The sequence below is a fragment of the Ooceraea biroi genome, chromosome 10 (assembly GCF_003672135.1).
Source record: "Ooceraea biroi isolate clonal line C1 chromosome 10, Obir_v5.4, whole genome shotgun sequence".
NCBI classification, from domain to species: Eukaryota; Metazoa; Arthropoda; class Insecta; order Hymenoptera; family Formicidae; genus Ooceraea; species Ooceraea biroi.
In genome coordinates this window covers 10,114,423-10,171,903 of record NC_039515.1, presented here as the reverse complement: position 1 = coordinate 10,171,903, position 57,481 = coordinate 10,114,423, and the positions used below count along the sequence as shown (strand labels likewise).

Sequence of the window (57,481 nt, the reverse complement as noted above, 5' to 3'; positions counted from 1 at the left end):
TCGCCTGCCTCGAGCGAGTGGCGGAGGGACACCGGAATCTCTCACGAAAACGCCGTGAAGTCCGTCCTCGCCTACGGGGAGTGACGCTCAGTTGCGCACAGAATACATCGGACACAACAGGTTTAGTGAATCGGACACGGACCCAATCGGACACAATAAGAAACGGACACAGTGATAATCGTACACAACGCTAATCGGACACAGTGGCAATCGGACACATTGTCAATCGGACACAGTGCCAATTGCACACAGTAGGAAACGGACACATAGTGGTTGTAATCGGACATAATAGGAAATGGACACACGGTGGTTGCAATCGGACACACGATGGTTGCAATCGGACACACGATGGTTGCAAACGGACACAGTAGGAAACGGACACATGTTCCGTGACAGTTTTCCTAACCTGGAAATGTTACTTGTAAGGACTTTTCTATTTCTATTTCTTTATATGGAGTAGCGATGCTACCATACTTACTTTGCGCATACGTGCGATATTTAATAAATTTAGAAAGCATATGCTGAGAGTATATGAAGCGAGGTTCCATGCAAAGCAAAATTCTACATTGTAACTTCCACGCAGTACTTTTGGTCACCCAAAAGTTTTTTGTTTTTTTTTATGTGGAAGAGTACTAGGTGACGGGCGAAGCCCTTCTCCTCGTGCTCTTCCACCCAAGCATATACTTTCCTAGTATAAAAAATTAATAATATTAAAGAAAGTTTATACTGGGAAAGTATCCACACTGTATCCACGCATGTACTTTGCAAGACAAAGCAATGTTTACTCTACATCTAATTTTGACTCTTCCTTATTGGAATGAAACTGTCACGGAACATGTGTCCGATTGCAACCCCCTTGTGTCCATTTCCTACTGTGTCCGATTACAACCACTGTGTCCGTTTCCTACTGTGTGCAATTGGCAACCACTGTGTCCGATTGCTACTGTGTCCGATTAGCGTTGTGTACGATTATCACTGTGTCCGTTTCTTATTGTGTCCGATTGGGTCCGTGTCCGATTCACTAAACCTGTTGTGTCCGATGTATTCTGTGCGCAACTGGGCGTCACTCCCCGTAGGCGAGGACGGACTTCACGGCGTTTTCGTGAGAGATTCCGGTGTCCCTCCGCCACTCGCTCGAGGCAGGCGACGACGGGATTTTTAGAGTGGTAACAATCCCCATATCCCCCGCTCCTCCAAGGCTGGGATCGAACCTGGCGCAGGTTTTCTCCGCGACGAAACAAAAAAAACATTACTACAGTAATTGAGCCAAAGAAGCCTATAAAGTGACTTTATCTTGTGTTATCTCAGAAGGGGAGCATTTCCGGACCCATGTTTATATGGACATTTTGCTTTGTTTTGATACGTAGCATCTGTGGTTAAAGTTTGACCAGACCTTTTAGAAACACCCTGTATATAGATTTTTATTGCGATCAAGTTATTATTACTTAATAGTATTTTTATACGTATTTGCTTGCAATTATGTAATGTGTATATATAATTGTTGATGAGGAATGTACTGAAGAATTAAAGGACATATACACGTAAAAATTTTAGTCGTAATTGTAAGGCCGCAAATAAATCGTTCTATCACAGTCAAACCTTCTTATTATGTTATCAGAATACTTAATTGTGATTGGTCGATTTGCTTACAGCCTTGTGACTAAAACTTTTATACATTCAATGGCCTTAAAATATTAAAATAAATACAATAAAGAAATACATATTTCTTTTACCGATGAATATGTTGTTATGATTACAGTCTATGACCGACGATAGTATAATAAAGCATATTGAAAGTGGAAAGGTGAAGAGGAAGTATTCAACGCAGTTACGATCGTTTGCGCTGACATTGAATTTTTATAGCCCGAAAGCGTATAATTATGTTCGAAAAGTTTTTAAAAACTGGCTACCAGCTCCATCAACAATACGCTCTTGGTACAGTAACACCAATGGTGCTCCAGGATTTTCTCAAGATGCAATTGACATTTTGAAGAAAAAATGTGAAGCAGAACCCGACAAAGAATTGTTTGCGTGCTTAAGTATGGATGAGATGGCTTTACGAACTTAAGTGGAGTGGAACCACTCGCAGAAGCGTTTTATTGGATATGTTGATTATGAAAGTGTTATCGAGGATCCAGAAAATTTGCTACTGGCAAAAGAGGCATTAGTCTACTTGCTAACTGGAATCAATCAGCGGTGGAAGATCCCAGTTGCGTATTTTTTTTGTGGCTACGCTTACGGCAGAAGAGCGTGCTGAAATATCTAAAAAGTTTTGGAATTTGTATCTACGTCCAAAGTACGTGTTGTGGCTTTAACTTTTGATGGACTTCCAGCGAACATTGCTATGTGCTTGTCGCTTAATGCGAATGTATACAAAGGTAAACCATATTTTAAACATCCCATTGATGATTACGACATTTACATTTTCTTTGATGCAGCGCACATGTTAAAATTAATTCGCAATGCTCTAGCATCTAAAAGAATTCTTTTCGACAGAGATGGAAGTCCCATCAAATGAGAATTTTTTGAAAAACTTCTGCACATTCAGGAATATAATTTCTGTCATTTAGCAAATAAGTTGAATCGAAAACATGTGCAATGGTTCAAAAATAAAATGAATGTGAAATTGGCCGCACAAACGTTGAGCAACAGTTGTGCTCACGCACTTGAACAGCTTTTAGAAGATGGAGTTCATGAATTTGCAGAATGTGCTCCAACAGCTAAATTTTGTAGGATGGTTAATAATACATTCGATTGCCTTAATTTCAAAAGCATTGTTGCGAACGCCTACAAAAAACCATTATCTCGAGATACCGCTGAGAATGTACTTAACCTCTTTACAGACTCAATTGATTACTTTTCGTCAATTACAATAGAAATGTCAGGAAAACCAATAATCGAAATGAAATTGAAAACAGGATTTCTTGGCTTTATTATTGACATGACCAATTTAAAGAATCTGTATCGTGACTATGTTGAGACTGGTTATTTGCGTTACATTTTATCCTAAAAATTGTCACAGGATCACTTAGAAATCCTATTTTTATGCTTCAGGGCTATGGGAGGTTTTAAGAACAATCTCAACTGCGTTCAATTTTCTGCATCTTATAAGAGATTGTTACATCATAATGAGGTATCATCGTCGGCTATGACAAATTGCATAGCTCTCGATGATACATCCATTTTGACTGTTTCATCTAAAAAAAATTATCAAACCCACTAGAAAACAATGAAACATTTGAAATTGATGTACGCTACGATATAGATGGCATGCCCTTACATGTGATAAATTGTGTATCTGTACATACAGCCGAGTATATTGCAGGCTTCGTTGAAAAACGAATTTTAAAACTGATACAATGTAATACTTGTTGTGATTTATTAAATGAATGTAAGCAAGTATTATCTTCATTCATACAAAGAAAAAGCTTCGGCTTTTTGCAATATCCGAGAATTGATACTCTAATAGTTGTTATTGCTGCGGACAAAATATTTAATTTGTTTAAGTTAAAAGATAAATTAAAAGTTAAGAATTTTATTCAGAAGATGATAATATTAACCTTAAGGAATATTAACATGCAAAAACTATTTACTAATTTTGATCCCCATATACAAGATTTAGATCTGATGGAAAATCATAAATATGTACTGGTTAAGTTAATATTACAAATTTTTTTAATGTTAAATTAAGTTATTATGGGAAGCAAAGTACCTTAAATGAATATAAGACATTCGTGAGGCATACACTAACAAAAACAGTCATTTTTTCCGGCCAGTAACTGATGTTAATATGTTGCGTTTAAAGATATATATTTATATGTTAAAATATATGTATTTATGTTATATATAAAAAACATATGTTTTATTTTAATATAGTTTATAACTTTGACATTACAAAATCACAAACTAGTGTCATTTCATGGGTAAATTAAAACCTAAGCTATGCTTTATTTACAAACGATTTCTGTACAAAAATGTTTTTGTAGCGAAAGACTCGTGACAAAAGAGGGATACCTGAACCCGGGTGGGATCGGTGTAGTGAGGAGTGAGATCAGAGTAAATTAGAGCAGGTTGTATTAACGTAACTGAAGTTCAATTTTTAATGATAAGAGTGAACAAAATTCGATTGAGATACAAGGTGCCGTTTATGATTAGAAAGCTAAGAGATACGTTCGAACGCGTTCGCAATACGATACAGAGTGAGCGTTTTTCGAAGCGCTTCGTGATCGGCCGTTTGTACGAAAACAGGTGATATATCGAAAGAGGGGGAACATAATACGTTTTGTTCGGTCGTATGCGACCCGCGATCAGCTGTCTACAGCTGATTTGATAAACATCAGACTAGACGCTGATTAAGGAGCGAGGTTAAAGGGAGAAATTAATTACATTGGCGTTAACAATTTCTCATAGTGCTATTTCAATTTATTTTGAGAATATTTCTTTCTTTTATTAAGAATTAGTCGACAGACTGCGATTTACAATAAAACTCGGGAATTACAATTACGCAACACCGTCAGTTACCGACAGGCTTGATGCATACGAAACAAGCATGGCATTGCATTTTAGTTCGCCGCTCTCTCGTTTGGTACCTTGTAGCACGACAGATGTTGGATACACGAAAACGTAGGACAAATGAGACTGCTAGCAGTCCATACTTATATAGTCAAAGGAACGTGGTCAATCGGGACCGTGGTCAATATCGGAACGTGGCCAAACGGGTGCCACTCGACCGAATATAATGTTTGTTAAATATTGACAATAACGGAGACCGCCCCGATGACCTTGACTTTGATATATATTGTCAAGATTACCCTCCTGAGTGACCTTTAAAAGCTTTTAGCCGTCGCTCGTTATTTATTAAAAAGTTATTAACAAAAGAAATTTAATGATTTTGCACGAATTTTCAGCTATCTACGCGAAGTGAGGACTTGATCTTGATATACAGGGTGTCCCATGGGAAGTTGCTGAAACTAATCAGCTGTCATTTTAAACGTATGAAGTTATTGAAAAAACAAAAATTGCGTTGAAAAGAGGAAAGTCTGCAGTTTTTAATGGGTATAAATAAAATTTAGCAAAATGTTTGTATATCAGTTTATTTTATTAATGAAAAATATGCTAATAATCAAGTAAGCTAATGATAAATATTTTCAAAGTGTGCACCATCTGAATTTGTACAAAAATCAATTCTTTTACGAAAACTTGTGAAAACTTTTTCTAACATGTCGTCTTTAATGTTGCTGACGACCTTTTTAATAGCTACTACTAAATCTGACACTGTTTCTGGATTTCCGGCATAACAATGGTCCTTAATGTATCCCCAAAGAAAGAAGTCACATGGATTTAAATCCGGCGAGTACGGTGGCCATTCTAGCCCCCCCTGGGTAAATTTGGGGTATCCCAGACCGATGACTCGATTGCCATAAACTTTATGGATTGTTTCGAAGACCTCCTGGGTTCGATGTGGTGTCACTCCATCCTGCATGAAATGAAATCCTCTGACCAGGCCTCTTTTTTTGCATGAGGGAAGAATTGTGTTTCGAGAAGCTGCTTGTAACTTTCACCAGTGACTGTTGATTCGAAGAATTGCAGATAAATTCCTTTTACCGAGATCGCAGCCCATGCTGTTATTTTTTGTGGATGTAAAGGTTTAGCCAGGGAAACGTTGGGATTTTCCGACCCCCAAAATCTATAATTTTGTTTATTAACATAACCATTTAGCCAGAAATGTGCTTCGTCCGTGTAAATTATCAATTTTGCATCAAGTTCTCCATCTTCAAACATTCCATTTATCGTCTTGCAGAATTCCACACGTTTCGTCATAGCGCGTTTGGTTAGCAATTGATGCGATGTTATTTTATAGGGATGCATTTTCAGGAAATGTTTTAAAATCCTGTGTAACGTTGTTTTGGATATTTCGAGAGCTTGGGCAGCTTTCCGAATGGAAGAATTTGGATTCTCTTCAAAATACTTCTTAATATCTTCAATGTTTTCTTCTGCAGCTACAGACACAGAAGGACCTGGCAGATCATGTCTACGGTCTTGGATAGTTCCATACTGTATAAAATTATCGATAATTCTGATAACAATAACACAAAACATTATTTTAATGCAGATTTATTGCCAAAAAATGGAGTGACGTAACGCATACGTTTAAAGAAATAATAAATTCTAAGCTTTTTAGCGTGTTTCGCTCTTAACTTTATGTGTTCCATATTTAGTATGAAACCCCCTATAAGCATTGCTATAAACTTTTCCTCTGGAAAAGAAGCACTCGACAAGATAAATCTTTTCTTCCGTCGTCAGATTACTCATTTTGACGCGCACGGACTTGCATCTACCACAACCAGAATAAAACTACGGACACTCAGATGAACGACCGTTAACCGTAAGACCCTTTCTGAAGTCATGGAGGGGAGAACCAATCGTTTACTTTCAGCAACTTCCCATGGGACACCCTGTATATTATACAAATTATCCTTCCGAGTAATCTGCAGAAGATTTTAGCCGTCGCCCATTGTTTGTTAAGAAGTTATTAACAAAAAAGTTTACTGAATAGAGCATAATTTTACGATACCATATACGTTTACAAAAGAGTATATTTGATGGAATTTTAGCTTTAAATGAGAAATAGGTGTGAGTTTGGTTATATTTTCGGAAACTGGAGTCCCGGACACATAGGCTCGGTTTTCAGCCCGCTTCGCGGGAGGGCGAGGGGGAGGGGCAAAGCCCCTCCCGCCGGGATCCGTGCCGTGTACCAAGTGATCAAAATCTGTGTGTTACACTGGCTCCGGCGGGGGGAAGGGTGAAGCCCCTGCCCCCCGCCCTCCCGCGAAACGGGCTGAAAACGATGCCGATACCATCCCACACCGCCCCCTATGTCATTCGTCCGAAGTGTCCGAGATATAAGTACATCATAACAAATCCTTCTCAGAAGTTTTCTCCTTGTCAGTTGACTTTCGTTCGGCTATGTTGCTAGTTGCGATGTGTTAGAAAGTAAACGATGAAGCTTGCTACGAAAAAAAAAAATAAATTTTTGTTTTCTCTGTACATAATTTTCTTCCTATTTGATTTACTACAAAATTACATTCCATTCTACGGAACTAGTTTCCACGCGAAGGTAAGTCCACCCCACACCGCCCCCTGCCTTCAACGCGGAACTACTTTCCACGCCGGTGTCCACCGCGGGCGGGGTAGTCCCCTGCAGTTCGTTTCTATTTTTTTCGGCGGGAGTGTAGGTGGACGGGCTTCGCCCTGCATTACCCGCCTCACGCAAAGATTATCGAGTCATTGGTACAATTCTACAGGCGAAAACGCATGCAAAATCATTACACTTCTGTTGTTAATAACTTTTTAATAACCAATGAGCGAAGGCTAAAACCTTTTGAAGGTCACTCAGGAGGGTGACCTCTATAATATTGTTACGTCCGGGCTGGCCACCCGGTGTAACGAAGTCGATCGCCTCAGCTGACAGTTAGCTGCGAGAGAAGACGCCGATCTCCGAGCGACGAGGTCTTCGAGCGACGGATAATAAACAAGACGGAACAACGAGTGGAAGCTCAGCTGCGATCTCAGCTGGACGTATCGCGAGCTGCTCTGATTGCTTTATAAATACATCGCCTATCCGTAGAATAAAGTTCTGTTCTTTCCTAATAACGCGAGTGTTATTTCCGCGAGCGCGCGAGTGAAAGAGAGTGAGTGGTGAAGCGTGTGTGGAGCCGAGGCTGACCGAACACGTAACAATATATGTCACGATCAGGGTCATCGGGGCGGCCTCCGTTATTGTCAATATTTATCACATTAACTAATAAGTCACATTAAATTATTGATAATATGAAGTAAAATACATATCTTATTCTGCGTTTTAACGTTATTATGACTAGTTTTGATGGACAGTTATGGGCACAGTCTTACATACAAGTCTAGCAACGAGGCCGAATTTCAGTGGAAGCAGAAAATGAGAAGTCACCTTAACGAAGCAGTTTTTCACTCGTGCTATTGTCATAATGCGTCACTGCTATCGAGGGATGTACCCTCAATGGCATGCTTAAAATTGGTGGTGGTAGTTTTTTGGCAATAAAGTTTGTTTTTCAATATAACTAAGTCGTGTGCAGTACTAAATGATTTCAAATATTTATTTCAAATAAATAACTTAAACTAATTATAGTGCGAAAATATTCTTTCTTTGTCGCACTATATGCATCCTTCTATCGCACACCTTGCGGCCGAAAATCGAAGTAAAAACATCCTCATTAAGCGGACTATCCCCACTATCATCATTGCTAGACCTGTATGTAAGACCATGGTTATGGTTAGGTCGGCTAGGATTTATTTGTTAGATATATTTTTCTCTCTCACACTTCCGGTTATACCCTACGCGCGCGAGCGCATATCAAAATCAAAAATCAATCATCCATTGGCCGATCTCTGATTCAGGGTCTCTTGCTTTAGTATTCTTTATCCGAAGGTAGTTCAGTAATATTAAATCTCTATATTTATAATCATAGACTTATATTAACAAGGGGACCTTACGACGACCGTCCAATCTATTTCAACGAAAGTCATTGTATCGATAGGTATTTATGTCAAGTAATATTGGGTAAAAACATAAGACGCACTTCTCAAGCGTTCTCAAGAAAATCAAAAATAAAAATTCTGAGCGCTGTATGAGATAGTTAAGCAGCGCGTCAAATCAAAAAGCGCGTGGCACAGCGATAGCGCGCCTGACTCATAGCGTCGATGTTTTTGGTTCGAGTCCTGTTGAGTAAACTTTTTTTTTTAGGATCCATTTTTTGCAATGAATGCAATTGTTATACAAAATAAATGTACATTACATGAATTAATACGTTTTATCGATTTATTGTATTTTATAAAGATATTTTATTATCCAAAAGTAGGAAACTTTCAAGAAATGTAATACATAACAATCGCTAAAATATAATTTGTATAACTACTCGCATAATAGCGATTGTGGCTTTTATTTGTTCGTTACATAATTATTCATATTTTATTAATTGGTGGAAGTAGATAAAAGAGTACATAATGATAATGTTCTATAAACGTTCGACAAACATTATAAGGAAAAGTATTATACGTTATTTTAAACTGCTCTATACTTTACAGTGCCTCATTGCTTCCACCAATTAAAAAAATATGTTTCACATTAATGTATGTTGTGTTATATAGCAATCTATCACCTATCCGCAGTTATTGCTGTTTAGAAACAATCAGTAATTATATTAATTTTTTTACCATTCAGATATTCCACAAACGCATTTTCTTGGCAGAAAACGCAAACGGGAAAGTGTACCTTTATAAAATACAATAAATAGATAAACAGTATTAAGTCATGTAATGTACATTTATTTTGTATAATAATTGCATTCATTGCAAAAAATGGATCCTAAAAAAAAGTTTACTCAACAGGACTCGAACCAAAAACATCGACGCTATGAGTCAAACGCGCTACCGCTGTGTCACACGCTCTTCGATTTAACGCGCTGCTTAACTATCTCATACAGCGCTCGGGATTTTTATTTTTGATTTTCTCACGAACGTTTGAAAAGTGCGTCTTATCCTTTTACCCAATGTTACTTTTATATTTCTTCCTCAAAATCATCATCTCGAGATAGACTGATAGATGCTATACACGAAATATTTACGTTATTAAACAACGAAGCTTTCCAGCTGTAGAGGGATTCTCGATGGCATGCAGCTCGGGAAATACCCGGAAGTTACATACTCCGTCTCCTCGGGAGAACGAAGATGTTCTTCCTGAGGAGGGTTTTTCGACAGAGGAGCAAACGGTTCTTGAGAACCGGGGCGGCAAATCAGGTATGTTTTCCAGTCACGGAGAAAGGGAGAACATAACCGATTGCTCATCTGCGAATCTTCTTATTACAGTTACTTCGGGAGAGGTCGTCAGACCAGAGCCTCGAGTGGCTTTCTCGGAACCTTTTCGGGCGAGGCCAATTGAAGACGAACTTGAATCTTCGCTGGCGAAGGAGCTTTTTGGCGACGAACTTCCGTCACTGACGGATATCCTGTGGGATCCGATAATTCTCGACTCTTCAAGGTACGTTCCGGTCTAAAAGAGGAGACATGTCAGACTCTCCTAAGGAGATACAAGCCCTCCAAAAATTAACAAAGCATTGCTAGCGGCTCTCACTAAGCGCCAGAGCGAGCTGAAGAGAGTATCAAGTAAAATCTCAGGCGCAGGTAGCTGCCTGCCTGAAAGCCCTAGGATCAGGCATTTCAGACCTTTTACAGCTTCAACCGAGTTTACTTTCGGAGGATATCATCAAAAAGTCACTCACCAAGCTAGCGGAGTGTATGCATCTGTTGGCCGATCATCATTATCGGCTCTCCCTTGCCAGACAGGCCTTTATCAAATCATATCTGACCTTTGTCGGAAAGACGGCAGCAGATTGTTCCTCAGTTGACGCCTGGCTCTTTGGTGCAAGCTTCGCGGAAGAATTTAAATCTGCTCGGGTCTGCAAAAAGGCAAGCCGCGAACTCATGAGATCCATGCGGGCTTCAACGGCCATACCTAAATTTACGACACAGATAGCACGTCATCTCTCTCAACAACAGCATACAACCCAGCGTTTGGGAAACTTCAGGGCCCCGGCTCCCCGTACATCGTCGACGGTTCGCCAGCCGAGAGCCACGCACAGATCGAGCCGCAACCGAACAGCCCAGTCCCGCTCCAGATCTCGAACTCGCTGGTAAACCAAGTGCCGCGGGTCAGCTAGTCCACTTCTTCCAGAATTGGCGAACACTGACAACTGACCGTGAAGTTATAGGCGCAGTAAAGAGTTATTGCATCCATTTCATATTGGACCCCCCTCTTCGTGCCTACCTGCAATAACCAGTTTTTTCTCCGATCGCCACAGAGGCTTGCAACAAGGAAATTTGCCGCTTGTTATCGAAAGGCGTGATAATCAGAACTGTCCCCTCTGAAGACCAATATCTATCTCACTTTTTCCTTGCTAAAAAAGCCTCGGGAGGAATGCGATTGATTCTGAATCTGAAGGATTTAAACCGCTATCTTTCTCCTCCTCATTTTCAGTTGGAAGACTGGCTCACTGTCGTTTAGCTTATAACACCGGGCTCGTGGATGACGACACTCGATCTAGAGGATGCTTATCTACTTGTTCTGTTCTCTCAGGAAAATCAACGTTTCTTGCGATTCCAATGACAAGGGAATACGTATGAGTTTACAGCTCTACCCTTCGGCCTCGCTACAGCGCCATATATATTTAAAACTAGCTGGCGCTTGTTCCTCGCGCGCTCGATATATTTGGAAAATATAAAGCATAAAGAACGTATTTGTTTGCGACGCGCACATTTTTAGAAGTTGCAAGACGATTGCACATAGTCTATGTTACTCAGGAAGATCTAAGCTATCCATCAGTGAAAGAATTTTTCAAATCGGTTTAGTAGTTTCTGAGATTATCCCGAACAATGGAACAAACTTTACCTTTTTATTATATTAGTATGATGATTATACCGTAGTAACTCGTTTACGAAGCCAGGGATATCTCTCAATAGTATATTTAGATCATTTCTTCTTCAGCGATTCATCAAAGGAAGAGTGTTTAGCTAACTTAAACGCATCCCTCGAATTATTAGCATCGCTCGGTTTTCTTGTTAACTATTCCAAATCGCAACTCAAACCTACACAGGACTGTAAATATCTAGGCTTCCGATTTAATTCGGTCAGGCAATCCATTGCAATTCCGTTCGAACGCCGCAGGAAACTCTTGAAAATAATCTCGGTTTTCGTGAAGAAATCCCAATGCAAGATTAGAGTTGCAAGTATTTATTGGTTCCCTAGTCTCAGTCTGCCCTGTGATTGAGTACGGATTATTGTACACCAAAGAATTCGAAAAAGCAAACTTCTGGGCCCTTGTAAGAGCTAGAGGTGACTATGGCGCTACCATGGACCTCTCTTCGGATGTGGATGCAGACTTCCAATGGTAGATAAACATTTTCTCGGATCCAACACAGGCCAGGATCATTCGTACAGGGATTCCCGTCCGCGAAATTTCCGATGCTTCCTTATCGTGTTGGGGAGCATTTTGTGACGAACTCTGCACTCATAGATGGTGGTCAGAATCCGAAAAATCCAGTCATATAAACTTCTTGGAACTCAAGGCCGCGCTCTACGTTCTACAATGTTTTGCGGCAGGGATTGTCTCGATTGCGCACATTAATCATCGGACACGAAGAAATTTTCCGATCGGACAGAGTTTCGATCGGACACAGATTCTATCGGACACATACAGTTTCCATCGGACACAGTTCCGATTGGACACAGTTCCGATCGGACACAAATTCTATCGGACACATACAGTTTTCATTGGACACATTCTCTGTCGGACACATTCTCTATCGGACACAGTTATTACCAAAATATGTTTAATGATTAGTAAATGATTCCGCATGGTTTCGACGGGGTCCGTGTCTTGGACATTCCACGCCAATCGGGGTCCACCGCGGGCGGGGTAGACCCTCTCAAGTTTGGTTATATTTTTTTCGGCGGGGGTGCAGGTGGAGGGTGCTTCGCCGAAGGCGAAGCCCCTCCACCTGCATTACCCGCCTCACGCAAACACTGTCGAATCATCAGTACGATTCCACATGTATTCCACATGGATTCAAGGAGGTTTATGTTTTTGATTTTTCACGTCGTTGAATCAATGCAGAATCGTACCGATGACTCGAAAGTGTTAGCGTGGGGCGGGTAATGCAGCTGGTGGGTGTGTTCGATAGAGACTGTGTCCAATCGGAACTGTGTCCGATGGAAACTGTATGTGTCCGATAGAATTTGTGTTCGATCGGAACTGTGTCCGATGGAAACTGTATGTGTTCGATAGAATTTGTGTCCAATCGGAACTGTGTCCGATCGTGACTGTGTCCGACGGTATCTGTGTCCGATTGGGACTGTGTCCGATCGAAAGTGTGTCCGATCGGAAAATTTCTTCGTGTCCGATGATTAATGTGCGCAATCGGGACTCACTCTTTGCGGCAGACCTGAGAGATAGCTACATCCTGCTCAGAATTGACAATACGACGGCTATATCATATATAAATCGGTTCGGTTCGGTCCAGTATCTTCATCTAACATCCGTAGGAAGATTTGGAATTGGAACGTAACAATTTTATTTTTGCGTCCTACATCGCCTCCATAGATAATACCATAGCAGATCTCGAATCCCGAACGATTAGTGAGGATACGGAATGATCCTTGTCACAGGAGTTTACAGGGTTGTCGGCCGAACTTGGTTCCCCGAGATTGATCTTTTGCATCTATTATTAACGCGAAGTGTACTATTTATGTATCCTGATTTCCAGACCCAGACTCTGTAGCGATCGATGCATTTACTTTTTCATGGACGGATGTGTTCTATGCCTTCCCTCCGTTTATTCTTTTGCCTTGCGTCCTTAGGAAAATCTTATCTGATAGGACAGAGGGAATTGTAGTGGTACCTTGGCAACCCTCGCAGCCCTGGTTCTCTCTGTTTCAACGTCTCTTGATTGGCGATCCTATAATTTTCTCTTATCATCTTACGATTTATTATCTTCTCCGTTTAGAGACTGTCACCCGGCGTGGAGGACCCTTTCTCTGTACGACCGGGAGATTATCAGGCAGGTCTTCCTAGAACGAGGAGTACCTCCGGAAGCGGTAGATGTCACATTGACCTCACTGTCTAACTCAACAATCAAGCAGTACTCCAAACCTTTACACTTCCGGTTGTTCTGCCGAGCTTCCGCAGTGCCTCTGTTTTCACTGAATCCCCAGGATTTTCTAACATTTCTCTCTCAGGAACTAGATAAAGCAAGCTCATACTCTACAATCAACACGATTCGATCAACAGTTTCACTGATTTCGTACAACGAAATCGGGACTCAGGCTCTTGTAATGAATCTGTAAAGGCCTGGCGGCTCTTAAACCACCGCGTCCGCGATATGACTTTTTATAGGACCCAGTGCTGGTCGTATCCAAATTTGCTACTTTATATCTACACGAATCGCTCTTCCTAGAGGGGATTACGAAAAACTCGTCCTGTTCCTGGCTCTCGCCACAGCGTACACAAACATTGGCGGTATTAAAGCTTTCGCAAATATCTCTTACCGACAAGCTTCTTATTCACGTACCAAGTAAACTCAAGACGTCGACCTCAGCCTTTTATCTCGTTCTCTTCCTTTGAGGGACACGAGAACCTTTGCATCTACAGTCTCTTAAAACATTACTTGCACGTAACCAAAGATCTCCGAGTTTCATCCGACGATTCTCTTTTTATCTCATTCGCTAGGCCTCACAGAGCAATAGGCTCACAATTGATCAGCCGATGGTTAAGGTCAAGTCTTGAAGAGTGTGGAATGCGAACGGAATGTTTTGCTCCCCCATAGCATACGACATGCCTCGATCTCTCAAGCAGCACAAAGGGCGTTTCGTTTGAAATAATCATGCAGGAGGCTGGTTAGGTCAATCGCGTCTTTTCGCGGATTTTTATAATCGTCTTCTGCTAGATCCAGATTTTAACAAGGCTGTTTTGTGCCCCGGAGACTGATGTGCTATTATAGTTTAGCTTATTATATTATATTATTATAGTTTAGTTTATATTCAGCGGATTACCTACGTTCTTTTAATTTTTATTTTTATAAGATAATTGCGTTGGTACAAAGCGCGTGTATTGATTAAGTTCCGTAATGATAAAGTGTCATTTTCTTTTACGACGCATGGGATATCATAAGTGTTCTTAATAGAGTTCGAGATTCTTCTAACAAATTATTGAATCCTAGTTTCTTGAGCAATGTTAAAAGACGGTTTAAATGTACATGTTTAATTTCAGAATGTACTGCAAATGATTTTAATTCTTCAACACAATTAAAAGTATTATCTTCAAATAAATTCATGATCATCTTCTTGAAATTCCTCTTTTGAAGTCTTATAGCATCTATTATCTGACATATCTTGTATAATCTGATTTTAATCTAGCTCTATTATGTAATCTAGTTGAATTTCTTCAATGTCAATCATGTTTTCTATAAAATTATGCGTCTCTTCAGATTCGGTCAACTCTCGTCTTGTTGTTAATTTTTTCCTCAGGTTGTTCTTGCCTAAGATGACAATTTACACGTTGTATCTCGTTTGTAAACTCTGAAGATGAATCATGAAGAAAATATACAGGGTGTCCGACAAGTAACTTCTATCCCGAAAGGTGGAAGTAGACTGCGCCCAACTGAAAAAAAGTCTTGTATCATTTTCCAAAATAATCGAATTATTAACCGATTAATATGAACATATGAGAGCGCGAGAAGCGATAGGCGGAGTAACGTGGCGACAAATCGCTTGCCGCTCGCTGCGTGACAATTCTTTGTCCCCGCGTTACTCCGCCTCTCGCTGTCGGACGTGTCCATCGTTGCTAGGAGATCTAATTGTAAGAAGTAAATGCCTACTGAGTCCGGCCTATCGCTTCTCGTGCTCTCATTTGTTAATATTAATCGGTTAAGGGGATCCTGGAGTGGCTAGTGAACTCCTTCGTATTACCGATAGAATGAATGAGTTTTTTTAATAAATCTTTTCATTGATAGCGTAGAATAAAAAATCCTTTTGCACGATATTAAGGAACTAATTTTGTTACTCTTGGTCACGATTTCACATATGAAATTTGGCATGAAATTTTCTTAACAATTTAGCTTTTTTACTACGCTTCTAAATTCACTTCAAAAAGCATCATTGTATTGGTTTATTGTATATCTAGTGTGGACAACAGCCATTTCGTACGTACAAAGCGCCAAATTTTTATATAAAGAATTATTAAAATAGAAAATTGCAATTGTCGAACTTTTTTCCGTTTCGAACAGAAAGTCTTGTTGTCCACTGTTCATTATTGTGTGTACTTTAATCGTGCAAAAGGATTTGGTAAATATGCCGATGAGGGGAGCCAGCTCCAATGATCTTGACCTTGACATATATTGTCAAGGTCGCCCTCCTGAGTGACCTTTAAAAGGTTTTAGCCGTCGCTCGTTGTTTATTAAAAAGTTATTAACAAAAGAAGTTTCGAAAGTATAGCAGTTATTTTGAATATTGAAAGCCCAAACAGTTAAATACAAAGTATTCTCTGCTTTAACCTAACCTAATCTAATCTAATCTAACTTAACGTAACTTAACGTAACGAGTACTTTGTATTTAACTGTTTGGGCTTTCAATATTCAAAGAACTTTTCGAAACTTCTTTTGTTAATAACTTTTTAATAAACAACAATCCACGATTAAAACTTAGTGCAGGTTATTCGGGGAGGTATCCTTTGTAATATATGTCAAATTCAAGTCTTTACTTCGTGTGAACAGCTGAAAATTCTTGCAAAATCATTAAACTTCTTTTGTTAATAACTTTTTAATAAATAACGGGCGACGGCTAAAACCTTTTGAAGGTCACTCAGAAGGGCGACCTTGACAATATATGTCAAGGTCAAGGTCATCGGGGCTGGCTCCCCTCATCGGCATATTTACCAAGGATTTTTCGTTCTGTGCAAACAATAAAAAGAACTTTTTAGAAAAAAAATCACTTATTCCGTCGGTAATACAGATGACTCCAGGATCCCCTTAATAACTCTGTTATTGCGAATTTTGGAAAATGATACACGACTTCTCTTTTCAGTTGGACGCAATCTACCTCCACCTTTCGAGATAGAAGCTTGTTGGACACCCTGTTACTTTCCATCGGGTAGCAAGTCGATGAAAAACCTATCGTCTTGATAAGTTGGTATACTTTTTTTGTTTCTGCATATTCCTATAACCATTATTCAATTTCAATAATTTCAATTACTGTTGAAAATTATTGTAGACGAAAAATAGTTCATTATATTTTATTAATAAAACAAATATACAGGGTGGACCATTTAAGTTGATAATGTAAAATATCTCAAAAACGAAGCGTTGGAGAAAGAAATGTTTTAAATAAAAGTTATTTTTGACTTTAAGGTGGAAAGCAAATTGCATGATTTATGTTTTATTTGGAGGACGTTTTCAAGATCATTTAAAGATCAATCTAATTTTTTAAAATTAAAACCTACATTTTTTATCTCATTCAGAAAATAGTGGTAGTGAGCGATGCCAGGTGTTGGTGCAAATAATTGTTTATTCTTCTCCAATATCCATGTACAAACGTTTCGGTCAACACATTTGACCTTCTTCAGTGTAACCTTAACACAATATATAAAGATTGAAAACATAATCGATTACAATGATGTTAAAATCCTGTTTAATACATACCAAAGGCAATTTTCACATTTTAATACATACATACCAAATACATACATTTAATACATACCAAAGGCAATTCACATTTGAATATTTTTATTAGTCATAAAATTATTTTGTTCCACCGAGAGTCATTGAATAGTTACATGAATGTTAGGTCACAATATGTTAAACGAATTTTAAATTTAGAAATGAGGGATGCGTATAGATATAGTTTTGGTCTCTTAAACAAGATACATTATAGTATGAAATTATTATCAAGGTCATTACCGTTTAATATTTTTAATAGTTTCATGAGACACCATGAGTTGCTTACTAATAGGTTGATTAATGTCGGTATGATGAGATTGAATAAGAAGGTGGACTGGTTGATAAGGGTTCGTAATTCTGAATTAAAGAACAAAATCAAACCGGTTAAGTTTTTTGCTTCGAGGTCGCCGGATATGAGTAAGACTAATGTATTTATACATGAACCTCAGATGCAAAGTAATGATGTCGCGATGATTGATATTCATCCGAATGTTTTTAAACCCGAGTCTACTTTAAATGATCTACAAGATAAATGGTTCATGAATTTATCGGAGATTCAGATTCCTATTGAAGTGCAGTTACTATTGCAATTGGGAGAAAAGTTTAATTTACCGGTTTTCCATAAACATAAAGATAAGTTAATAGTGGACTCTTAAGTATATTGAGGGTAGTATTAGTTGTTGTGATGTTGTTGCTGGACAGACCATTAGAAACCAGTCCACGCGGATCTTAGGTAGATTTTTTGACAACAATCGTAGATTAAGTATATGTAATAAGAGTTTATTGAGACGGTCGGTGGTGGCTGACAAGTTTGTGAAAGATTACCCTGAGATCTTCTTTACAAAGGCCGACAAAGGAAATGTTACAGTGTGTATGTCTGCCGTTATTTATAATAATAAGATGGAAGATTTATTAGCAGATGAGAGCACTTATTCCTTAGTAAAGAAGGATCCAACAAGAACTTTAGTCAGCAATCTTAGAGATTTGATTACTAGATGGAAGAAGAATGGTTTTATTGACAACGTTATTAGTAGGAGTTTGTTATCGTCAGATAGTGTTCTTCCCAGGGCGTATGGTCTACCTAAGATCCATAAACATGGTTGTCCCCTTAGAATCATAGTCTCTAACATAAATAGTCCGTTTTATAATTTGGCTTCTTTTTTGCATAACATCATCTATAACAATATTAATTTTCCCAGTAGCCACATAAAAAACAGTTTTCACTTAGTTGAAGAACTAAAAAAGATGGATTTGTATTCGAAATGGTAATTTACATCGTTAAATGTAGTGTCACTATTTACAAATGTACCGGTAGAGCTAGCTATTAAGAGTATTGAGAAGAGATGGGACTATATTTCGAGGGGAACTCCATTCCACTAAATGAATTTGTAATAGCTGTGAATATGGTATTGAGTTCAACTTTCTTTATGTTCAATGGTCGTACATACAAACAAATATTTGGTACTCCTATGGGGTCGCCTATTTCACCTATTATTGCTGATTTGGTCTTACAAGATATAGAGGAGGAAGCATTTAAACTTCTTGACTTTGAATTGACTGTTTATTATAGATATGTTGACGATGTGTTGTTTGCTTCCAGACCTGAGAATTTTGACCAGATTCTTAAAGTTTTTAATTCTTTTCATGAGAGACTACAATTTACAATTGAGCTTAATAACAAGCACACCATTAATTTTTTGGATGTTTCGATTATGTTTAAAGATGGTTCCAGTTGTTTTTGACTGGTTCCACAAACCTACTTTTTCAGGTAGATACCTTAGTTTTTATTCCCACCATCCGATTTCTCACAAACGAGGTGTTGTTTTTGGACTTGTTGATAGAGTGTTGCGCATTTGTGACTCTTCTTTGTATTATATTAATTTGAAAAAAGTGATAAATATTTTGTTGGATAATGGATATCCGTTAGAATTCATTTTTACTAGTATTAATAACAGAATAAAGAAGTATTGTTTTGAAGGTAATGTTGTTAACTCTACTGATAACTCGAATGATAACTGTAAGTTTTTTACTTTACCATATATTAAATCGGTTAGTGAGTCCTTGTCTAATACTATAAGAAAATTTGGTTTTAATGTAGCTTATAAGTGTACTAATTCGTTACATAAATTTATTAAAGTGAAAAAAGATTCTATTGACAAAATGCAACATTGTAATGTAGTCTATAAAATCTCGTGCAGTGATTGTGAGGCGTCGTTGTTGGTCAGACAAAGAGGCAGCTGGGCACACGGGTTAATGAACATAGACGAGACATCAACAAGAGGTCTGGTTCTCCGTCGGTTATTTCTAAGCATAGAGTTGAATCGGGTCATGATTTTCGATGGAACGATGTTAAGATCCTGGATGCTGAAGATTCATTAAGAAGAAGACTGGTCTCTGAGATGATCAACATTAAGAGACAGCCTAATTCTTTGAATTTGCAAAGTGACACAGATTTTCTTTCCGAGGACTACCTTCCTATTTTGAATAAGTTTTCTTCTATTTGACTTTGAGTTTGTTTGTATGTACGTCTGTTAGCTAGGTGTTTACTTAAAATGTCTCTTTGGTGTTTCTCGTTGGTTATGACTAGACGTTATTAGAAGTCGGGAAATAGTATGTATTATTGAGTGTTTAATTGACTAAACAAGGTTTTTAATTACTTTGTGTGCTTTTGATAGTTTGAATTGTAATTTTTGTGACAAATTGGCAGTTATGAACATTATATTTATTACTTACTGAATTTATTATTTACTGAATGCGTCATCGGTATTTGAGTTTCCTTTGGTATGTATTAAACAGGATTTTAACATCATTGTAATCAATTATTATGTTTTCAATCTTTATATATTGTGTTAAGGTTACACTGAAGAAAGTCAAATGTGTTGACCGAAACGTTTGTACATGGATATTGGAGGAGAATAAACAATTATTTGCACCAACACCTGGCATCGCTCACTACCACTATTTTCTGAATGAGATATAATTTTTGAGCTTTTGTATCTTGGTTATCTACATTTTTTATTTTGTATTCTTATTCCTCGTAAAAAATAAATAACTTTTGTAGGAACTATTTTTCAATTTAGCACATACTGTAAGTTTCACAGATATTTGAAAAGTGAAAATTGATAAAAGAAAGTTATACCATACTGTACAGTACTATTTCATAAGCACCTACATTTGTATTATCTGTTACGTTCCGCCGCGGAAAGTAAACATTAACGTAATTAAAAACGTAAACATTAAATGTCCTGCCTCGGAAAGTAAACATTCGGGTCTTCGAGTCCAGAAGTTTCACTGGTAGTGTTAGTAAGTACTGTCATTATTTAGACTCAGTTTCGACAACCTACCCATATTATTGTGTTGTCCGTGAAACCTTTATCTACTATTTAATAAAAATAGATGATCAAGTTTGTTCTGCCAGGGTAATTGAACAATAATATGGTTTTTCTCGACTCAACTGGCAATTTATTGTTCGTCTGTGCAACACAACGTTTCGACCAATCGTTTTGGTCCTTTTCAAGTGTATCAAAGGTGAAAGTATACAAATGTCTTTACCAAATTAAAAATAAACAATTAGTTGATTCTTTTACATATACAGCTACAATACGACCACCACTAAATTGAAATTTATACTCACTGCCAGATAAAGACACTAACAAACGCGACTAATGAGAACATAGAGAACACGTCAGCAAACGGCAAGGATCAGCAAACAACTGGAGACAAGGAGACAAGTTAGATGTTTCTCAAAACAGTGTCGTAAACACCTGGCAGACTTTCCGTATCTTTCTGCAGATTGATCGATCTTAAATCGCGTTTGATGAATATCATCTCTGCAATCCCTCTCTTTCGCAGGTGCTTCTCGTGATGAAGAACATGAATCCCCGACCAATCATGTGCATTAGATACTCTGTGTTTGCAGACCACAAGCCAGTTGCTTTCACATTTTTTAATATCCCTTCTGTGTTCACCCATTCTCGTCTCGAGATGCCTTTTAGTCTGGCCGATGTACACCGCGTTACAATCCAAACAGTTCAGTTCATATACCACACCAGTTTTTTTTATTATTCATAAGCATGTCTTTACCGCATCTTATAATACAATCTAACGTTTTACTAACTGTATATATAACATTCAATTGATAATGTCTCAATAGTCTACATAAATTATCACTCAGACCTTTAATGTACGGAAAAATAACACAACGGTTCTTATTGTTGTTGTTAATATTGTCACTTTCGATATTGTTATCATTACCAATCTTCCTGTGTTCAATTACTCTTAATCTTTTCCTCACTTGTCTATTAATAAACTCTACGGGATAACCGTTATTAATCAGAACGGCTTTGACAAAATCTACATTAGTTTCGTGGAACCTAGTGTCTGATAATGTAATTGCTCTATCTAGTAGACCTGTAATAACGCTTATTTTGTGTTTCAATGGGTGACAAGAGAAATAATTTATATACCGGAAAAAGTTGGTTTCCTGTACCAGTTGGTAATAAGCCTTCCATTATCTCTATACACGGTGGTGTCTAGAAAATTTAGAGAGTTGTTTTTTTCCCATTCTATTGTAAAACTTAGACGTGGATGTTAATGTTAGAAACTTTGGTAATTATGCATTATAGGGAAGTCAACTCCGATGACCTTGACCTTGACATATGTTGTCAACAGTACCCTCCTGAGTGACCTTCAAAAGGTTTTAGCCGGCGCTCATTGTTCATTAAAAAGTTATTAACAAAAATTAAACTTAACATTAACTCGATTAAAGCAGAAAATAATTTGTATACACCTGTTTTGTGCTTTTACTATTCTATACTATTATACAGGGTGTCCCAGACCTACCGTACCACCGGTTAATAGTAGATTCCTGAGGTGATTCTGAGACGAATGTTCCTTTTGCAAAATGTCGAGGGTGGCGTAGTTTCGGCGCTACGAAGGGTTGTAGTTATCCTATCCTTGCGTAGAATTTTCCCGCGTTCAGTGACGATGGGTCGAAGGGGTCCCGCGTATCGCGCACACTTCAATTTGATCTTAATTTTTCGCGGCTGTTCAAATTGAAGTGTGCGCGATGCGCGGGACTCCTTCGACCCACCGTCACTGAACGCGGGAAAATTCTACACAAGGATAGAATAACTACAACCCTTCGTAGCGCCGAAACTACGCCACCCTCGACATTTTGCAAGAGGAACATTCGTCTCAGAATCACCTCAGGAATCTACCATTAACCGGTGGTACGGTAGGTCTGGGACACCCTGTGTATTCTATATTTATATTAATAATTCACTGCTTTAAATAAATTTTGTTCGTTCATATTCAAAATAACTACTATACTTTCGAAACTTATGTCTCCTTATGTGCATAATTACCGGTTATATTTTCTGAAATTGGAGCCCCGGACACATACGCTCGGTTTTCAACCCGCTTCGCGGGAGGGCGGGGTGGGAGGGGCTTCGCCCCTCCCCCCGCCGGGATCCGTGCCGTGTACCAAGTGATCAAAATCTGTGTGAAATTTGTTACACTGACTCCTGCGGGGGGCAAAGCCCCCGCCCCCCGCCCCCCGCCATCCCGCCATCCCGCGAAGCGGGCTGAAAACGATGCCGATACCATCCCACACCGCCCCCTATGTCATTCGTTCCTAGTCCCCCTGCAGGGTAATTATGCATTATAGGGGAGTCAGCTCCGATGACCTTGACCTTGACATATGTTATCAACAGTACCCTCGCTGTTTAATAAATTATATGTTTGTATAAATTAATCATTTGTTTAATGAATAAAGCCTCGGACACATAAGCTCGTTAATGTTAGGCGACAGTTGAGTGCTCGTTTTCATCCCGCTTCGCGGGAGCGAAATCCACATAAAATAAATAACAAAACTTTGGAGTGACTAAAAGTACTGCGTGGAAGTTACAATATAGAATCTTGCTTTGCGTAGAACCTCGCTTGCTGAAAACACATGCAAAACTATTAAACTTCTTTTGTTAATAACTTTTTAATAAACAACGAGCGCCGGCTAAAACCTTTTGAAGGTCACTCAGGAGGGTCACCTGTATAATATATGTTAAGGTCAAGGTCATCGGAGCTGACTCTCCTATAATGCATAATTACCGAAACTTTAAGTACTTGTTGAATCTTGTCCGTCAATAAAATCGTAAATATATCGTCAACATATCTGTAAAAAAGTTTTATATCAAAATCCAAGGTCTTTATACAATGTGACTCTAAATCATCCATCACAATGTTTGCCGTAATTGGTGATAACGGTGACTCCATAGGACTACCAAAGACTTGACTATAAAACTTTCCGTCAAAGGTGAAGAATGTAGAGTCTAAGATCAACTTAATTGCGTGTAGAAATTGGTCAATATTAAATTTGGTAGTTGCAGATATAAAACACCATCTTTTCCTTATACCTTTCATAACCAGTTGGTTATGAAAGGTATAAGGAGTTCCTTGGGTATGTTGGTGAACAACGAAACCACGTCAAGAGAAACCATAGATTCATTTGTTTCAATAGTCACGTTGCGGACACCATCAACAAAACTCCAACTATCTTTAATGTACGACCTGGGTTTCGGAATAGAATCGGTCAATATTTTATGGAAGAAATAAGCCACATCGTACAAAGGAGTGTCAATTGCAGAAACTATAATGCGTAGAGGATAACCTGGCTTATGTATTTTTGGTAAGCCATAGCATCTTGAGATGTTACCATTATTCGTACGTAAACGTTTGTAAGTATGTTCGTCAATAATGTTTAAATTGAACCATGTTTTACGCAAATCGTTAACTCTATTTATTAAGCGTGTTGTCGGATCCTTGTTTAGTTTCAAATATGTGGTCTCGTCTTTCAGCATTTCACTCATCTGCTCGACGTAGCTCTTCCTGTCCAAAACGACCGTAACCTGGCCTTTGTCCGCTCTTGTCACCATTAAATCATCATTTTCTCTTAAAAATTGTTTACAAGTGTCCAAAGCTTTATATAAATAATTGTCAATAACACTATTCTGATGTCTGTTATTTAAAAATCTACTATTTAATTCCCTAGGTAGATTAAGAATTACTGTTTGTAAAAGTTCGTCAACCCATCAACCGTCAATTTAATGTAAATCATTTAAACGTTAACGCTTAAGTCCTAAGATAAATTATTTTATTGTGTTTTAGTTTTATATGAGTTGAAAATGGAGTGTCTGTCCGTAGAGGAAAAAGTGGAAATTCTTATTTATGAGGAATCTAGGAGAAATGTGCAACAGTCTATTCTTCTGTATGCTGAACGGTTTCCTGATAGAAGAACTCCATCGCAAATATCATTTTATCGTGTTATAAAGCAGTTTTCCGAAGAAGAAAGTGTCCAGCCAAAAAAAAGGAGTCGTAGAAGAACCGCCACTGGCGAAGATAACGAAATTGCAGTGTTAGCTGAAGTGAATTACGATCCCCATATAAGTTCTCGAGAATTAGCTACCAATGTAGGGATTTCTAAAAGCAGTGTTCTTAGAATATTAAAACAGCACAAATTCCATCCATACCATGTATCGTTGCATCAAGAACTACATGGTGACGATTTTGTGAATAAAATAACATTTTGTAGATGGGCACAAGACAGAATGCGGAATAATAATAACTTTTTTTCTATCCGTATTATTTAGTGACGAATGTACTTTCACCAATCATGGTGAAGTAAATCGGCATAACATGCACTATCGGGCTGCTGAAAATCCACATTGGTTAAGAGAAGTGGAGCATCAGAGACCCTGGTCTGGTAATGTGTGGTGTGGAATTTCGGGAGATAAGATAATTGGACCTTTTTTCATCAATGGCACATTAACAGGAAAACTGTACACAATCTTTCTAACTGAGGAGTTGCCGTTATTGTTGGAAGATGTACCATTAGAAGAAAGGCAGACCATGTGGTACCAGCACGATGGATGCCCTGCTCATTATGCACGTACTGCTAGAGATGTTTTAAATCACAATTACAATGCTCGTTGGATAGGACGCGGAGGTCCAGTACATTGGCCAGCTCGATCTCCTGCCCTACATCCCAGATTTTTCTTATGGGGTTATCTCAAAGACAAAGTTTATATCGATGTACCAACGACTCTAGAAAACATGCAGGAGCGCATACGAAATGCTTGTGCAAATATTGAAAGAGACGTACGGTTACGTACACATCACTCTTTTCTTCAAAGAATTGGAAAGTGCATTGAGGTAGAAGGGCATCGCTTTGAACATTCATTACTGTAATCTAATTGAATTATGTTAATGTATTTTTTTGTTTTGACAGATAATACAAATCCAAAATTATGATTGTGTACGCCAGTAATGATAAAAACCAATAAAACAAAAATTCCGACGACTCAACTGGTAAAGAATTCCTTTATTAGTTCACAACGTTTCGACCATATGGGTTGTAGTCCTTCTCAAGTGAAAAATGCTACAAACAGTATATACGATGTTACAAGAAGAAAAAACGCAAACAATACGAAATTAGCTCGAAATTACTTACAAATTAAGATAACAATTCACGACAAAGCCATTTGAAGAAATGGGACATGCTACATAACGCGTCCAGATCAAGCAAATAGCACTAACGAAATGGCAACACAGACAAACAACACACAGTGGTCTCATGTCGAGGTTACATTAATGTCGAGGATCGAAAATAAGACTATCATACACGGTGGTCAAATTATCAGTATCTGTCTGTAAGTTGATTGCGTTGGACGATTTTTTAATAAAAAACATCTCAGCAATGTGCCGCTTACCATCCGAGGTTATTATTTACATATGAACTGGAGAAGAATGATTCCTTGAGTTTTTTAAATACGACTGTACATCAAGATAATGGTATGCTTTATACTAATTGGTATCGCAAACCGACTTTTTCGGGTCGTTATATAAATTTCTTCTCCAGCCACCCACTAAAATATAAAGTCAACACCATTGTTAACTTTACAGATCACGCTATTTTATTATCTGACAATAGGTTCCATGAAACAAATATCAAAATTGTAAAGAACATCCTTACTAATAATTGTTATCCGAGTAGTTTGATCGAGAGAGTGATCAAGCAACGGATCAACGTATTAAAGTTTCGCACGAACGATAATGAAGAGGCATCACATTTTTCTCCGAAAAAACATTTTATTACAATTCCTTTTTGTAAGTCGTATAGTGATGACATTAATAGAATTTTGCGTAACACTGGTATCAGCGTTGCATACTCGGTACCTAAGAAGCTTAGCTGCATTATTCGTAAGGGCAAGGATAAATTACCGCCTTGTAAGCAGACTAATTTGGTTTACCGTATCAATTGTAACGAATGTAGTGCAGTATATGTGGGGCAGACCAAGAGGAGTATAGAGACCAGAGTTAGTGAGCATAGGCGGAATATTAATTGTTCATCTCAGCAGTATTCTGTGGTTACTGAGCACCGTCTTTCTTCTGGCCACGATTTTGATTGGTCTAGCCCCGATGTATTGCATAAAGAAACGCATTGGCGTAAGCGGCACATTGCTGAGATGTTTTTTATTAAAAAATCGTCCAACGCAATCAACTTACAGACAGATACTGATAATTTGACCACCGTGTATGATAGTCTTATTTTCGATCCTCGACATTAATGTAACCTCGACATGAGACCACTGTGTGTTGTTTGTCTGTGTTGCCATTTCGTTAGTGCTATTTGCTTGATCTGGACGCGTTATGTAGCATGTCCCATTTCTTCAAATGGCTTTGTCGTGAATTGTTATCTTAATTTGTAAGTAATTTCGAGCTAATTTCGTATTGTTTGCGTTTTTTCTTCTTGTAACATCGTATATACTGTTTGTAGCATTTTTCACTTGAGAAGGACTACAACCCATATGGTCGAAACGTTGTGAACTAATAAAGGAATTCTTTACCAGTTGAGTCGTCGGAATTTTTGTTTTATTGATAATACAAATGTACAGTAAATGCTTATGAAATAGTACTGTACAGTACGGTATAACTTTCTTTTATCAATTTTTACTTTTCAAATATCTGTGAACCTTACAGTATGTGCTAAATTGAAAAATGGTTCCTACAAAAGTTATTTATTTTTTACGAGGAATAAGAATACAAAATAAAAAATGTAGGTTTTAATTAAAAAAAATTAGATTGACCTTCAAATGATCTTGATAACGTCCTCTAAATAAAACATAAATCATGCAGTTTGCTTTCACCCTTAAATTCAATTAACTTCTATTTAAAACATTTCTTTCTCCAACGCTTCGTTTTTGAGATATTTCACATTATCAACTTAAATGGTCCACCTTGTATATGTATACAGGGTGTCCCATTTTTAAAAACGCACCTCGATAATTCTTCAACGAAGTATTTTCAGCAAAAATGGTTCATATAAAAGTTGTATGGTTCAAAGGGGAACATAAGACGGCGTCATTGGTTTAACCTTGAGTGAACGTGCCAAGGTCATATGGAGTTCAACTTTGTTTTTTTACACGGAAGCCCATACTTTTTATTGCAGATTCAGATTCTCTGTCGAAAAGTAAGTAACTATTGTCTGAAACATTTTTTAAAAAAACGCCCTCCTTATCCCGAAAACTCAGGTTCAACCTTTGGCGGACCAAAGATAATACTCGCTTTATAACAGACACAAAAGTTGTTTTTAGTATTTTACTGTTTACCATCAGCATGTGCGTGTCTGCGTGCGTATGTATGTGTGCGCGCGAGCGTGCGTATGTGTGTTCTACATCCAGCCAACTAAGGCAAGATCGATCACTGATCCAACCAGTTAAGGCAAGATCGATCACTGATTCGGCCAGGTAAGGCAAGATCGATTACTGATCCGGCCAGTTAAGGCAAGATTTTGAGAATTTTCTAACGCAATAAGTGTTCGAAAATTCCTCCTTCATTCTGAATACATAATTGAATTCGACGTTCGAAATTTCGAGCAGTTTTCAAAAGGACATTCCTAGGAATAGACTTGCAACAGTTTCTTATACGGTCTATCATATTGTCTTTAGTGGTAGGTACTTCTGCGTAAACCACATTTTTTATAAATCCCCATAGGAAACAATCAGGACTTGTCAGATCCAGAGATCTGGGGCACCATTCAACATGTCCTCCAAGTCCAATAAACCTTACGTGGGAAGAGACGGTGTAGAGATTGTCGGACTCTCCGACTCCTGTGAGGTGGTGCGCCATTATGTTGGAACCACATGCGTTGTCTTGTTACCAGGTCTACGTCCTCCAAGAGGACTGGTAATTCATGTTCAATCAAATGCAAGTAGTTCGCTGAGTTAACGTTTCCTTCAAAAAAGTAGGGACCAATTATATAACCATTTACAATTTACAATTTATCGTGGACCTAATAATGACTGTTGTGCCGGTTTAGTTGGCCTGTACTATGGAAAGTAGCTTCATCTGAGAACATAACAAACCTAAAAAATTGTTGATCCTGCCGCAACATAGCCTGGGCCCAATTACAAAATTCAAGTCTTCGACGAAAATCATTAGGTGTTAGTGCCTGAGTCAATGTTATGTGATATGGATGGAATGTATGCAAGGCCAAAAATCTCTGAGCTGTGCTTCTTGGAATACCAAATTGTTTTTCAATATCTCGTAGTGAAATATGTGGATTCAAATGCACTACAGCTAACACAAGAAGGACTCGGGGGTTATCGCGCTCAGGGACATTGATACGACGTCGTTGTCTTCTTACATTAGGACGCTGTCTTTCACGTCTTTCGATATCGGCAATCACTCGATCATTAGGATGATGTTGTCTATCAGGAAAACGATCATGACACATTCGAGCTGCTGCACGGTAATTGCGGCGACATTCTCCAAGAACTAAGAGAATATCAACAATTTCGTTCCCTGTGTAGTCTGGCATTGCAGAAGTTACAAAATAAACGAAGAAGAACGTGCGTGCGTACGTTCCAAACACTATAATAAAGTATCAAGATAATAACCGTTTAATCAGCCAGCAATAAATCAAAGCAAACATTTTTTATTGTATTTGAAAAGGACCAAAAAATTGTGGTCGAAACATATACGAGTTGTTTTATTATCATCTTTTTTGTGTGCTGCCATGTTGGTCCAATAAAGGATTTTTTGCTCTATAATAAAGAATGTTTTCATTAAATACTTTGCGAGTTACAAGACTTAAAAGTTACAATACCGCCGGTATTAGCATTATCCAAGGTGTGCCACGTGGAGGTTGTCCAATAGGATTTACACCTCTTTGTGTGTGTGTGTGTGCGTGCGTGCGTGCGTGCGTGCGTGCGTGCGTGCGTGCCACAGAAACTATAAGGACATGGTACATCACACGCACGCACGCACGCACGCACATGCTGATGGTAAACAGTAAAATACTAAAAACAACTTTTGTGTCTGTTATAAAGCGAGTATTATCTTTGGTCCGCCAAAGGTTGAACCTGAGTTTTCGGGATAAGGAGGGCGTTTTTTAAAAAACTGTTTCAGACAATAGTTACTTACTTTTCGACGGAGAATCAGAATCTGCAATAAAAAGTATGGGGTTCCGTTTAAAAAAACAAAGTTAAACTCCATATGATCTTGGCACGTTCACTCAAGGTCAAACCAATGACGCCGTCTTATGTCCCCCTTAGAACCATACAACTTTTGTCTGAAACATTTTTGCTAACAATGCTTCGTTGAAGAATTATCGAGGTGCGTTGTTTAAAATAAGACACCCTGTATGCAGGGTGTCCCATTTTAAAGTATCCCCTAAAATATTTCAGAAACACTGCGTTAAATCGGAATATGTTTCAAACAAAAGTTTTGTGACTTCGAGGGGGACATAAGACGGTACTATTTGTTTGACCTTGGGTGGCGTTGTCTAGGTCATATGGAGTTCAACTTTGTTTTTTTAAACGGAACCCCATACTTTTTATTGCAGAGTCTGATTCTTCGTCGAAAAGTAAGTAACTTTTGTTCGAAACATTGTTTTTAAAAACGTCCTCCTTATCCCGAAAACTCAGGTTCAACCTTTAGCGGACCAATGATAATACTCGCTTTATAACAGACACTGAAGTGTTTTTTAGTATTTTACTGTTTACCATCAACATGTGCGTGCGTGCGTATGCGTGTGTTCTACATCCAGCCAACTAAGGCAAGATCGATCACTGATCCAGCCAGTTAAGGCAAGATCGTTCTCTGATCCAGCCAGTTAAGGCAAAATCGTGCTCTGATCCAGCCAGTTAAGATGGTATTGGTTTGACCTTGAGTGGCGTTGTCAAGGTCAGGGCAAGGTCACTTCGAATTTTGTAAATGGAACCCCTAATTTTTCATTGCATATTCTCATAGCTTACCTCGAGAGCGTTTCAAAACACTATACTGAGGTATTTTTTTCATTAAGTACTTTTCGACTTATAAGGCTTGAAAGTTACAATACCCATTACTCAAGTTGTATCATGCGGATCAATTTCCTTGGAATCAATTTCTAAGGTCATGTGAATATTCTCAATGGTGAAATTAACTTTGGCTGTAGAATAGGAAAGATCGACAAATTTTCAGACTCCATGTTGTTGGTTACATAATGTCAAGGTCAAACAGTAGGTAGTTCCGAATTATTATTTCAAAGCCAAGAGTGGAATATTCAGAAACGGTCTTTGCTTTAATCGGCTCGAGAGTTTGAGGATTATTGCACTATTACTTTCCCATCTCAATATTAAACAGTATTGGTTATTCTTATTTACTGCAGGATGCGATACATCTCATTGAAAGTTGACTTATCGATTGACAGCTGGTGTCTTTCTCAACTTGTATGAGTCCTTGAGCAATTAGCATAAAGTTTTCTGTTCTCGACACTTCCTCTTTAACTCGTCACGTCATTCGTGAATGATTTTCAAATTTTTTTTGTTTCTAAAATTCCATTGTTGTGCAAGTAAAAACAATGCCCGATTACACGTCGAACGAGTTGACCGACATTCTTCTCATCCTAGGAGAATGTCGACGTAATTACAAAAGAGCAGCAGCATTGTACCGAAGAAGATTTCCTCTACGATAACATCCGAGTCATACTGCAATACGTAAAATTGAAATAAGGATTCGGAGAGAGAATCTCTGTCGACGAAGAAGATGTTACAACGTAGATGATTACGCGCTGAATGCTCGTTTCCTCGTAATTCTGGCGATGGTTCATTTGAACCCTCATGTATCATTACGTGAAATTGAGCGTACAGTGGGGATTCCAAGATCGACTGCTTCTAGATACTTGAAGGCTGCAAAGTACCACCCTTATCATATTACACTAAATCAAGCCTTGACTGAGAATCATCATCGAGAACGGCTATTATTTTGTCGCTGGGCAACACAGCAACTTCTGCACGATGGCGATTTTTCAAGTACGTTTTGTTCAGCGATGAAGCTACTTTTCATAGTCATGGAACGTTGAATCGTCATAATTGTCACTATTGGGCTCCAGTTAATCCTCGTTGGATGCAACAAATAGACAATCAGCATCGACGGAGTCTCACTGTCTGGTGCGGAATCGCCAATGGCTATGTAATTGGCCCTTACTTTTTTGATTGTATGGTTAATGCTCAGAACTATTTACAATTTCTAAGAGATATTCTTTCAATACTTCTTGAAGATATTGACCTTAATGACACGGAGAAGAATGTGGTTCCAACATGATGGTGCAGGTCCTCACTATGCCAATATCGTCAGAGATTATCTGAACGAGACCTTCCGTAATGTATGGATTGGAAGGGGTAGTCGAGTAAGGTGGCCAGCAAGATCACCAGATTTAACTTCTCCAGATTTTTATTTATGGGGTTACCTGAAAGATGTAGTCTATCGGGAGAGACCAACGACAAGAGAAAACATGATGGAGAGGATCCGAGCAGCGTGTAACATTATTCCACGTGATGTTCTCTTACGTACTGTTACAAACTTCGAGAGACGGATTCAATATTGTCAACAAGTCAACGGAACTACGTTTGAACATCTCATCAGATGAGCAGAGAGACAACCTACAAAACTAATTTACGATTACCTTACTTGGCCTTAATTGACTACATAATGGCATGATCTTGCCTTAAGGGGTTACATCACTGTGACGGATCGAAAAAGTAGGTAATTTTCGGATGCGGATTGTAAAAAACCTACACATCCGATTAAGTTGCGGTTTTGCACGTAATTTTATCATGTTGTAAACTAATAAAAACAATAATAAAGATTAAAAAAGGATAATCATAAATGTCATCAGAGGTCGCTGAGCTAATGGTTTTTTATAGAAGGTCAAACGGTGTACCTCATAACTCGATTTTGGATTATCTGAGACTAAAAAACAAAATTTTTCATTAATTATACTTCAATGCCTAAGCATTATCGGAGCCATTTTTTAATTATTTGAAAATGCATTAAATAACAAAGTTTTGAAAAAAGATGTCGCTTTTCGCGAAAAATTCATTCACTAATTTGTTCATAAATCCCATAAAAAATTTTTTTTATTAAAATCGTCCGATAATGCTTAGAGAATATAATAACAAAGATATCTGCAAACTTTTATTGCAATCGCATCAATACAGATTGAGAAATCATGTACACCGTTTTAAAAAGTGTTGTTTTGAAAAAAAACGCGTGTAAAGTTTAGAAACGCATTTTTTCTGTGTTATCGAGCATTATTTCCTCATACTGCTAATCTGCCATGCCTGCTTCATACATTGAATGCTTCTGCTTCAAATGCAGCCTTTTCGAAGTTTCGATAACTTTACAGTGGTGTAACCCTTTAACTGGCTGGATTAGAACACGATCTTGTTTTAACTAGCTTGATCAGAGCACGATCTTGCCTTAACTGGCTGGATCAGTAATCGATCCCTTAACTGGCCGGATCTGTGATCGATCGTGCCTTAGTTGGCTGGATGTAGAACACACGCATACGCACGCACGCACATGTTGATAGTAAACAGTAAAATACTAAAAAAAACTTCAGTGTCTGTTATAAAGCGGGTATTATCATTGGTCCGCTAAAGGTTGAACCTGAGTTTTCGGGATAAGAAGGGCGTTTTTAAAAACAATGTTTCGGACAAAAGTTACTTACTTTTCGACGAAGAATCAGACTCTGCAATAAAAAGTATGGGGTTCCGTTTAAAAAAACAAAGTTGAACTCCATATGACCTTGACAACGCCACCCAAGGTCAAACCAATAGTACCGTCTTATGTCCCCCTCGAAGTTACAAAACGTTTGTTTGAAACATTTTTCGATTTAACGCAGTGTTTCTGAAATATTTTAGGGGAAACTTTAAAATGGGATACCCTGTATACATATATACCGGGTATCCCAGACTTACCGTATCACCGGTTCAGGCTAGTCTCCTGATGTCATTCCAAGATAAAAGTTCCTCTGGTAAAATGTCGAGGGTGGCGTAGTTTTGGTGCTGTAAGGGGTTGAAGATATCCTATCCATGTACAGAATTTTCCCGCGTTCAGGAACGGCTGGTTGTCTGTCGCGGGAGCGCGCCGCACTTCACGTATGTTTTGACAGTTCCGCGTGTATCGCGATTTCGTGGAATATAGTAAGCGGTCAATCCGTCTTTTCTTGTCGGTCATACTGCCGATGTCGCAGAAAGTCGGACGGTAACGCGCGAAAATCCTGCGAAAAATTAAGATCGAATTGATCGGTGCGCGATGTGCGGGGTCCCTTCGACCCGTCGTCACTGAACGCGGGAAAAATCTGTACATGGGTAAGATATCTTCAACCCATTATAGCGCTGAAACTACGCCACCCTCGACATTTTGCAAGAGGTACTTTCGTCTCAGAATGACCTCAGGAATCTATCTTGAAGCGGTGATTCGGTAAGTCTGGGACACCCTGTATATAAATTGATCATAAGACTATAACATCTATTTTTATTCATAATTGGTAATTACTTTAGGTTAAAATATTTTACAAGTATATTTTACAAGTAAAATATTTTACAAGTATAGAATCATCGATTTTTGCCAGAGAGTATTTAAATGAGTACAAATTCTTAATTACGCGATGTACTGGCAATGTTTATCAGGTGGTCGGATAAGATTTCTTATTAGTTATAATAACTGCATGGTTACTCATTTTTGGAATCTATTTCACTACGCGCCAACTACTTTTGTCAGACTTTAAAAACGTAGCGACTTTCCTTATTACCGAAAAATGAACTAATTAATACGACGATACATTGCCAGTACATCGCGTAATTAAGAATTTGTACTCATTTAAAATATTTTATATTTTTAGGTTAGGTTAGAATATTTTATATTTTTATATTTTTAAAATAAACTCCCTACAATAAGTTTTATACTATTTGTTAAATGTATTCCAAGATTTCTAGATATATTATGTGCGAGAAAAATTCACAATTCGACAGCGACATAGAGACATTCTCTCCTACGATTCACAGCAGAATGCAATATTGATATGCTATGTGATAGATATTTACATCCAGATAAATAAAACGATTAATTCGTGCAAATATTCATTTTCTTTTAATATACTTATTAATACGTAGGCTGTTGGAAAAGTTTCTGCAATCTAATACTTCCAGTGGCGCCAACGTTCTGCTACTATCTTATTTATAAACTTAGCCGTTTCTAACCTATAATTCAGTTGACAGTTTGTACCCAGCCAGCTAGTTTTGTTTGCACAGTATTTTAAAAGAAGTTATTTTGTGAGAAAATGGAAATTTCGCGTGAAAATTTTCGGGCAATGATTTTTTACGATTAAAACTGTAGTCTAACTCCGAAACAATGCATCGATCGACTTCATTTGGCTTTTGGGAATGAAGCACCATCCAATAGGACTGTTTATAATTGGTTTGTCGAATTCCAGCGTGGACGCACCTTTCTTAGTGACGAATTTCATGAAGGTCGTCCATCCACGTCTGTTGTTGCCACTAATGTTGATACTGTGCGTGAAATGATTGAGCGATATCGGCATGTGATATACCGCGAGATTCAGGCATCCTGGGGCATTGACATGAAAGCAATACACACGATTTTGCATGATCACTTGAACGTACGGAAACTTTGCAGTCGTTGGATCCCACACAATTTGACCGAAGCTCGTGAAAAACAGGCTCGTGTTAAATGGTGCAAAGAAATGCTCAAGAAATTCAACCGAGGTCAATCAAATTTGGTCTACAACATCGTTACTGGGGACGAAACGTGGATCTATTCGTACGAGCCCGAAAGTAAACAACAATCCACTGTTTGGGTGTTTCAAAGTAAGCCGAAACCAACAAAAGTTGTTCGTTCACGCAGTGCTGCCAAGCAAATGATTGCTTGTTTCTTCGGTTATACCGGACATGTGGCAACCGTGGCTTTAGAAGATCGAAGGACTGTAAATGCTGATTGGTATACAACAATTTGTTTGCCAGAAGTCATCAATGAATTGCGTAGAACAAACCGAAATCGTCGCATCATCCTTTATTATGACAACGCCAGCTGTCACTCAGAACGTCAAACCGTTGATTTTTTTATCCAGTAAAAATGTCGAATTGATGGCTCATTGTCTGTATTCACCTGATTTATCACCTAATGACTTCTTTTTGTTGCCAAACATCAAACATAAGATGCGTGGTGAACGATTTGTGTCGCCTGAAGCAGCTGTTGAAGCATTCCGAACACTGGTTTCTGAGATTACAGCCTCAGAGTGGAAAAAATGCTTCGAAAATTGGTTCGAGCATATGCAAAAGTGTATCGATCTTAAAGGCGAATACTTTGAAAAACAATAAAGCCATTTACCGAATTTTACATGTTTTTTTTCATATCGTTTGCAGAAACTTTTCCAGCAGCCTACGTATTCATTAAAATATCTATATATTACGTATAAACATATATACTGATAACAGAAGAGACTTATGATACTCAGAAATATATGGAAGGTGAAAAAGAATTTATGAATGAAGTACCTGAGCAAGATGAGAATACCAGCTATATTAACGTATGTGGAATTATTCACGATTTTACTGAAGGGGGTATTCTACTTTGAAACTTCAAAAAAATCGATTTTTTTGCTTATTTCGAAAGCATATATAGGGTGATTTTTAAGTTGATTCTTTTCTTTTAACTGTGTATACAACTCATTAAAACAAACAACTTTTTCAAATAACTTTTTTTAATTAAGACAGCTGGCGTTGTCATGATGAAGGATGATGCGACGATTTCGGTTTGTTCTACGCAATTCATTGATGACTTCTGGCAAAAATAAGAGAGATACAGCCTTTAATAAATTTTAAGAATTTAAGCCCAATCCTGTGCAAAATTATGCATTTAATTAATGAACGTAGCAGTCTAAATTAGAGAAATTGTTCGAAGTTATCACCATTGTGCTCTAGACAAAGTTGCGCTCATCGTAACCAAGATTCTGTGGCGGCACATAACAAAGAAACAGGTCTTCCTCTTATGATTGCGGCAGCCTGCTCAATACGCGCAATCAGTTCTTCCCGTGTGTCTACCGGCGTTGTAAATACCAAACTTTTCATGTAACCCCACAAAAAAGTCACAGGGATTAAGGTCTGGCGACTTCGGTGGCCACGCAACTGGTCCACCCCGACCTATCCATCGATTCGGAAACGTGTTGTTTAAAAACTCCTGCACTTCTTGACTAAAATGGGCAGGTGCCCCATCCTGTAGTAACCACATGTTTTGCCAGATATGCAACGGCACATCTTTTAATAGGCCGGGAAGATTATCTTGCAAAAACTGCAGGTAGCATTCGCCCGTCAAGCGGTCTGATAAGATGTACGGCCCGACAAGTATTTCATTGACAATTGCTGCCCACACATTTACCGAGAATCGGTGCTGAAAATTTGTACTTTCAGCAGCGTGGGGATTTTCGTAAGACCAAACATGAGTATTGTGGGAATTGTTAATTCCATTGTGGGTGAATAATGCCTCGTCTAGAGCTAAAATTTTTGTAGTAAAGTTGTGATCATGTCTTTGTTGTTGTAAGAGTCATTCACAGAATTGAACCCTGCGGGAGTGGTCTTCGGGCTGTAGTGCTTAGATACGTTGAACGTGAAAGGGATACAACTGATTTTCCCGCAATGTTTTCCACACTTTGTATTGGCTTACTTGGACCCGGCGAGCAATTTCCCGAGTACTTGTTGTTGGATCTTCCTCGACAGGATTTAAAATTTCTTCTTCAGTCTGCACATTTTCATGTCGTCTAGGTCATCCTACATGTCCTCCACGATGTTCCTGTAAATTACCCGTGTCTCTGGCTCGTTGAAGAACATTAATAACACCCGAGGTGCGGGATGGATTCTTCGTATCCATTACCATGTATACTTTATTCGTGGAAAAGGATTTTTCATTCTGCACAACCACTAAAAAGTATAGCATTTCAACAAAATCACGATTCCGCCGGTAATACAGACGACTCCAGGATCGCCTTAAGCCCGTATCAGACTACCGACTGCGAAGTCCGATCCGACTGCCGACCGCGACTGCCGACTCTAGTCGACAAATAGGCTTCAGTCTAAATACGAGTCGGCCGAGCCAGTCAGTCGGTGCCTCGCTGTGATTGGCTAGATGAGAGTCGGCAGTTGCGATCGGTAGTCGGATCGGTCTTCGCAGTCGGTAGTCTGATACTGGTCTGATACGGGCTTTAAGAATATCTCGTCGAATTAACTCTAGAGATAGACGATTACCGACAGCGAGTCGATAATGCTAATGAATACACTTCAGGGTGCAGTCCCATTAAACACGGAACGGAATGACGGATAGGAATTCTGCTAGGAAATTCTAGTAAATTCTTATTCCTGCTGTTTCTTCCGATCGGAATTCTTATATTTCTTCAATTCCGGACGGATTGGACAGATGTTTCTGATGGCGCAAGTTTTAAAGCACTGTTGTATTATTATTATTCCGAATTATAACAATCATCCACGTGGTGTGCGTGCTGTGTGCATCTCAACAAGAACCTCGCATGTAACAAGCTGAAATTCTATCGAGATGAGTGCCAACAATAAGAAAAAAGGACCGGTAATAATAATAAGAATATATATATATATTACAAATAATAAGAAAAATTTATTTAAGATATTAAATAGACATTATTTATTACATTCATTAATTATTATTCAGAACACAGAATTGTTTGCGTATAGGTTATGATTATTAGTTTTGTTTATCAAAGAAAACCTGAAATTACAGTGGAAAATCGACAAACCACATGGTAGTATAATATTTTCTTTTATATTATTAAACTTATTAGAACACATATACATCAATTTTGTTTATAATATGGTTTCATCACATCGTATAAAAGAAAGTATTATACTACCATGTGGTTTGTCGATTTTCCACATAATTTTTTTAAATAAAGGTGTAATTTCAGGTTTTCTTTGATAAACAAACAAAACTAATAATCATATAACCTATACGCAAACAATTCTGTGTTCTGAATAATAATAATTAATGAATGTAATAAATAATGTCTATTTAATATCTTAAATATATTTTAATATGGTTTTCAGCACATAGAGTCTTTTTAATACGGACAACATATCAAATATTATGCGATTCATGTTACATGTGTTCTTATTTGCAGGCTGTAAAATGCGGTTACTGTGGGTGGATAATGTTTGGGTCCTGTGCGGATATTGAAGCTCATAATTGTTTTAAAAACTACGATGACAATATCCATGTTATCGTTGTCGACGAGAAGGGGCGTGCTACTCATTAGTAATTATTATTAGCAAGCAAATATTTTTCAACATTTGTCTGCAAATATTAAACATATTCAACCCATTCATGTATAAATGAACAGGAGTGAAGGAAATAGGAGAAGAAGAAAGTACGCAGATAGACGCATCACCATCAGAGAATAACAATGAGTCTACTCCGTACTCGGCAGACATCATGGACGAGATGCTCATTGATGCTGTAGAGCAGAGACCAGGTCTATGGAATCAAAAGTTGCCAGTTCAAAGGCGAAGCTCCTGTATACGAGGAGAATTGTGGGATGAAGTCTTTATTAATCTTGGTAATATACAGGGTGTTTCTAAAAGGTCTAGTCAAACTTTAACCACAGATGCTACGTATCAAAACAAAGCAAAATGTCCATATAAACATGGGTCCGGAAATGCTCCCCTTCTGAGATAACACAAGATAAAGTCACTTCATAGGCTTCTTTGGTTCAATTACTGTAGTAATGTTTTTTTTGTTTCGTCGCGGAGAAAACCTGCGCCAGGTTCGATCCCGGCCTTGGGGGAGCGGGGGATATGGGGATTTTTACCACTCTAAGAATCGGGGAGTGACGCCTAGTTGCGCACAGAATAAATCGGACACAACAGATTTAGTGAATCGGACACGGACCCAATCGGACACAATAAGACACGGACACAGTAATAATCGTACACAACGCTAATCGGACACAGTGGCATTCGGACACATTGTCAATCGGACACAGTGCCAATTGCGCACAGTAGGAAACGGACACACAGTGGTTGCAATCGGACACAATAGGAAATGGACACACGGTGGTTGCAATCGAACACAGTAGGAAACGGACACACGATGGTTGCAAACGGACACAGTAGGAAACGGACACATGTTCCGTGACAGTTTTCCTAACCTGGAAATGTTACTTGTAAGGACTTTTCTATTTCTATTTCTTTATATGGAGTAGCGATGCTACCATGCTTACTTTGCGCATACGTGCGATATTTAATAATTTTAGAAAACATATGCTGAGAGTATATGAAGCGAGGTTCCACGCAAAGCAAAGTTCTACATTGTAACTTCCACGCAGTACTTTTGGTCACCCCAAAGTTTTTTGTTTTTTTTTATGTGGAAGAGTACTAGGTGACGGGCGAAGCCCGTCTCCTCGTGCTCTTCCACCTAAGCATATACTTTCCTAGTATAAAAAATTAATAATATTAAAGAAAGTTTATACTGGGAAAGTATCTACACTGTATCCACGCATGTACTTTGCAAGACAAAGCAATGTTTACTCTACATCTAATTTTGACTCTTCCTTATTAGAATGAAACTGTCACGGAACATGTGTCCGTTTCCTACTGTGTCCGAATGCAACCCCCGTGTGTCCATTTCCTACTGTGTCCGATTGCAACCACTGTGTCCGTTTCCTACTGTGTGCAATTGGCAACCACTGTGTTCGATTGACAATGTATCCGATTGCCACTGTGTCCGATTAGCATTGTGTACAATTATCACTGTGTCCGTTTCTTATTGTGTCCGATTGGGTCCGTGTCCGATTCACTAAACCTGTTGTGTCCGATGTATTCTGTGCGCAACTGGGCGTCACTCCCCGTAGGCGAGGACGGACTTTACGCCGTTTTCGTGAGAGATTCCGGTGTCCCTCCGCCACTCGCTCGAGGCAGGCGACGACGGGATTTTTAGAGTGGTAACAATCCCCATATCCTCCGCTCCCCCAAGGCCGGGATCGAACCTGGCGCAGGTTTTCTCCGCGACGAAACAAAAAAAACATTACTACAGTAATTGAGCCAAAGAAGCCTATGAAGTGACTTTATCTTGTGTTATCTCAGAAGGGGAGCATTTCCGGACCCATGTTTATATGGACATTTTGCTTTGTTTTGATACGTAGCATCTGTGGTTAAAGTTTGACCAGACCTTTTAGAAACACCCTGTATATAGGCTGGATTCCGTAATGTGCATATGTGCGCATTTATCTATAGTACACGTTACGTTTACTATAGAAAATGCGCTCATATTTTATACGCACTTTACGGAATCCAGTTATAATCATTTTACTTTGTTTTATGTATTCATGAATGTATATTTAATCTGCCCTTGCAAGTGCGGACTAATGTACGTTTGTATTTATATAAGCGAGCTGAATTCGTAATTTGAACTAGGGATTTTCAGGTTTCAAAGATGTAACGTGGATGAAATCTCGATGGACGTACTTGAGGGACTGCTATTCAAAAGCTCGCAAAAAAATGAAAGGTTACGTACGTAGTGGATCGGGTGCGGAAGCGGGACATCCGCAGAAAAGTACATTCCGCTTCTATTCAAGGATGCAATTTCTAGACGAGGCTGCACAAGAAACTCCGTACGTTACAAACTGTGTTTATATAGAGGCTTTAAAATATGAAAAATGTACATTTTTCTTATATATCTTTGGTTGCATTCGGAAATGTCACCCAAGTGCATTCTCTCTCTTTCTAGATCATTGAGATAGAAGTGATATAGAAAGAGAGGGAATGCACTCGAATAATGTTTCCAAACGTATCCTTTGTTGTTCAATTTTTAGTACAACGAGCTCTCTACCACGGAACATATGTCATGACGAAGATATTGCACTGAGCCAGAACAATTCGGAATTCGAAGAACGTAATGTGTCTTCTCCAAGAAGTTGTAGCACGCCAGACATTCCTGAAGGAGCAGGAAGTTCAGATGATTACAGACCACGAAAAAAACAAAAAGGTGAGCTAATTTTGAATAATCGATACATATCAGGTTTGCTCGCGTCACATGTACTCCAATACGCCCCAACATTTGTCGCACTTTTGTAATAATTTGAAATTGATCTTTTTATTGCGCATTTTCTTATATTTATAGTTATTTTTTAGTATTTTATTTGTTTTAATTATAATTGTATTATTTTTTTCATGGTAATAAGCTTTGTTTAACAATGTATAAAAATGTAGGAAAATTCATTACTTCAAATGTATTTTGTGTTACAGGAAAACAGTACGACTCCGATGTGCAGGCACTGCATAACAACATATTACAGCAGTTACTTGGCGAAAATGCACCAAAGAAAGATGCAGTGGACAGTTTCTTGGAGCAGGTGGGAGATATCCTGCGTAGATTGAGCTATCTCCGAAGAAGGCAAATACAAGTAGAGTTGCTGAATCTCGTTCACAGGGCAGAAGATGAAGAATTAGCGGAGGCGGAACTTCAAAGAGGATAAATTTTTTATATTATTATTACCTTTATTTTATGCCAATACATTATACATTACATAATAAATAATAAAACATTTCTATTTCAATAAAAACTTGATAAGTAGTTTATATTATTATTATTAATAATGAATATTATATTATTATTAATGAATATTTTGTTGTTACATTAATATAAGAACATTACACAAGATTAATATAAGAAAATACATTAATATAAGGAGATATTTAATATTTCTAATTTTTAAAAGAAAAAGTAGAATTTTTTATTGTCTTATAATAATACATGATAGAAATTTAATACTCATTGTTTAGAGCTTTTCTCCATTGCCAATCAAGTGGATTCACAGTTTCAAAATACATAGCAAAAGAGTCTCTAATTCGTATAGCCTCAACATTTCTTCGCGCACTGTAATTACGTACATTTTCAATTCCAGTCGACGTTATATTTCGCTCATTACTGCTTAAAACAGAATAAGTTCTTTCCGTTGGTTCTAATTGAAGTTCGCGTTTCATTATAAAATTATGTACAGCCGTTGTAGCTTGAACGGCTATTTTAGCCGTCGAAATGTGAGCTATAATTGGCTGACGAAAAATTCGCCACCTTGTAGCTAGTATCCCAAATGAACATTCTACAGTTCTTCGCGCTCGACTTAATCTATAATTAAAGATTTTTTTCGTAACAGTTAAGTTTCCACTTTGAGGGTATGGCCGCATCATATAAGATGTTAGCAGAAATGCTTCGTCTCCTACTAGGACATATGGAAATTTGAATCCGCTACTATCTAAATGCCTGTCCGGGGGTAGTTGAAGTGAATTTGTATGCAATAGACGAGCAAGGTCACTGCTAGCAAACACACCGGCATCACAACGCCTCCCCTCTGCTCCGATGTCCACGATGCTGAAGCAACAATTCGCATCACTCACAGCAAGTAGGTTGATGCTGTGATTACCTTTATAATTATAATAGGACGAGCCACTATTCGGTGGTGCCTACAATTAACAAAAATAGAATAAATAAAAGAATACAATGTCAGATTTATTAAAAAATGTAAACAATAGTTGGATCAGATATGTACCTGAACGATAATGTGCTTCTCATCTATAGATCTAATGCAGTTTGGAAATTGACAGATTTCCTGAAATTTGTCAGCAACCTGTTGCCACTTTTCAACGGTGGGTTGCAGAAAAACTTTATCCTTCAAGACCTCCCATAATGCAGTGCAAGTCTCCCTTACGATTTTGGATGCTGTATTGGATGCAATACGAAATGCATACGAATGAGATGCTAAACTGTCACCAAATGCTAACCAGCGCAAAGTCAACTGCAATCTTGTACGAGGTGATATTGGGATTCGACAAACTTCTTTTTTCTGAATCGGTGGTCCAACTAATGTTAGCAATTCTTCTAATATTTCCGGAGTCATTCTGAAGTAATTGAAGAACTTTTCACGATCGGTTATTTGCATCTCAACGACTAAATTGTTACTTGCACCTTGTAAATGCCTCATTTTGTGCGTAAACATTGGCCGTACCCAGAATTTCCGTTTCCTTCTCATATTTTCCTGCTTTTGTAATAAAATAAAATAAATTAAATACAGCTTTCGCACTCTCCCGAACACCGATACAGCATGCCAAGTTGACAAATTATTCGCCGTTCGCAGTATTTTTAACATAGCTAATAAGACTGTTTTTTCATCCATCGTTGTGTTTCATATTTCACACACAGCTACGTTAAAACTGTCCAATATATTAAAAAATACTGTTTACGTTTCTTCACACTCTCTCACAACTCAATGACGCGTGTCCGTTCCGTTCCGTAATAGTTTTCTCTACCAGTCCCATGTAGCAAAAACGGAACGGAATCTGGTTACAAAATATATTTTACTTTCAAAATTCAGTATTTCAAAGTACTTACAGCAATGTTATCGGCAAGCTAATTGCACAAATTATGTATGTTATTGCTTCAGTTGCATCAAAATAACGAAATATCAATGAATCAAGCACATTTATTTACGATCGAAGTGACAATCCGTTTCGTTTTTGCTACATGGGACTGGTAGGGAAAACTTTTACGGAACGGAACTGGAACGGACCGCTCAATTCTGGTGAGAATTCCGATCCGTCATTCCGTTCCGTGTTTAATGGGACTGTACCCTTCAAACCTTCTTTCTGGCGTTAGTGTCGCGAGTATTAATATTGTATTTGTTAATTTTTTTATATTATTTCTTAATAGTTTTTTGTTATGGTGTCAATAGTATTAACTGTCAATAGTAATTATCATTTTCGTTGGTTAGTTTTTTACTAACTAAGAAACTATTAAATAAGAAGGGAAAAGAGAAGAAAATACTGAAGAAGTTGTGGTATTATCAGAATAGTGAGAAACATAAGAATTATATAATCTTTAGCTCTTGACACGCAAATCTGTTGAATTTAACCACTTTTCTTATATTCTTTCTGTATACAGCATTCATAATATATCCTTTATTTTCTATTATCGAACAATTACTAAAACTAAGTATTATTAAGTATTTCATAACAAAATACCCTAATAAAATAATTCTTCTTTCTCCTAACAAAGTTATTTATACAGAATCATAACATATTCTCCATTGTCAATTATCCAAAGATTTACTGAAAATAGATATTATTAATTATTCCATCGTTTTATAAATATGTAACATACATACCTTAAGCAAATAATATTCTTTCCTCTCTTGACGAGACACAAGCTAATACGAGTAATAAAATTTACACATTTCCTTACTTTGACAAAAATGGAAATACTTTGACAAAAATGCACATGGTTCTTCAAACATCTTAAAGAGAACAGTTTGTGTTTCGGTAAATCTACCGATTAATGTACCCACCTCCTATCACCTTGTCCTTGACATATATTATAGAGGTCACCTTCCTGAGTGACCTTCAAAAGGTTTTAGCCGTCGGTCGTTGTTTAAAAAGTTATTAACAAAAGAAGTTTAATGATTTTGCACGAATGTTCAGCTGTCCACGACAAGCAAAAGAAGTTTCGAAAATATAGTAGTCATTTTGAATATTGAAAGACATAAACGACGAATATGAACGAAGGAAAGTGATTTAACCTAACCTAACCTAACCTAACCTAACCTGGTTAGGTTAGGTTAGGTTATATTTTCCGAGGCCTTTTTGTGCGGCTTTATGCAGGTTGACTCTTCGGCGGAGTCGCTTGCTAAGGCGTTGGACAGCGCTGTGTCGGATGTGTGCGACATGGCGGCTCGTAGGTTGAAGGGCGGCCTTGACGCTAATCGACATGCGACCTATTGGTGGGACGATACTATCGCGGAAGCGAGGCGCCAGTGTATCTCGGCCCGTCGTCGGTGGACCCGTGGACGTTACGCTGCTCCTTTGGCTAGAAGGTTAGAGCTAGAGGAAACTTATCGTGAGGCGAAACGACATCTTCGTCGGCTTATACGTTCAACGAAGGCCCGTGCATGGGAGAAGCTTGTGGCTAGCGTCGAGGAGGATCCTTGGGGTCTCCCGTACAGGCTCATGTTGCGGCGGCTGCGAAGTGCTACTCCTACGTTGTCAGAGACCATGCAGTTGGAGGCTCTGGAGACTCTGCTGGACAACTTGTTCCCGGACGGCGCGTTTCACGACCCGGTGGCGCTTTGGAGTACCTGGAATGGTCCGGATGGTGATGCAGTTTCTCCTGAGAAAGTGCTGGAGGCAGCTGGTGGTGGTCGAAAGAGCGAATGTCCGGCTCCTGGTCCCGATGGTCTCACGCTGTTCATCTGGCGTCGTGCTGCGAAGGTGGTACCCGATGCTCTTGCTGCAGTCTTCACTGCGTGTTTGCGAGATGGAGTTTTCCCGGCTGCATGGAAGATTGCCAAATTAGTGTTGATCCCGAAACAATCTGATGGTGCGAGTAACGTCGTGAGTGCGCGTCCAAGTTGCTTGTTAAACGATATCGGCAAAATCTTTGAGCGTGTGTTAGTGGATCGTTTACATGTGCATATGAATACAAATCCTGTGGCGCGGCTGTCAGACGTACAATTTGGCTTTCGTGCGGGCCGCTCGACTGTTGACGCACTTAACCTCGCGACTGAATTTATCGAAGACGCAATCGGTGACGGCAAATATGTCATTGCGGTTAGTCTAAACATTAGTGCATTTAATTCCTTGCCATGGTGCACAATTCGCAGAGAACTCGAACGTAAGCGTTTTCCGGCATATTTGCGTAGAATACTGGACAGCTACTTACATGAGCGCTACGTTGAATATTTTACTCGTGATAGCGTGCGGCGTAGGCGTCGTGTGAGGGCTGGCGTCCCTTAAGGCTCGGTCTTGGGTCCTTTATTGTGGCTTATTGTTTTTAATTATGTTTTAGAGTTGCGAGTACGACCGGGATCCTTAGTGATAGGTTACGCCGATGACTTATTGGTTCTTATACGTGCTAGAACTATTGAGATGGCGCGCATGCTTATCAATGCTCTGTTAGTTACGGTCATCCGCCGCGTGGAGTCTCTCGGTCTTTCGATTTCGGTGGGAAAGACGAAAGCGACATTATTTCGCGGACGCCGACGACCTTATTTGGACCCGGTAATTCGGGTGAAGGGAGAACTTATCCCTATGTTGCCGTCTTTAAAATATCTAGGCATTTATCTGGATTCTCGCTTAAAGTATATGGCGCATTTTCAATACATCGAAGAGAAAGTCGGTAGAGTGACTCGTACTTTAGGGTGACTTATGCCAAATTTGCGTGGCCCTTCGGAGTTTCGTCGTAGATTATACGCAAATGTGCTGAGCTCCATCGCTCTGTATGCGGCCCCGATTTGGTTGGAGGCGCTCACGGCATCAGCGGGGGCGCGGAGACTATTTCGAGGGATGCAGCGAACGGTGGCGATCCGTGTGTGTTCCGCCTATCGCACGGTGTCATTCGATGCGGCGACTCTCTTGGCACGTAATATGCCTTGGGAGTTTGTTGCGATGGAGAGATGGCGCATTTATCTGCGTCTTCAAGAGGCCCGTCGTCGTGGACCAGTAACGGATGATGATGTAGCGGACATACAACGAGAGGAGCGTCAACTTGCGCAGCGTCAGTGGTCGGTGTATTTGCGCGGATTCGATTGCGGGTTTGCGTACGAGGGATGCGATTGTCCCAGTATTGGATGGCTGGATTTCCCGTAGATGGGGCGGCCTGTCGTATCACGTGACGCAATTGTTAACAGGTCATGGTTGTTTTGTAACGTATCTTTTTCGGATTGGCAAGATGGATTCCCCTATATGTGAACATTGTGGGCGAGGGGAAGATTCGGCTGAACATACGTTGTCGGAGTGTCCTTCGTGGGACACTGAGCGCCTAGATCTAAGTGCAGTCGTGGATGGCAACATAACCCTCTTGGGGGTTGTGGCTGCCATCACGAGTAATCGTCGTGCGTGGTTCGCTTTTGCGCGTTTTGCGAGTAGAGTTATTCAGGCCAAAGAGGAGCGGGAACGAGCACGGCAAATCGGTTTAACTCCTCCCTAACCTACTGTTTCTGCTCTTACTGTTTTTTATGTTCTACTGTTTTATTTTCGTGCGGGTGATTGTGGGACGGACGAATGGTCATTTATGACTGTTCATTCCTGGGCCGTCTAGGTGTGAATATGGGGGGCGCGTTGGGTTATGTGTTGTGCGTCTTTATGTTGTCCTTGTTTTATGTTTATGTTTGTGGTGTGAATGATGCGTGAATGGGGTGGGGATTGAATGTGTCGTGGGTGACGGTCTGGGGGAGCTGGGTGCCGACGAAGGTTGTGTGGCCGGAGGGCCAGGCTCACCCGTAAGGGGCTCCCTCGCAAAGTTTCATGTCCACTTGGACGTTACTGTAGGGGGCCTCTCCTTGTGTGTTTTTGTGGAATGCGTGTGGCTGTGTATCATGAGGGGGGAGGTTTTAATGGGTAGTTCCGTCTGGGTCGTTTGTTGAGGCCCAGGAGAGTCCTACACTACTATCGGGGACGGCCCCTTTGGTGTGCGTAAACGTATTTCCTCCCCTCCTCCGCTTCCCAAAAAAGGTTATATTTTCCGAAACTGGAGCCCCGGACACATACGCTCGGTTTCAGCCCGCGTCGCGGGAGGGCGGGGGGCAGGGGCTTCGCCCCCCCCCCGCCAGAACCAGTGTAACAGGTTTTACCGTACAGATTCTGATCACCTGGTACACGGCACGGAACCCGGCGGGGGGGAGGGGCAAAGTCCCTCTCCTGCCCTCCCGCGAAGCGGGCTGAAAAACGAGCGTATATGTGTCCGGGGCTCCAGTTTCGGAAAATATAAACTATCCTAACCCAAACCTATTTCTGATTTAAAGGTAAAATTCCATCAAATATACTCTTTCGTAAACGTATATGATATCGTAAAATTATGCTCTATTCATTAAACTTTTTTGTTATTAACTTTTTAACAAACAACGAGCGACGGGTGAAACCTAGTGCGGGTTATTTGGGAAGGTGACTTTTGTAATATATATATGTCAAACTCAAGTCCTTGCTTTGCGTGGACAGCTGAAAATTCGTGCAAAATCATTAAACTTCTTTTGTTAATAACTTTTTAATAAACAATGAGCGACGGCTAAAACCTTTTGAAGGTCACTCAGAAGGGTGACCTCTATAACTTTTATGTCAAGATTAAGGTCATCCGAGGTTGCTCCGTTAAACTAAATAATTACCCAATCTTATTGTCTGATAGCCGTTTCCATGAGGCAAATATTAAAATAGTGGAGTGTATTTTACTTAATAATTGCTTTCCGATTCAATTAATTAAAAAAGTGATTAAACAGCGTGTTCGAAGGCTCAGGGTGTAGGCTAACAACGACATAGATGAGACACCCCATGACAGTAACAAGAAACAATTCATAACTTTACCGTATTGTAAATCTTATAATGACATGATCGGTTGTAATTTACGCCGAATTAATGTTGACGTTGCATTTAGTGTGTCAAAAAAACTTGACTGTTTGATATGTAAAGGTAAGGATAAACTGCAATTCCTGAAGCAGACGAATCTCGTGTATCGGATTAATTGTAATGATTGTGATGCATTGTATATTGGACAGACCAAGAGAAATCTTGAAACTAGGGTTGGTGAAAATAGACGTAATATTAATGGATCGTCTAAATATTACTCACAATTGTCAGTAGTGACTGACCATCGACTGTCTAACAATCATGAATTTGATTGGTCTAATCCTATTGTGTTACATAAAGAGGAACACTGACGTAAAAGACAGATCGCTGAAATGTTTTTTATTTAAAAATTTTCTGACAATGCTATCAATTTGCAGACCGATACTGAAAAGTTAAACATAGTGTATGACAGTCTCGTTCGATTATGATTCGTCCTTCTTGATTTGTTAACAATAAATGCTTATAATTCAAAAAGTATTATAGCCTCGACATTTTAGTATTAGGATTTTCGTCTCAAAATGATCTCAGGAATCTACCCTTAAGCGTTGATGCGAGCTTTACGGGACACCCTGTATATGGAAAATGTTTTTCGATATTGTTATTCTACTGTTGCGATTCGTGAGATCTGACCTGTTTATCGGACCTGTTATTTTGTCTTTGTCGTTCGTGTGATCTAGACGCGCTGTAACACGTCTTATTTCCCCGGAAGGCCGTACTGTAATTTTGCTGCTTATTTATCTATAATTTTTTGTATGTTTGTCAGTTTTTAATTTTCAAGTTGTTATATTGTTTCAATTATCATTAATTTGTAGGGTATTCTTTGTACCTTGAAAAGGACCACAAACCGTATGGTCGAAACGTCGTTATTAAATAAAGAACGTCATTGCCAGATTGGTCGAATAGTCATTTGCTTTGTTGTATAATCACTGGCGTATTGAGGATTCATATTTGACTCTCTATATTTAATCTCTTTAATTCTTTTTTTGATGTGTCTGTTTATAAACTTTATAAACTTTTTAAGGGTAGCAATTATTGTTTAAAATCTTTCGAACCAATTCGATGTTAGACACATGAAACCGAGAGTCGGATAATATTAGTACTCTAGCTCTAGTTAAAGCTCGCAATTCAATGTGTAATATCTTAAGACGCATGTAAAATTATAGACACCATATTAGTTATGTCGATAAGTTTTTAGTTAATGTATTTAAATCATGTAAAAAGTTTTTAAAAGACAACAGTGATATAATGGTCATAAAAGCTGATAAAGGTTAAGTAACAGTCATTATGAATAAGTCTAAATACGTTGACCAGATGAATGCATTGCTTAACGATTCGACCACGTACAAAAAGCTAACATATGATCCAATAAAACGTTTGAAAACGCGATTCAATGATCTTGTTAAATCTTGGCGCAATAATAAACTTATTGACGAGCTAACGTACAGAAAATTATATAATACCACCTTCAATTTATCTAGATGCTATGGTTTACCGAAAATACATAAACCGGGTTATCCTTTGCGTATTACCGTCTCAACTATTGGTAGCCCGACATACAGTATAGCGTGCTTTCTTCACGGGATCTTGAGTACTGTGTGAAAAAAAGAAAACAATATTAAGGATACGGGACGCGAATCTGCAGCCTCCATATCTGTACTGTGACGCCTATTCCGCAGCGCTACGCTGATATTTGACTGGCGCTTTACTATCCTGGCACTACAGCAGCACGCTAAAATTCATAATGTAATTTCTCGAAAACGCTTGAGAAGCGCATCGTTTCCGAATAACATTAGTTACTCCTATATAAATACTACATTCCTACAAAAGTTCGGCAAAATCGGTTGGCTGTTGAGTCTAAGGTCCCTTTGTGAGTTTTTTAATCAATTCGTAATCAGTTTTTTCACAAACGAAACATCAAAAACAAATCTATTTGAAGAAACTATTAAAAAAATATTTAATGTTAAAAATATTATTACATAGTAAGTAATGCAACACGTAATAGCTGTACGTATAATAAAATGAATATCTTTACTTTAACGTGAGTCAATTTTTTAAAATATTAATTTAATTGCAATACAAGAAATTCTGACTAATAACTTACGGTAGCAAAGATAAATTCGCATTGCAATAAAAGAATGAAAGCCATGGGTTGATACACTTTTCAACCGTAGAGAGTACAACCGTATCTCACAAAAGACTTGACTGAGACTTGTGAAAATACAATATTACAGAAAACATGATCTGCACTTGCGTGAAATTTGAGAAAGATATTATTTTATGACTCTTTTTCTGTAGGAACTAAACATCCGCTGAATTACTTTCCTCATTATATCGATCGCATAATAGTCGACTTATACCTCAGCCAATTGTCACAGAAGTATTTTGATAGTGCGATGATGTCGTATCTTATACTTATGCAAAATTGAGCAATTACTAATATTATATCATTTGTTTTTTACTTATGCAAAATTGAGCAATTACTAATAGTATACCATTTGTCTTATACTTATGCAAAATTGAGCAATTACTAATTACGCTTATATAAAAGAAATTTTAAAATATTTTCATCTTCAAGAAAAGGTGCAAACCTTCCATCTAGAAATTCGCTACCAAACGCTCCTTGGCATTTGCAGAATGACGATCTGTATTGTGGATCAGCATTTTAGTATCAATAAAATACTTATGCGTGCAGTTGCCTTATGGCCTTATCACCGAACGAAATTTGTTAAATTTCACCTGTTTTTGTTTTTTATTATTTTGATTAGCTTCATCGTATTCCAGGTATGATTATATCTTTACTCGGTAATTATACAGATTAAGAGAGTCAGTTCCGATTAGCTTGACCTATATTAAGATAAAAGATTTGTATCGATCGTCCGCAAGAGATGGCGCTGATTAACGGCTTGATTAGCAATGCCAATGACCGATAGCGGCTGATTCCGAAATCAATCACCTGGCAACAATAGCTTTTGCTTCGATTTACGATCCGCGAAGCTTCTTTTTCTTCTTCGTTCTGGCACCCAGTCCGGTCAGACTAATTCGGCCACGACTAATTAGTGACGTATACAAGATATAGACAAATGTATAAATCATGTGAAAAGGCAAATGTAAAAACTCTGAGTTTACGAGTCTTCCTTTTAGTCGTCTCGTACGACAAGCAGGGGATACTATGTGAAATTCTAGCCCGTCCGCCACACGGGCAATCTAAAGAGCCTCTGATAGAGAGAGTGACGAATTGGTCACGTGACCTCCTCGCCTCTGATTGGATGCTCTGAGCTCCGTGGGTTGACATTTTGGCCATTTTGACATGGAGGAGAGGTTAAAAGCGAAGAGGTTCGTCGCATTACACAATGGGATCTCTCCGTAAGTGATACATTATTACTTAATCTTGGAAGTATTTGCCTCTACGATTTGACATACATGAAGTAAAACTATAAATATACATACTACTTTCAGATTTCCATTTTTCGTGCAATACAGTACAAAACATGCCTAAATACTGCAGTGCTCCCAAGTGCATAAATTCAAACAAAAACGGATACTATTTGACATTTCCTCAAGATCCAAAAATAAAAAAGCGTGCACGATTGGCCACCGCACGATTGCGCACGCACATTGCACGATTGGACACTGCACGGATAAACTTCCGAAAAGCTCCCACACCCGATTTACATATCCTTTGATGAAAATGCTTGAAATGACTCAAAATGAATACCCTTAAATTGATTTTTACCGACAAGAAGGATAAAGGCTTAAAAAGTTGAAACTAATATTACTCCTTTGCATTGACGAAGCAACCCAATCCTGTTTTTTATTTTGCAAAGTACATGCGTGGATACAATGTATTCCGCCCCCCTGCGGGGGGCTCCACTTCCAAAAAATCTAACCTAACCCAACCCATTCCCTGTTTTTTATTTTGCAAAGTACATGCGTGGATACAGTGTGTTCATTGATGCTGCTGGAGTCACGGATTGGAAGCCTACAAAAACCGCTGCACTGTTTGAAGTTAGTATACAATTGAATACATTTAAATACTGAAGCATGTATACAAATGTGTTCGAGCGTCCGCACATAACATACTTAACACATTACGTTACGTTAAGTACTGACCATAACACCCATACTTAAGAATAAACTTCAGCCATAGTTAATCTTACGTTATGGATTGCTTTTTGTGCTAAAGTTTATTTTTAAGTGTAAATTTATGTAAATTTATGATCAGTATTTAAGGTAACGTAACATGTTAAGTATGTTCTTATGCGGAAGCTCTTATGATGTAATAGATATTGTTTTGTTGGAATAACATCTTTTTTTTATGAATTTCTTATTGCCCACGCAGTATAATGCTGATGGATGAAAATGCATCTAAAATAAGAGATACAGATATGAGAAACAATATCTGTTACATCATAAGAACTACCGCATAAGAACATACTTAACACGTTACGTTACCTTAAGTACTGATCATAAATCTACATAAATTTACAGTTAAGAATAAACTTCAACACAAAAAGCAATCCGTAACGTAAGATTAACGCTGGCTGAAGTTTATTCTTAATCCTTTCACTACGACGGGCGACTATAGTCGCTCGCTTCGCACAGTCCGCACACTTACTCTGGATTTGCAGTTTCGATATTTAAATGTTTTTTCCCGATGTCATTTGTTTCGCACGGGCGAGGCAACCCAAAAGTAACAAAGAAATAAAAATTTGCGAATCAGTCTCGAGAGTCTCGTTCGAATCCTGATGATTGTCCGCGCGTAATGTGTATACTTTTAGCGCGGCGTCTTGTTCAGCGGGAGCGTTCTAGCGGAGAGGACATTCGTAGTGAAAGGGTTAAATATGGGTGTAAATTTATGGTCAATACTTAACGTAACGTAATGTGTTAAGTATGTGCGGACGTTCGAACACATTTGTATACATGCTTCAGTATTCAAATGTATGCAATTCATTTGTATGCTAACTTCACTCAGTGCAATGGCTTTATAGGCTTTCAACCTGTGACTCCAGCAGTATCAATCCACGTTTTTTTATTTTTGGATCTTGGAAAAATGTTGTCAAACAATATCCGTTTTTGTTCGAATTTGTGCATTTGGGAGCATTGCAGATTTAGGCATGTTTTGTATTTGTATTGCACGAAAAATGGAAATCTGAAAATAGTATGTATATTTGTAGTTTTACTTCATGTATGTCAAATCGTAGAGGCAAATACTTCCAAGATTAATGAATAATGTATCACTTGCGGAGAGATCCGATTGTGTAATATGACGAACCTCTTTGCTTTTAACTTCTCCATGTCAAAATGGCCAAAAGATTAACTCATGAAGCTCAGAGCACTCCATCCAATCAGAGGAAAGGAGGTCACGTGACCCAATTCACCACTCTCTCCCTCAGAGGCTCTCTAGGGTAATCCGCGGAGCTGGCACTCTCCTGCGAGCAGTGCGATAGTTATGACGGTCTCACATACAGGTCTAGCAACGACGCGACGGTAGTAGAAGTAGTCCGCTTAATGAGGATGTTTTTACTTCGATTTTCGGCCGCTAAGTATGCGATGGTCGAAGAATGTCATATAGTGCGACAAAGACAGAATATTTTCGCACTACATTAGTTTAAGTTATTTATTTTAAATAAATATTTGAAATCATTTGGTACTGCGTACGACTTACAATTAGTCATATTGAAAAACAAACTTTATTGTCAAAAAACTACCACCACCAAAAGCGTATGGTTGAGGTTATATCTTTAGAGACTCTTCAATCAGAGTCTGGCCAATCCAAGTGTTCACTGGTATTGGTCAGAATTGGCTTCGACCTAAAATGGCGGATCCAATTGTTATCACGTATACAAAATTGCCTAAGCAGTCCCTTTAAGGGATATAATTCAGATAAAAAGTTTCTCTCTACATTTTTTATTTTTTATTTCAATACATTCTTATAAAATTGTGTAACGTTAAGGATGTTTTAGGAGATCAAGAGACACGGTAGTGTCTCGCGCCAAGTATATGCGCAGCAAGACCGCACCGTGACTCTTTTACGCGAAGCGACGCTTTCGCAGACACTCAGATTATTAGATCTCAATAACCGCTGAACGGATCAACTTCTAAGTAGGCTCAATGGATAGCTTGGGGTCGAATTATATAATAAAAGTGTTTTTATTTTTCTTGTACGTGCCCTACGAGCGGAGATATGGCGATGCAAAGTCTGAAATTGGAAAATTTCATTTAAGAAACGTCGTCATCGTCGTCAAATGTACAGTCTGTTCTTTTTCGTCGAGATGGCAGCAGCTCTGTTTATATCGACCGGCGGAGATGCTGTTGGTATATCCGTGTGACTCACACATAACAATCATGGAGAGGTTCTATATTAGAAAACTTTAACTTATCGACCCGACCGTCATGTGTAAGTCACACGGATATACGGACAGCATCTCCGCCGGTCGGTGTACGACAAGTGTACGACGCGATGTAGTGCAAGAAGTTGGAGTGAGAAAAGATATATTTGCGAGAGAACGAGTGAATGAGTGAGTGAGAGAGCGAGAGGGCGAGTGAGTGAGAGGGCGAGAGAGAGAGAGTAAATGAGAGAGCGAAAGAGCTAGTGAATGAGAGAGAGAGTGAGTAAAAGAGCGAGAGGGCGAGAGAGCGAGTGATTTAATGTCTATGCGTGCAGTGCATAGCGATCCGAGAGCGAGACATCAGTGCCATCAGTGGGTCTCGAACCCTCGTCTCGTGAGAGTTACGTACTGTAATCCGGTAAGTATATTTAGTTTAGCGGCCTCATTAAGCTCTTTCGAGACGATTTACACGAAACGAAAGAATCTGGTTGAAAAAAGCGTCGCTCTGCCCCGCAAAGCAGGATATTAATCGTTAAAGTTGATCACTTTTCAGGTTAGGAAATCTGTCAAATGCATTACTAAATATAATGACAGGTTTCCTAACTTAAAAAGTTGTCTACTTTAATGAGTGATATCTTGCTTCGCGGGGCAAATCGACGCTTTTTTCTGCCTAATTCTTTCGTTTCGCGCAAAACGTCTCGAAAGAGCTTAATGAGGCCGCTAAACTGAATACTTACTGGATTACAATATGTAACTCAACTTTCTTTTCAGATCGGGAATATCTCTTATGTCCATAATAATTGTATACACTAATTTGTGAAAAAGCGCGATTAGACAGTTTTATACGTCTTTGAAGCTGGCACGACGTTCTACGAATATCGACAAAATATTAAAAGTTCTAATAGCACTTTTCATATTTCTACAGTTCCTCTTAAAAATTAAAAAGAGTTCTACATTCCTTCTATTAAAAAATCGAAATTGAAAAAATGTCGTGCTAACTTCGCGAATCTAGCACGACACTCTTTCCTGTAAAGTACTAAAACGCGTGGAAAATTATTATTTTTGACTATAGTTCCCGATAGTTCTAATCGAGATTCATATATATATATATATATATATGTCAATCGGCTATTTTGACGACAGCAACAAATCAAGTATTTTATTGCATACATAAGAGTACATTGACTCTCTGACGTATACATTACTTAAAATTTTATCATAAAATGTCACTAATACGTATGTATAACGAATTATGTATAGATCGGCTAGTACAGCGACAGTACAAAACTACGTATAGTACATTATACTAATTGGCTATTACAGCGACACCATATTGGCCATATCGTTCCCGCCAAGGAGGATACAGGGAAGGAGTCCGATCGGAGCACTTTCAGAATAAAGACACAGAATAAAGACCATAAAAATTAATAAAATTCCAATGATATTACAAAATTTAAAAATTATTAATTTAATTTAAATTCTTATAACTTCATAAATAAAATGCATATTAAAAATTTATAATATTCTCATGCCTATAACATGCATTATGCATAAATATTTTCAGGGCAATTTTCTATTTACCATGTAATTTTACCCTTAACATTATTACTTCTTTTGGTCGTTTTTGACCTTTATTAACTTAATTTTCTCTCTTAATAATGTGTTAATTAATAATTTCAGTTTAATTATTTAAAAGCTCATAACTTTTACACTAATAATAATTCATTAAAACCTTTTACACGAAACTTATTGAAAAATATTATGAATTTGTTTAATGAATAGTGACTTCGATTTTTACGATATCTCGAAAAGTAGCAATGCTCCATAAACCATTTTTACACAGGTACCATTAGACTGTCGAAAAATGTACTCAACAAAAGTTGTTGGTAATTTCCAAAATACTGGTTTTTCCTTAATTTTAATGGTGTAGCATGATTCCCTTTTCCATTATAAAAAATTATACATACTTATTTTTTTATTTTCCAATGGTTAAGATTTTAGAAAGTTATCAACAAATTAGTAATATTAATAATTTCAAAATTTTAAACACGTACAGGG

General features: G+C 38.4%; 2 protein-coding genes, 1 non-coding gene and 1 pseudogene across 3 annotated transcripts; 3 read left to right on the top strand and 1 right to left on the bottom strand.

Moving 5' to 3' along the window:
• Positions 1-24,333: 24,333 nt before the first annotated feature.
• LOC113562761 lies at positions 24,334-25,540 on the top strand. Its single transcript, XM_026973132.1, has one exon. The coding sequence runs from the start codon at positions 24,477-24,479 to the stop codon at positions 24,939-24,941; it is 465 nt and encodes a 154-aa protein (XP_026828933.1). The 5' UTR covers positions 24,334-24,476; the 3' UTR covers positions 24,942-25,540.
• A 9,814-nt stretch (positions 25,541-35,354) lies between these two features.
• Positions 35,355-36,014, top strand: LOC113562698 (annotated as a pseudogene).
• Positions 36,015-38,918: 2,904 nt separating this feature from the next.
• Positions 38,919-42,234, top strand: LOC105286089. The gene is made up of 5 exons (XR_003407057.1): positions 38,919-38,970; positions 39,056-39,271; positions 41,127-41,323; positions 41,525-41,697; positions 41,958-42,234. It is a non-coding gene; the product is annotated as an uncharacterized LOC105286089 (transcript).
• A 501-nt stretch (positions 42,235-42,735) lies between these two features.
• Positions 42,736-43,741, bottom strand: LOC113562697. The gene is made up of 3 exons (XM_026972842.1): positions 43,259-43,741; positions 42,933-43,172; positions 42,736-42,837 (listed from the first exon to the last, which is right to left on the bottom strand). The coding sequence occupies exons 1-3, from the start codon at positions 43,736-43,738 to the stop codon at positions 42,736-42,738; spliced, it is 822 nt and encodes a 273-aa protein (XP_026828643.1). The 5' UTR covers positions 43,739-43,741.
• Between the last annotated feature and the right edge of the window lie 13,740 nt (positions 43,742-57,481).

Bases quoted from the DNA above. Each gene is read 5' to 3' on its own strand.
- LOC113562761 (XM_026973132.1), top strand. From the start codon at position 24,477: ATGGAGTGTCTGTCCGTAGAGGAAAAAGTGGAAATTCTTATTTATGAG.
- LOC113562697 (XM_026972842.1), bottom strand. From the start codon at position 43,738: ATGAGAAGGAAACGGAAATTCTGGGTACGGCCAATGTTTACGCACAAA. The intron at 43,173-43,258 runs GTACATATCTGA...TGTTAATTGTAG, and splicing joins AGAAGCACATTATCGTTCAG to GCACCACCGAATAGTGGCTC. The intron at 42,838-42,932 runs GTAGGAGACGAA...CTTTAATTATAG, and splicing joins TCAAATTTCCATATGTCCTA to ATTAAGTCGAGCGCGAAGAA.